This window comes from Ursus maritimus, unplaced genomic scaffold, assembly GCF_017311325.1.
Source record: "Ursus maritimus isolate PB19 unplaced genomic scaffold, ASM1731132v1 scaffold_8, whole genome shotgun sequence".
In the NCBI taxonomy this organism is placed as follows: Eukaryota; Metazoa; Chordata; class Mammalia; order Carnivora; family Ursidae; genus Ursus; species Ursus maritimus.
The window spans coordinates 30336466-30408554 of NW_024426996.1; positions in this window are offsets into that span (position 1 = coordinate 30336466).

Sequence of the window (72089 nt, forward strand, 5' to 3'; positions counted from 1 at the left end):
AATATATACCTTGCTTTACTAATGGAGCTGTAAGATCCTCAAAAGGAGGAATTTTCCTTTTATCGTCACACAGTTTCTAAAACAGTGTTTGAGCATATCGTAGGTGTGCAGCAAATGGATATTGCCTAAGGGATTGACTGATGGAATTACCAAGTGCAAGGCAAAGATGTCCAAACAGAATCTATGAGGAGAGGATAAAAGAAAGGTTATTGTTGCTAATTGTGTTTCTGTATCAGTTCTACTTCCAAGAACATTCATTAGTTCATTCTCTTAGAAGGGAAGGATTTTAACCAAATCTGATATTGCTAACACATCCTTGTTCTGGTAACCAAAGCGTAAGCAGCATATAAGTAGTTAGTACATTTTGGGAAGGGTAGGACAGATTTTTGTCTTTCTTTCTTTCTTTCTTTCTTTCTTTCTTTCTTTCTTTCTTTCATTCATTCATTCATTTATTTTGTTGGGGCTTTTTTCTTTTTTCCCCCCAAAGTCTGTCTCAAGTAAATGCTTGAGAGAGGAGAATAACTATATTGTAACCTGTGATTTACCCTCATTGTGCTAATCATCTAGAAACTATCACATCAAAATAAGCCCCAATAAAAGATAGGAAAAGCCATTTTTATTCCAATTCTGCAACATTCTAGGCAGAGTGTTAAAAACTGATAGTATTTGTATATTACATTTAATTTCATAACATCCTTATTATAATAATTCTGTGAAATATCATTATGAAGACCTTCATTTTAAGGACAAAGAAAGACAAGTTGCAGATGTTATTTGACTCTCCCAGAAGCACACAAGTAAATAGTAAAGATAGAAGTCTAATTTAGATTTTTTGATTTCAAAGGTGGATTATTTTGTTGCTTTGTGGTATTGGAGAAAATTCTGTATTTTCCTCCCAAAAGCTTACTAAGCTTTGAGCCTGTAGCAGTGGTAGTAGTAACAATAGTATCAGTAAGGGTAGCAGGTGCAGCTGCAACAACAGCAGTGTAACAGATATTTAGTAAATACTTGCCCTGTGCCAAGAACTGTTCTGCATGCTTGACATGTATTAGCAGAGGAGGAACATGATAGGAAAGTAGGCAACAATATTCCAGGACCATTGCTTAGTTTATCTACACATGGGCTTTGTTTATCTAAAACACCTTTCTTCCATTGTATATATGGACCAGCTGTCAGAAAGAACGATTACACAACATTTGCAGCAACATGGACGGGACTGGAGGAGATTATGCTAAGTGAAGTAAGTCAAGCAGAGAAAGACAATTATCATATGGTTTCACTCATTTATGGAACATAAGATATAGGAAGATTGGTAGGAGAAGGAAGGGAAGAATGAAGGGGGGGTAAACAGAAGGGGAAATGAACCACGAGAGACTATGGACTCTGGGAAACAAACTGAGGGCTTCAGAGGGGAGGGGGGTGGGGGATTGGGATAGGCCGGTGATGGGTATTAAGGAGGGCACATATTGCATGGAGCACTGCATGTTATACGCAAATAATGAATTATGGAACATTGCATCGAAAACTGGGGATGTACTGTATGGTGACTAATACAACAAAATAAAAATTATAAAAAAATAATAAAAAATAAAACACCTTTCTTAGCTGTCACAAGTAAATTAACAGTAGGCCACGTAGTCCCATGTGTAATTTCCAAGCATTACTTTCCTCCAGCTTCTTAAACATCTTCCCACTCTTCATATATGTGGGAGAAAAGGCAACAGCATGTCTTTGTTCTGTATATATTGCCTGTTGGAAAGCAGTTTGCCAGGGTCTGCTCTTAATAGTCAAGGGCACAGATTTCATTTTCATGCCCATTATGCATCAATAGCTCGAATCGGATATATTATGAGTCACGGCTGCCTTACATTTCCTAAGCTGCTGTGTTAATGTTCCTTTGCTTACGACTGCTACGTGCTTATTAGTGTCCAATGGTAACTGGTTCCTACTGAGTCAATGCATCTCTAAAGAATTATCAAGGATGTTATATACTGAGTTAAAAATGAACACTATTTTGGGCTGCAACAAAAGTCATAAAAAGACAATCATATATAAATTTAAGAGCCTTGTGAAGTGTACAAAATAGAAAACTCAAAATTACATGGCGAGTTACACATATTTACAGAAATCTTTCTCCTTTGCCATTTCTGAAAGTGCTAGATTTCCTTCTGCTTTCTGCCTTGAAATTACTTCAACACAAACACATGCCAAATAAAACCATCTTTTCCCAGTCTCCCTACAATCTCATTTAAACCTATTTTACCTATAAAACGTCTCTCCAAGAAGCCTATTCATTCCTGTGTATAAAGGCAGCTAAGATGGGGAAAGATGGTAGGCTGTCTAGAGATCTTAGAAGCAGGCTTGAAGGAGAAAATTAACTCACCTGAAAGGTTTGAATAAATTTGATTGAAAAACAATTAGGAAAAGTTGAAGTCATTGTAGGATGCACAATAAATGCCATGGACAACATCTCCTTTTTATGTTTTGTTGGAGTAATATGTTATTTTATCTATTGCCTTCTGTTCATTAAAATTTGTCAGTTTCCTGAACCTAAAAAGATATTTGAAAAATTAATTTTTATGTTTGAAGATTGATAATGTTTCACCTATATCCATTCTGAAACCATGTAAGAGGTATAAGAGTAAACAGTAGTGATATGGGAAACATTTTGTATAGTAATTCAAAATTGCTTAATTTCAATTTAGCATAGTATTTGAAGTACAGATCTGACTGCAGATATGACTGCCGTTTGAACTTATTTCTATGTGAACACCCTGTGAAAATTATTAGTACTCAATTTTTTCTATTATTAATATTTACTAAGCAATTATTTAATTTTGTATAATTTCTTGCCTATTCTAACTACCCATAATATTGGAAGTTCCACAGTAGTATATTTCTATGTTCCTTGGTTTGATTATTTCAAGCAAAATGTATAATGGAGGAAAAGGTATTTGGTATAACGTTAAGAAGGGCATGTGTAGGGGTGCCTGGGTGGCTCAGTTGGTTAAGCGTCTGCCTTCGGCTCAGGTCATGATCCCAGGGTCCTGGGATCAAGCCCTGCATCAGGCTCCCTGCTCAGTGGGGAGCCTGCTTCTCCCTCTGCCTCTGCCCCCTATTCATACTTGCTCACTCTCTCTTTCAAGTGCTCTCTCTCTCTCAAATAAATAAATAAAATCTTAAAAAAAAAAAAAAAAAGGCATGTGTATCCTGACGGGAATTAAAGATAAAAAGTCTAAAGGAAGGAGTGCTGATTATAAGCTTGAGTAGTATGGATCCTGAAGTTACCTCTAAAAAAACGGGAATATCTGCACTGATCTCATGTTAGAAATCACAAGTTATATATATTCCATATATATGTATATTCTGTATACTTTTTTCTACATAATAGTATTAATAGCATAATATGCACTATACCAAAGCTTATCAAATACTTTCCTATACATGATCTAATTTAATAGACAATTACTGACAAACAAGACCTACTAAATAGTGGAAACATTCCTTCTAGATTATTCATGTCAAACTTCATCATAAGAAGAAAGGGTAGTTACTGCTTATGATGTCAAATATACACATTCTCCAAAATAATTAATATTCTCTTTTTGTTGATTTTAAGGAATTGATTTTACCCAATTATCATTCTATGCATCAATTTGAAGATGAACTTATAGACTTGTGGTATTCTTTCTTTTCTTATTGGCTTTATAAAGTATACAGTAGATGTAAGAAACATATAACTCATGGTAGCATCTGCCCTGTTAAAACGTTCGTGAACTCTCTTGCAGTCTTTTTCCTCTTTCTCTATATTTATAAAATTGTGATAACAATGTTTGTATATTATTTCATCTGATTATTTTTGCTTTATATTAGATGTTTTCCATAAGGTACTTTTCATAATAACTATAAGGCCTGCATAATATTTTATCTAATAGATGTATAATAATTTATATGACTGTTTCTATATGTGATATCTTTATATAAAAACATATTTCCCTATTTTATATTAGATCATTAGAATTAAATGAAATGAACATGTTTTGACTTGTGTTATATCATTCGCAACATTTTTCTAAAATACGGTACCACCTTACTGTTTCTCAAGCAAAGTAGAAATGGACACACACTCCTACTCACAAGCTTTGGGTATTATTTTAAGTCAACACTTCTTTGTCAAGTAAGTCTAATATATTATTATTTAGATTTACATTTCATTTATTCACATGCGTGGAAGTGTTCCCCTATGTTTATATACTAGTTTCCATATTTGTGAATTATCTGTTCTCATATTTCATCCATAAATGGGATGCACTATAGTGCTGTGGAATGAACACAGACTTAGAAGGTTTGTATGTAATTCAATACCCCATTGACTATGTGGTCTTTAACAAATAACTTCGCTTTTTTGATTCTCCATCCCTTATCTGCAGGATGGAAATAATAATACCCCCTTTATAAGGCTGTGTTGAGGGTTAAGAATATAATATTTAAATGCCCAACACAGCAACTAGCAGATGTTTAGTAAATGTTGCCTCCTTTTCTCTGATAAAATTACTCTTGGACTTTACTTTCATGACTACTAAAGGAGCTATAGTAATAACCAACTGATGTTTTGACTGTAAATACTAAGAATTCATTATTAATTTTTATGCTTATTTACCTGTGTTATGGCCCTTTCACATATTCAAAGTGTTAAAATACTCAACATTTAGCCTTTGGGGAAACAGAAAACATAAACACATTTTATTACTTTTCTAGGATAAGCATCATTTTAATGTGTTAGTAGAGCCTAACGAAGACAGCAGCAATAGCTAAATTTAAAAAGCATACAATGAAAGAGATATATTAAACATGACACAGTTTACTAATTTGCCAATCATTGATGGACATTAGTGGGTTGATGGATTTTTAAGCATTAATATATACCGAGATTATAAAAGATGATATCTTATCTTGTGAAAAATTCAGGCAACAGTTCATTGAATTTACAAACTGGCTTCTTGCAGGCAGCTAGTTAACTGTAATCATTCTCAAGCTTAAAAATACTCAGGGTTAAAATGACAGGCACTAATTAATTTTCCAATTAGTTAAGGATTGATTCAGGATGTCATTCTTAAACTGTTCTGCCATTTAAAGAGCCAATCATTTATGTTGACAGAAGTTGCTTTGTGTTTAACATTTCCATTAGGTATGCAGCCTCACCCTATCGCTATCAATCATCATAGTTTTGACCCAGCCTGTCCTAAGTGAAGTAGTAAATGGTTGGTCAGCCTTCATACATATATCATTCTCTTAAAAGGGAGACAGTTTATATTAACAATTTTGATCAAGTTCTAATTACCAAGAAGGTTTTTAAAAATGTAGGTTTTAGATGTTCATGGAACACCGTGGGACTGACTACTTACTAAGATGACGGAAACTCGTCTTCTAGTGTGTGATTTTCGCAAAAGCTCAAAACTCAAATTTTCTGAACATAATTTTTTTCTCATCTGTTGAAATGGGATATTAAAATATTTTTCTATTTGGAAAGGTTATTTCTTATTTCTCAATGTATAATGTGTTATTATGAGCCTACTCTTAGCATCGGACACAAACTAGGCCTTCAGTAGAAGTTGTGAATGAACGGCTGATTTCTGAATCATTTCTTTAAGCTGAGCTTCCTGTAGAAAAGAACTGAAGTAAGATGTGTGATTCTCATTTGTCATATAGACCTGTGTCATGAGGTACCAACAGTATTAAATTTTCTATTTAAATTGAGGGCCGTACATCAGTTTTGAATGTTTATTTTCAATTATTAACAGTTTGTTACCCAAACACAATACAAATACACTCTAAGAAATATATTACTTTTATAAAACATTCTTTTAATTTTAAGGATCAAAATATTGTACATGATATGGGTAATAAATTAATGTGCCTAGCTAAGACTTTTACTTGCAAGATGACCATTTCCATTGGCACAGAAATAAAAGTTCAAGGAAGGATGACATTTCTTAACACAATTTTCATGTGAGCATTATCCACATAAATGCCTAAATCATAAACCTGAGCCTTGTATTTTATCCTTTTTCTAAAAAAAAAATAGTTTTATTAGTGTATAAGTCTCCTACATAAAATTCACTCATGGTAAATATCATTTCAGTATTGTAAGTGATCCCCACTCTTTTGCCTAAGTTTGGCTATCACCATTTCTTATATGGATCTTTGAATGGTCTTTCAAGGGCTTTCCTATCTCAGGTTTTGCCTTTCCATACTGCAAATTTTCAGAGCCATCTTTGCAAAAGCAAGTCTTATTGTTCTAGTTATCAATTGCCACATCACAAACCACCTCAAAATTCAGGGGCTTAAAGTCAAGAATAATTTACTTAGCTTATAAGTCTGCAATTTGGTCAGGGATGGGAGAGAAAGACCCATCTCTGCTTCAAGCAGTACAAGGGAAATAACTTCCAAGATGGCCAATTTACATGACTGGCAAGTCAGTTCTGGTTGGAAGCTCAGCAGAGGGTCAGGGACTTTAGTTCCTCTCCTCATGGGCCTTTCTGTGCTGCTTGGAGTTCCTTCAAGATCGTGGCTTGTTTCTAAGAGCATCTGTCCCCAGACACAGGAAGTAGCTGTTGGCTACAAAGGCAACTGGCACAGCCTCACTTCTGCTGCATTTTATTGGTCACAGTCACAGAGTTTTGACTCAATGGGACGGGTGTCAAAGAATTTGGGGCCATGTTTTAAAACTGTCACAATCAACGTGTCACTTCTTTGTTTCAAATTCAGCAGTGCCTCCCTATATTATTTCATTTAAGCATTTTGACCAATCACAGAAGCATAATTTGTCATGTTATTTACACAGTTTACCTCTGTAGCCTCATTTCTTTCTACTTCCGTGTTTTCCACTCATGCTCTTATTTCATTCTTGTTAATACTTGGTGCCTGGCTTCCTACATCTGTCATCCCTTTACATTCTGTTGTTTAATCATTGCCTCTCTCACTCTCTCTTCAGAGCTCAGCTCAGATGTTTGTTCTTCTGGAAACATTTATATGATCTCTGCCTCTGCCCTTCCCACTCTATCCGCACCAAGTCTGTATAGATGTCTCTTCTATTGATCCTTATGCATATTCGTCAATAATATATTTTTATTATATTTTATTTATTTGACTTTATCACTGGATTGTGTGCTTCAAAAAGACAGGCATGATGTCTTATGTGTCTGATATCCTCAAAGTTTATTGAATGAATAAATGGAAAAATGATTAAATATATATAGCATAGGGTGTAGAAATGATTTGTTTACACATATACAAGACTGTTATATGTTAGGCATGCACTTCTGGAGACCTTCCATAGTTGAAAAACTTAATTATTCAAGATGAGTTTTCAAATAAAAATTAATATAAGCTTAGGTTGATGTAGTCTCAGAACATACAGCTATGATAGCAAGTTTACTTAAATACTTTTAAGTGATCTCATAATGATCTCTAGCACTTTATAAAGTTCTTTCTAGTAAGTGAGCAGCAGGCTTGTTTTTGCCTTGTGTTTTATCACATTTCACATCTACCCCAAAGTTGAGGTGGGATTTTTAGCACTAGTGCTGGCATTAGTGAAAGCACTTCATATATGCTTGAATTACATCATTATAGGATGTAAAATACTTTTAATTATCATATACATGACTTAAAAAAAGCACAAAAGTCACTAAAATCACTTGCAGAAGTTTCAATGTATAAACAGTCGATTCTCATTATTCATTGATTCTATATTTAGAATTTACCTGCTGGCTAAAAGTTATTTGTATCAATACTTGTAAGGGTAGGGCTTTCCCCATCAGTTGTAGACATGTGCCTATGCAGAGTGGCAAAAACCCAGTCATCTGATGGCATATATTCCAGCTAAGGTTGAACAATGTGACGCTCTGCCTTCTGGTTTCAGCTTTCATACTGTAAACAACTGTCCATTTGCAGTCTATTTAGTGCCATGTTTTTCACATTTTGTGCTTTAGGTTAGTGACTTGGCTGTTTAAACTGGTTCCCAAGCATAGTGCTGCTGTGCTCGTCGTGTTCCTAAGCATAAGAAGGCTGTGATGTGTCCTGTGGAGAATATACATGTGTTAGATGAGTTTTGTTCAGGCATGAGTTATAGTGCTGTTGGCCATGAATTTGAAGCTAATTAATCAACAATATATATTAAGTAAGGTGTCATAACACAAAAATATAAATAAAACAAGGATATGTATTGCTCAGTTGATGAAATATTGGCACTGGAGGCTCACAAGGAGCCTAATCCTGTATTTGCTCTATGCGCAATGATTCTAGTACTTGCTGATTCAATGTTTGTGGTGACTTTATAGAACATAGCTAGAACAAATGACCAAAACATGGGTCACAGGTTACTGACAAAGGATGAGATTACTTCTTCTTAATCTATAAACTGCTTTGCCAAATTGCTAAAGATAAACACAATTTACATATCACTTGGTCTACTGATTTTAAAATAATGGATACTTGAAAATAATTTTCTATCCAGTTCATAATGCTTCACATTTTGTACATACAGCAATGTTTTACAAATACTATATAGATAGATACAGATATTTCAATACCACATAATTCAAAAACACAGAAAATACAACTAACAATTTTTTTAAGTTCAAATATTTTATTAATTCAAACTATTTGTTGTAGTTCCAAAAAATTATTATTTTCCTGTAAGAGCTGCTTAAAGAATGCTTTCTATTTTCTTTGATGTAAAGAGACATTTGCTAACTGGAGATGTCTAGTTGGTGTGAATTTAAAAATTTTAAATGCAGCTTATTTCTTTTTCTTTTTTTAAAGTTTTATTTATTTGAGAGAAAGAGAGAGAGAAGAAAGTGAATGAGCATGGAGGGGGAGAGGCAGAGGGATATGGAGAGAGAAACTCAAGGAGACTCTGAGCTGAGCATGGAGGCTGGCCTGGTGCTGGATCTCATGACCCTGAGATCAGACCTGAGCCAAAACCAAGAGGCGGACACTTAACCGACTGCACCACCCACGCACTCCTAAAGGTTATTTCTTAAAGTAGAATATCTGCAATAATGTAAATTGAAGATGGAATCTGATGAGATATTAAATCTGTTTTCTTATTAGTAAAAAAACTGATATATTACATTTTCACATGCAGATTATGGTTCTAAGATGATTTCAAGGGTAATTTGGGGGTGTACATAGACTTATGTGACCCTTAACTCATTGGAAATGGGTTATATATGGGTCTCCTTGAGTGATATATGCCCTATGAGCAATATGTTACAGAGATAGAGATAAAAAATGTTATATATCACTAGATTATATTGATGTGAATCATGGCAAAATTTCTGATTGGGATTTCCCTCGATACTTTTAGGCCTCCATTACTCAATGGGAGAAATGATTAGTGTATCTCTACTGAGACTTAGGCTGGAAATGGTAGGTTGCCTTGGTTGGGAATTGAGATTTACTACCACTATGTTGTCGCAAAAAGATAACTTTCTGTCCATTTCATAATAATGTTGCAATGAATATGGTGTATCGGTCCAAATACTTGATGTTTCACTAGAATTTTCTAAAATTTATTTGGGATATATTTCACGCACACATGATTATTATAGCAAGGCAGTGATGATTGAGTATGTTTGGACTTTTGGACTGGGAAAACTAAAAATACATTCAGGTGCTGTAAATATAAAAATATAATAATCCAAATTATTATAAACATCTTAAGAAGCCTTTCAAAGTCTCTAAAAAAAGAGTAATTTTGGAGAACTCTGACTATTATTTTTACTTAAAGAAGAGAAAGTTTTCAAAACTTAATGGAAATTGTTTCCTAATGTATACCATTGCATTTGATCTAGTGTTGTAAGTACTAGTTTATCCTAGGATGCTTGTGTAGGGTATGTCACCTAAGTCCCTCTTACAATAAACCATAATGAATAAGCCCCAATATTTCATCTCTGTTAAGCCATAAAATATACCCTATAGGAGTCACATTAAGCCTACCTACAGTCATTCTGAAATGTACTCTTAAACAGAAACATGGAAATTTAACGAGGCCTAAGTCCCCCTTAATATGTTAAAGTAATAAAAAGATTCCCTGACTTATGGGAAAAGAACTAACTTCTCTTCAAAGTGTAGGGGTGGAGGGAAACAATAAAGTAATAGAACACACTAAATTTTTCTGGTTGATGCAGTAGAATTTTATTTTCAGTAATCATAAGTACATTAATTTGGCAAACATGTTATTGGTATGGGGAAAAGACAGATAAGATTTGTTGCTTCTAGACATTTCAAATACTAATACTATGCGACAAAAACCTGTGCCCTTTGTCACTCTTCATCCCTTCGAGACTGCAAACAAAAGAGTAATAAATCTATAATTTTTCCAGAGAAAGGAAAGTATCTCCTAACCAGCTAAGCACAATGGGTATAGTAAAATCAAGGAATTTGTCTGACTTTCATCTGATAAAATACTTCAGAAAGGCCAGTGATGCTTTTAATGAGTGGCCTTGAGCAATTCATTTAACATGTTTCAGCCTCCATTTTACTCTTTTCTAATCTAAAAGATTAAGACGCATCTACTTCCCAGCAGTGTGGAGGCTTAATTTCATTTGATTCAAAAGCCTTTGGGCTTTTTCCATGATCAGCTGTGTTTGGTTTCAGAAAGTTTTGAACTGTCAAAATTAGTCACACAAAAGTGATGTCACAGAGTATCTCCTTTCCTAAAAGCTCTAATCCTGTATTATCGTTTAAATTTCATGCTGTGATAGGTACTCTAAATATCTTTAGTAATATACACATGTCACATATCTCTTTTGATATAGTCTGACCTGGGAAGCTCTTCGTGACTAATGTGGTTTTCTTCACTGGCTTGATTTGCAATTCAACCCACTATGAGGAAAACATCAGTGATTCAATTCCCTTTTGTCAAAGCCCTTGGGCATTACCTGTGAAGAATGAATTTTCAAATATACTGGACCACATGTAAGAGAATACGTAATGTGCTATGTCATTTTTGAACATAGTTCCATTCAACCTCAATATAATGACTAAGCATGCCATGTGTAATCGATATCCTCAGACAACAGGGTGAAAAAAGGCAGTGTGGTACACATATTATGATTACAGAAAACTGTTAGTCTGAGAAAAAGATACCAGCAACGACCTACGCAAAAAGCAATGGATTACATATTAACTTCCCTCACGGAGGTTGCAGATGTACTTTTGACTACCAGACAAGCAGATAATAAATCTGTTTCTCCTGAATTGGTTTGTGTTCCTGACTAACTATTTGAGTCCACCACCCCCTCCCAGTTATATGTTGAAGCCCTTCAATGTAATGGAATTTGAAGATGGAGTGTTTGGGAGAGAATTATGGTTAGATGAAGTCATGAGGGTGGAACACTCATGCTGAGATTAAAGGTCCTAGAGCATACAGTGAGATGGTAGCTGTCTATAAACCAAGGGAAGACCTCAAAATGAAATCCACTTTCTAAGTACCTTTAATAGAGGTAAAATGACTGATTCAAAGTAACTTGTGTCTGTGTTTTCCTCTTTACAGCCACTGTGATATAATTGTTTATTTCAAATTAGCTCATAAATATTAAAAAAATGAGTAGTATCACAAGGATTGGAGAAACAGCCTACACCTGAATTGAGCTCAATTATTTGAAATCATTAGGTAGTTATTTTCTAAATAAATGCTCATAGCGGAGTCCATATGTATTGGAAGCTGGCTGTATAACTGGAAACTTGAAAAATTAATGATGTAGAAGAAATGTTTATTAAAGGATAAATTATTTTAAAATCCTTAATTTGACATCTTTATTATTAAATCTCAATAGTAATCACAGCAATTGTTTAGAAGATAAACTAAGAAAAAGCTTTTGTGGAGGAGCATTCTATCAGTGATATTTAGAATTGACAGTGCAGTGATTAAAACAAGATACATTTTAATAGCTTTTTAAATTGTTTTAAAATTTTCTACAGGCAATGCACTCCTTTCATGCTTATATTTGGTTGCCTACACTTACTTTTCAGGTTTTTTTTGTTTGTTTGTTTGTTTTGGTTTTTTTAGTTATAGTTAGAAAACATAAATAAGTACATAGTAAAGTTCCAGATGTTTCCAATATATTCTAAAAGAACATTCTTGTACAAAACATTTTCTGCATCCCATTTGCTTTTGACAAATTTCTAAAATTGGAATTTTGGTATATGAAGTTTCCCTAAAAATATAACAATGTTCCTGGAGGTATATGTTCACAAATAATGGAACTATCCTTTAAAAATGTTTGCTAACATTGCAAATTAAAACTGTCATTTCCTTTGATTTCTTTTCCTTTTTTTTTCTTTTTTTGATCACTGGTGGGATTGAAGAAATATATATTTATTGTCTGCTCACTTATTTTGATAATTCCTTTTAATGTCTTTTGCCAATTTTTCTATTTGAATATTACTCTTTTATTTATCATTTTATAGTGACTAGTCAGTAATGATCTTTACTAGGAATAGTAACAACCTGATTTTCCTTTGGACCAATTACAGAAGTTTTTAAAAATATTTTATTTATTTATTTGAGAGAGAGAGAGAGAGAGGGAGATAGCGAGAGAGAACAGGAGCGAGTGGCGGGTGAGGGGGGGGAGGGAGAAGCAGGCTCCCTGTTGAGCAGAGAGCTTGATCTGGGGCTCAGTTCCCAGGACCTTGGGATCATGACCTGAGCTAAAGGCAGATGCTTAACTGACTGAGCCACCCAGGCAACCCCCCCCCAATTACAGAATTTTTAAAGAAGATTTTGTTCTTTGAGTCTGAATTGAAGTGGATATAAAATGTGGTCCAATTATAATCTATGGTGACACTTAGTATTTGACACACATACTCACATACATAAGACTTGTTTTAAAAATGGCTCCAGATAATAATTCTGTCAGTTAAAATTTGTCCCCAAAGGGCTACTGTAATAGCATTGATCATACTAATATTATAACAAAATAAAAATGAAAGCTTCAGAAGTGATGGTAAAGACTTTAGTTTTGTGTTAGATAAGATGAATGGACATAGAGACGGACCTCAATCTAGTTGGTATTTAGCAGATTAGCTCTAGAGTAATAATAGCTAAATGAGGAGAAAAACTTCAGTAACAAGTCACATAGAGAAGAGACCCATAAATGCCTCTCACATCTGGGCAATTGTAGTATTTTGCTATATCTCACTTTCTGCATTCAGTTGTTGTTACTTGTTTTTGTGTCTGTCTCTTCCTTCTCTCTGAGTTATTACTATCTGCTACACATTCCTGAATTGGAATTTTCCCAACAGCTATCATACAGTAATTGATTAATAGTGTTGAAAAATTGAATAAGTAATTGAATTCCAGGTCCACTGTTCTTCCAAATGAACTCTGTTGCTTTCTATGATTACAAAGGCATTGGGTGTTCTTTTGCTGATCTAGGGTTCAGAGGTGCTGGGAGCAGCAGACAAAAGTCACAGTGACATCAGTTTGGCCACGAATGCTGCCTAATGGTGTGTTAAAACTCTGCAGTGAAGAATAAGTTGCTGACATGATGCCTCCTGAAGGGACACACAAATGCTGACGCCTTTGTTTTTTTAATTGGTCAGTTGTGTCCTATAAACTTTGGCATGAGAAATACTTTGCCCTTTCAGGTTGCTAGGGACAGAAAATCCCTAACCAAGCAAAATCCAGGTTGCTCATGTGTGATTGAATGCATCTCTTCCCTTTAGGGGAAAGATGTATTTTCCTTTTTTGAAGCCATGTTTAATGTTCTGTTTGGTAAACATGTACCAAGGTGATCCTCTCACCAACTAGACTGTTGACATTACTAATTTGTATATAGGAAGGTGAACAGCATGATAATCCAAGCTACAGGGAATATGAAGAGGGGAGAAGTGAGGAGTCTGTTGACCCATGATGTCTAATAGAAGGATTTGCACTGGAAAAATGGAAATAACCAAGTGCCAATGTTAAAAATAAATACATAAATAAACCCATCTGGAAACAGAGGAAATCCTCAGATTTTATAAAGACTAAGGAAATCATTCTGCCCTAAGTGGCAGAGCCGTTGTGATACTCATTGTAAATTTATTATAGAGCCTGTAATTTCTATATATTTATGCAACAACCATTAAGCATCTACAGTGTCAAAACATGTTGCAGGTTATAAAGTGAACTTCTAATGAAAACAGATGTGTTTTTCTAATACCAGTTTTTAAAAAATCTAATAGGTAAAGAAAATGAAATGGACCATTTATTCATTGGTCAAGTAGTATATGAAGCTTTAAGAGTATACTATTATGTTATTTATTTTTTAATGATAAAAGTGGAGGCTGAGACAAACCTATGTTATGCAATTATGCTGCTAGAAAGTAGAGGAGATGAAAGGTAAACTCAGATCTGAATTTTTAGCTAATGGTTCTAACCATTTTTCATTATCCTACATCTTCTCATACCAGGATTTACATGTGGTTCTCACCTCTGCCTCAGTGTATAAAAGTCAAGATAATTAACTAGAATATGTGAAAATATGCAAATTACTATAACATAAGGCAGACTATAGTCGATTCAACCATAAGAAAGCATGAAAGGAGAGAGGGTCACTTTGGCTGTTCATTACCAATGTGAGATTTGAACAACCTTGGAAGATGTAATAAATAAAGATCATAGTAAATAAAGAGGGGAGAAAGGCATTTTAGGCAGAAGGACAAAAATTAAAAGCAGATGTAAAAAGTATGGCATTTATCAGTGAACATGAACTAGTCCAGTTTTACTAAGAAAGTTGAGTTATAAAGAGAGAAGCAGTGAGGGTAACATTAGATAGTTAAACATAGAGAATGGAGAACCTTGAATTCTTGGCAAGAAAGACAAACCTTTGTTCTGTGGGTATTTGAAGTTTTCTGACAATTGGAATGCCATGTTCAGAAGGCTCCTTTAGGAAGACTAAGTTGGAAATAGAATGCAATATAGATGAGAATTGGGAGATACCAGAGGCAAATTTACTAAGTAGACATTCTTACAAGGACACCACTTAGAGATTTACAATAATATTAAAAGCCCTATGGGAAAGAGAAAGAAATTAGAATTGAAAGCCTACTATGGACCAGCACTCTACTGGCCATTCTGGATGATTAAATACATTATATCCTTTACATTTCATTATTTCTGTGTTATGGTAGTACCCTTAGAAATTGAGATAAAGGCATGAGAGGGATGCTGCAGAGAGAGAATGAACATAATTGACTGTGATAGGATATAGAAACTTTACAGTCAAAGGTAATTCTCAAGGTTCAAGTCCAAAGTTCTAAATAGTGCTATGCAAGATGGTTTCAGTTGAAGATGACGAAACCACTCTTGGAAATTCTGAGTCTGAGAGGTCAGCTTCTTTTTCTTAGGTACAGTGGCAGATTACGATCTGTGTCTGGTCAGGGAGGTTAGGGTCAGGAAGGACATTCAATTGATGGTAAAACAATAGTGATTTAGCACAGGCATTGTGCTAAATGTTTTATCTCCTGTGCTTCCGACTACAACCCAATGAACTATATAATATTATTTTTTAAATTTCCACACCTATTATATATGTATTACTCAAGTTAGAGAATAGAAGCTAGGTATTTTAGAAGAAAGGGATTTGATATGTAATATACTTACAAATCTTTGGTAGGGCTGAGGATTAAAATCCAGAGAAAAACACTACTAGATGTGAGGAAATTAGGAATTACTAAAATGACAGAACAATGCTGGTGATCGCTATTGCTTGCAACACCAATGCAGGCGATTATCAGTAGCTCTCCTGAAGCTACTAAAATTTTCATGATACCTTCTGCCCCTCCACATACCTGCTACCATTATAACAGAACAGTGACTTCTCCTTCTCTTCTTCCTTCCAATTCTTGTACAAGTTCTCTCATTGTTTGGAATGTGAACCTGACCTCTGATGACCAGTAGATCTGGGAAATGTATTTTCTAGGTTTCCAGTCTCTGAGGAAAGAAATTAGTGTTCAGTCCTGATGGAAAATACCAAACACACACACACACACACACACACACACACACACACACACACACCATCCAGAGAGGGAGAAAGAGAGAGAGAGAACCAGAACTTAGTAAATTAAATAATCTGCCTAAGGGTTCTAGTTGGCAAGTGATAGAAACAATATTTAAGACCAAGTTTAACATCAAAAGTCGTGGTCTATTAGACGGTACAGTCATTGAGCCCAGGACAGAGCAACGGAGGAGGCATGGCCAGGTTGGTAAATCAATACTTGGTCTGTGACATGAGAGAGCTAATGAAAGACTTCAGTGAAAAGCTCTAAGTGATCCTCAATGATCCACAAACATCTCCCAGATAGAATCAGCTTTAACTACCTTCCAGGCCTAGAAAGTTCAAATGTACCTATTCAAGTTAGAACAGTCTATCTGTACTTTCACTCCTTCCTGATTTTACTGTGAGGGGATCTAAAATATCACCAAGTGAATGGGGAAAGAAGTTAGTGGGGTAAGAGCTGAAACCTGCCACATCTCTTCCTCCCACTGCCGGCAACTGTCATCTACAGGACAAGTAGATGGTGTGAAGGAAAGTCTTACCTTTGAATGAAAATTGAATCACAGAATAATATCTAAAATTAGAATTAATGGATTAAATTTGCCTGGAAAGTTGCATTACCTAAAACTGGGAATAAAACTCATGACATTGACCTTAGTTTCCTTTTAGGGCAAAGGAAGATTACCCCCACTGAATAAAGTTTAAGAAGGGAATGAAAGGTAAGAATGCTATTGCATTTAATCACATTGTACATGTTATATGTTCAAAACACTAGTTACACCAAACATTTAAGAAACTTAGACCAACATAGAAGATAGGCACTGACTGAAAATTAAGGAAAATAAGCAATGATGGGGAAAATATTTTCCTGAATTCCACAGATTAAATATAGATTAATCCACTTTAGTCATTTTGATGGACTTAACAAGGCTTTGAGAGACAAGGACTAAATATATAATGTGACCCAAGATCTGTGTTACTACTATATAATGTGACACAGACTATTCTATTCATTTGTAATTCTTTAAAAATAATATTATACATTTAAAAATATAAAATAGAATTTTGTTTATCTAGAAAAAAATAACTTCTATCCTCATGAATACTTCACTTGTTTTGGTGTTCAAATTACTAAGTATGTTGTTAAGCAAATATCTTTTTTGCTATGTCTTGCCTTTTCTTGCTTAGACAAAACCTTGTTTTTCCCTCTTATGTTTTCACAGCATTATTCTATCACCGATAAAATTCCATCGACATGTTTTATATTTGAGAAATTTTAAAGTCATGTTCACTGTACGTCTTTGCTATGAAACATGCTAATAAATGCATTCTGATTTATTTTTCCCTTCCAACAGGTTCTGACTAGTTTTAAATGAGAAATTATTGGAAATGAAAATAGGAAAACGTGAATATTTTCTTTCTAAAAGTTATGTAGCCCTGACAGAAAACAGCATGGGGATTACAATTATGATTTAAAACAACCATAAATATATGTATGTATGTAGGTAGGTAGGTACATGTGTTATATAGGGAACAACTATATATGTGTATATATATACACCTACATATATATATATACACCTACATATATATATACACATATATATATACACACACACATATATATATATATCACACACACAGACATATCTGTCTGATAGTCTTACGCACATACACTTCATTTATCTATTATTTTGATTGACCCGCCCTCTAAACGTAAGGATTTGAATGAAGTTAACTCTAACTCTTTTTTTTTTCTTTCAGTTACAAAGTGCTAAAAAAAAATTATGTTTAAAAATCAAGGGGCACCTGGGTGGCTCAGTCAGTTAAGTGTCTGCCTTTGGCTCAGGTCATGATCTCAGGGTCTTTAGATGGAGCCCTGCATCGGGCTCCCTGCTTAGTGGGGAGCCTGCTTCTCCCTTTCCTTCTGCTTCTCCCTTTCCTTTTGCTTCTCCCTTCTGCTTGTTCTTTCTCTCAAATAAATAAATAAAAATCTTTTAAAAAAAACCAATTATATTTAGTGATCATTGTCAATAAACAGATTATTTTTGGCTGTTTTGGAAGAAATGCACATATATTGAAAAGCCTTTTACTACTATAATTATCACCCGGGCTGTTATTTAGCTGGGTATATATTGACACAGTTATACTGTTTAAATAATTCCATACTGGATACAAAAACTCCACTGTGTCTCTCTGAGAATCCTTCACTAACCCAGCTGCCATGGAACTTCTCCACACCCTTCCCCACACCCTGCTACACTTCAGCATAATTCAAGAACTGAAGGATTTACCAGCACAGCAGGGCCTGTAGAACTCTTTCCCAATGTGTCTGCCTGGGTTATACTGATTATTAACTGTAAGATCACCCTTGATTATTACAAGTAAAAATGAAGGCGAATACTTAGAACAAAATTATATGTGTTATACATTAAACCAAACATCTTATAATGCATTGTAAAAGTCTGCAAAGGTTAGCTGTTTTAAGATTTATTCTTTTTTTTTTAATACTGCAATTGTCCCTGATGCTATTTGTTTTCTTATTTTTGAAATGACCACAAATATCTTTTGTAGGCCAAATAGCATATTACACATCTGTCAAAAACCCACTTTATTAGCATATAACTGTATTTACAAAGCCTCTCAGAACCCTTTTGGATTGTTCTGGCTGCTTGTTTTATGTTCATTTCTTTCTTTAATGTGTTTATATTTTTCCAGTCATTTGTATAAATGAGAATGTACTAGAATGAATAGTTTCACCCCTCTGAGACCTAGTTTAAATTTCAAGGTTAATATGCATTTTATTCTTTATTTCAATATGCTAGCAAAGTTAAGTTTGAAGCAAAACACTAGTAATAAATATTTCTGATAAAAATACTGTATTTATGAAATCAATAACAAACAATGGGATATTGGAGAGATAGATGGCCCCACCATTAGAGAAGCCCATGATATTTATGGTGAATTTTACTTGTTTATTGGAATAATTGGGCTAAATTTTAAATTCCTTTCTCATGATATTTAGACAATTTGCTTTGAGATTGCTATTGGGCTCACCAAGTCTTCACTGTGCAATCACAGAATTCATAGAGATATTATTTCAGGTTCTTGTACTGACTTCTAAATTGATGACAAAATTATGGTCCTCAGGATGATAGAGCTCTATGAGTCCTCTTTAGACTCCTGACTACAGAGGTGAATTAGAAGCAAGTGTGAAAAAGGAAAAGGACCATCCACGATGTTTTGGTAGAAAAACAAATTCAAATTGTGTAACCACCCACACTCCATTGCTGTTTTCCCAGTCACCGCCTGGCATTGTTATCCCCTCCTTTTTTCAGTAGAAGTGAAGTATTCACTTAGATTTGCCTGATCTGAAAGGAGAGGAATATCACACACACAAAAGGCAATGTTAGCACAGATATTCAGAGACTAAGGATATATTGATTCATAGATTACCCTCTCATCTCAAACTGCCTACGTGGTTTAAAGGTTTATTTATTTATTTTTTTAATGAAGTTAGAAGTTTGGGAAAGGTTAAGGTAAACACATAAGATGGGATTAATGAAGAATTAGTAAAATAGGCACATCATCAGCCATGACTATTTGAATTCCTAAGAGAGAGGCAGTAAAATAATAATGATGATAAAGCAGAAGGATTCTTTAAATTTAGAAAGCATGGAAATATGTCATATTGCCATAAAACTAGATCTAGGGATATTTCAAAAGGAAAAATGGCAGAAACTTTATTTTTATTATAAATTATGTAGAAATAATTTCTATAATCATAAAAATCAGAGGATAAAAAGTGTTCAAGGGAGAATGGTCAATAACTAAAAATTACAAAGATAGAAAAATTCTCCCAAGATGACTCCCAAGACTTTAGAACATGATCTAATGGCCTGAAATAGACAAGGTAACTTAAAATAATATGTAACTTCGTCCAATACAGAAATTTACAATCCTGAGAATCAGTTTCAAATGAGGAAAAACAAGTTCACCCGGAAGAATAACATTTAAATTCCACACAAATTGCTTTCAATATTAAGTCCCAATAAAGAATTAGATTCAGAAAGAAAAATAGGAAAGTAAGTAATTCATGAATGGCTGATAACATAAATTCATGAAAAAAAACCCCATATTTCAAAACTCTACTATAAAGACCAAATGCAAGGTGTAGGTTAAAGGAACTCAGTATAATCAGAGAATGTTAAGAAATATAATACTTTTCCTGTAGATTAATTATCAAAGCCACTTGGAAGTTAAATATATGCAAAATATAAACCATTGTTTCAATATTAAGCTTTTCATCTGAAAGAATCTGTTGGTTGAACTAAATCAATTTTAGTGAAATGAATGAAATATCTGGTTGCATTTATGCTGATTTGCCCTAATGAATATCACCAGCTGATCATTGTCAAGAACTGCATGTCTATTCCCTAATTTATTCACATAAGGAAAATTTTCTATATTATAATTATGTCTCATTTCCCCAATATTTTGGCAAGAAAATGGAATATTGTGCCATGATAATACCATTAACTCTTTTACTTCTAAAATAACTATGCCTTATGATAAAAAAAATGGAAATAATTATATTCTAGAAATCATACTAATAGCCAACAGATAAAGTACTTACAATCTGCCTGTCACACTCCTCTCCATATATAAATTTACTTATGCTTTACATCAACTCTAAGAGTTAGATACTACTGTTACTGTCTTCATGTTACAGAAGAGAAAACTGAGGCCGAAACTAGTAGCTTGTCTGACCACATAGCTAGTAAATTTCAAACCCAGGTAATTTGGTCCAGCAGCAGATTCTAAGATGGCTCTTGATCCCCACTTCCTGGTATACATGTGTATTAGTTTTCTATTGATTCCTTAACAAATTACTAAATTTTAGCAGCTTAAAAGTATACACATTTATTGTGTTATAATTTCTTTGGATTAAAAGTTTGGACACAATGAGTATTACAAAGTTGAAGTCTTGGTATCAGCAGGGTTGTATTCTTTCTGGAGGCCCTAGGAGAGAACCTTTCTAGAATCTATGAAGTTCATAGCCAAAATTATTTCCTGTGGTTACAGGACAGAGTTTCCCATCTTCTCATTGGCTGTAAATCAGGGAATATTTTGAATTGTCTGCACCCCTTCACATGTGGCTCACTTTCTTAATCATCAAAGCCAGCAAGAGTGGGTAGTCCTAAATCTCTATGACCTCTTCTGCCTCACTTCTCTCCTTTCCTCTTCCACCTCATGTCTTTGATAAGAGCCAGAAAAAATTCTTGTCTTTGAAGGGCTCATGTAATTAGCTTGAGCCCATCTAGATAATCCAGATATATAATATTCCTGCTAATTAAGTCAGTTGATTACTATAATTCCATTTTCAAAAATCCTTCACAGTAGTGCCTAGGTTAGTTTGATTGAATGCCTAGGGGATGAGAATCTTGTGGGGAGATTTTTAAAATTCTGTTGGTTATACAATCCCTTGTGAAATCTCCTCTCTTTAAGGATGGGCTGGCCTAGTAACTCACATGACCAATACAACAAATGTGATAGGATGCCACTTCCATAATAATATTTGTGACTTTCATCAACTAGCAGGCACTAGTGGGCTTTGATGAAGCCACCTGTCATGTTTGAGAGGACAAAGTGTCAAGGAACTAAAGTTGGCTGCTGATCTTTAGGCGTCAAAGAATTGATGCCCTTAGTCTAGCATATTGCATGGAACTAGACCTGCCAAGAAACCACATAAATTTGGAAATGGATCCTTTCCCAGCTAAACCTTCAGGTCCATTTCTGGCCAACACATTAACTGCAGCCTTTTGAGAGTATCTGATGCAAAGGACACAATTAAGTCATGATGAAGTCCTGACCCAAGGATCAGGACTTGGGATAACAATAAGTGGATAATTATAAATGTAAGCGGATAATGCAATATCCACTATAATAATAAATGTATGTAAGTGGTTAATAATAAATGTGTATTGTTTAAAGCCACTAAGTTTGTGGGACTTTGTTATGCAGCAATAGCCAACTAATGCATCTAGTTTTAGAGATTATTCTGTTTACTAAGCTGTACTTCAAGTATGAAATACAATTCAGTTCACATAACAAAGGTTTAGATGCTGTTTTCCCTCCTCCATTTCTACTCCTATACTCATTCATCAGTATATTTGGCAAATACTAAAGGCCATTATATTCCCTGTGTATTTTGCAAATAAAAAAAACAATAAAACTGGCTTGCTAGATATGATATTCTTTGCTGCATTTTTTTTTTTTTTTCATTTCAGCACTTTGAATTTATCATGACACTTTCTCCTGGCCTACAAAGTTTCTGCTGAAAAATCAGCTGATAGCCGTTAGGGTTTTGCCTTTTATGTAATTGTCTTCTTTTTTCTTGCTACTTTTCTAATTCTTCCTTTATCACTACTTTTTACCATTTTAATTACTGTGTGTCTTGGTGTAGACCTCCTTTGGTTGATTTTGTTGTAGGATATCTGTGCCTCCTGGATCTGGGTATCTATTTATTTCCCCAGATCTGAAGGGAAGTTTTCAGCTGTCATTTCTTCAAATATATTTTTCTGTCCCCTTTTCTCTCTCTTCTTCTTCTGGCATTCTTATAATGCAAATATTACTATGCCTGATGGAGTCACTGAGTTCCCTAAGTCTGTTCTCATTTTGTATAATTTTTTTCTTTCACCTGCTCAGCTTTATTACTTTCCATTACTTTATCTTCTAAGTCACTAATTAATTCCTCTGCTTCCTCTAACCTGCTTTCTATTCCACTAGTGTATTTTTAATTTCATTTATTGTGTTCTTCATCTCTGATTGATTCTTTTTAATCTCTTTGTTAAGGGTCTCGCTGAGACCTCTCCACTCTTTTCTCAAGTCCAGTGGGTATCTTATGATCATTACTTTAAATTCTCTATTAGGCATTTTACTTATATCTGTTTTGCTTAGGTCTCTTGCTGTGGTTTTGTCCTGTTCTTTTATCTGGGACCTATTCCTCTGTCTCCTTGTTTTCTCTAACTCTCCATGTGTTTCTCTGTGTTAGGAAAGTCAGCCACATTTCCTGCTCTTGAAAGTAATGGCTTTATGAAAAAGAGTTCCTATAGTGCCCTGTAGTGAAATGTCCCCTGTTTCCCAGAACCTGGCATTTCAGGGGATGTCTCCTATGTGTGTTTTGTGTGCACTGCTGTTGTTTCCTGGCTGCTTTTTCCTTTGGTCCAGTTGTTTACAGAGGCTCTCTCTGCCTCTTGTGGGCATTGCTTGGTCCCCAGATGGGGTGGGGTGCACAGTTTTAACAAGATGTGTGCAGATCTGCTTGGGAAATAAGACCTGCATTTGCTACCAGTAGGACCAGGGCTATGTGGGTGGGGCACACAATTTTAACAAGGTGAGCTTTGGACTTGTTTAGGGCCCCTGCACTCCTGCTCCTGTTATCAGTACCAGAACTGAGGCCCTACAAAATGTGTAGGTCAGGAGATGTGGTGTTGGCAAATTTTGTACCAGTCTTCTGGGGGAAGGAATCTGTAGCACTGGGACTGAAGCCAAGGTGGTTGAAAAGTGTGGATGTGCTGAAGTATACATGGTTGGTGGGGGGGGGAGGGTGCAATTGGTGTAAGCAAGTTAGGTAGTGAATGAAGTGCTGAGGTAGTTCCTGTGGGTAGCCCTGTGTTTGTGCTGAGGAGTGGGGGAGGGCAATGGTGCCTGCCAGCTCTTTCTTTCCTGGAGGGGTCTTTCTTGGATTCCTGCCCCTCTACTTCCCAGGACATGCTCTGAGGTAAGTAAATAACTCTCCTTCCTATATGTTCCAGAAGTTTTTAAAACTGCTGCTTCTATACTGTGTCTCTGTGAGCTGTTTATGGTGCTCTCTCTTTAAGGGTGAGAATTCAGCTGTGCTCTCAGAATAGAGGCTGCTGGGTTTTATTAAAAAAAAAATTTTTTTTTTAAATTTTTAGGAGAGTGCATGCATAAGGGGGGCAGGGAGAGTCAGAGGGGGAGAGAGAGAAAGAGAATCTTAAGCAGGTTCCATACCCAGCATGGAGCCCAACATGGGGCTTAGTCTCACCGCCCTGAGATCATGACCCTAGCCAAAATCAAGAATTGGATGTTTAACCAACTGAATGACCCAGGTGCCCCAAGCCTGCTGATTTTTAAAATTCCAGGCTTTAAGTCCCTCTGGTTGTAAGAACTCATGAAATTTGGCCCCTCTTGCTTTGAAAGTCAAATATTATGGAGATTTGTCTTTGCTGTGTGGGCTCCCTAGTGTGATAGTTTGTTTCTTGCCCTTCTCTGTGCTGAGCGCCCCCAACCCATGGCCATGGTACATTTCACTCCTCATTGTGTCTCTACCCTTCCTACCCTCTTCGATGTGGCCTGTTCTCTACCTTTAGTTGTGGAGTTTGTTCTGTCAGTCTTCAGGTCATTTTCTGGATTATTTATGCTGATGTGAGTGTTATGTAGTTGTGTGCATGGGATGAAGTGTGCTTAGGGTCCTCTTACTCCACCATCTTCCCCAAGAGACCTCCATTAGCTTTTTTAAAATTATTATTCCTGTCATCATATTCTTACAAGGTAATTTGCCATTTAAATATGTTTATTAAAAATATCTAAAAAATATTTCTATCCTTCCCATCCAATCATTACTTTCAATTTGCCTGTTTTCCATCCAGCATTTAAAATCAAATATATCACGTTTGTCTGAAGTGCATTTTGGAATGTTTCTTATGATAGTCTTTGTTCATTATTTCTCCAATAGTATTTTATTGTTCAGAATGTTTAACTTTCTTGAGAGTGTTAAAGACATAAATATTGACATATTCATCCTAGATTTCATTGTGATAATGAAAGCATTCAGTGCGTTTATTTTTAAAAACACATGGCAATTCTATTTTTGAATCATCATGGGCTTAATTTACATATTATGTAAATTCACACTTTAGGTTCTAATTTGCACATTTAACCTTGTTGTATGCTACAAAGCTTTCAACTTTCATGGGACCCAACTAACCTGCAAGGCCACTTGCTATCATTTTTATGACCCCATTTGCTTCTTCAATTAGAGGAGAACCCTAGCTTCCTGCCTACTATCTTGTCTTATGTTTACAGTGATTCTATTTCTTCACTGTGCCTACAGAACCTCAGGATGCTTTGGGCAAGAAACTGTTTATCCAGATCTGAGTGACAACTACTTTTATTTCTCTTTTCTACTCCCTCCCCTCCCTTTTCCCCTCCTCTATTCCTTCCTTTTCCCTTCTTCATCCTTCCTTCTCCTCTCCTTTTTCTTTTATGGCATACTATAATAATGTATGTACAGTATGAAGAATAAATTAGAAGCAATGAATAGTGAAATCACCATCCAAACCAGGAAATAGAACATCGCTAGCACCCTACATGCCCTTGTATATTTTTCCCTGATCATAACCTCCTCCCTTTCCCAGAGATAATGACTATCTATATTTTTGTGATAATTATCTTGCTTTCCTTTTTTGTTTTACTTTCTAAATATGAATCCCTCAATAATAGAGTTACTTTATCTATTCTCAAATTTTATATATGTATGTAGAATTATCCTGAAATACTCATGTCTTCTTTTGCTCAATATTATGTTTTGAGTTTCATTCATGTTGTTGTAGGTGTATTTTATTTTATTGTGGAAGTATACCACTGTTTATTTGCCTGCTCTACTGTTGGTGTACTGTACCTTTAGAAGTTTCTCTGGGGTATATACTTAGCAATGGAACTATCGGGTTACAAGGTTTACACACCTTCTATTTTAATGAGTAATGCCAAACCTTTACAAAATAGTTGCAACCATTTCCATTCCTACTACTGGGGTATGAATTTCCTCATTGTTCCATGTACTTACTGATAGGTTAGTGTTGATAAATTTTGATTTTTGCCCATCTTGTATGTGTGTGCTTGTATATGCTGCTTTTTTTTTTGTTTCTTGCAAATAATAGATTTAAGTCTACATAGAGATTAATTATGCAAATTTATTTTATCTTTAATATCTTTCTGTTTATTTTTTTTTATTAGCTCCTGGTTTTATTGATCTGGTTTTTTAGTCTCTATTTTGTTTATTTCTGCTGTAATCTTTATTATTTACTTCCTTCTACTGGTTTTGAGCTTGTTCTTTTTGTAGTTCTTTTAGGTATAAGGTTCGGTTGTTTGAGGTTTTTCTTATTTCTTGAGGTAGGCCTGTATTGCTATAATTTTCTTTCTTAGAACAGCTTTTGCTGCATCCCAAAGATTTTGAACTGTTGGATTTTCATTTTCATTGGTCTCCATGTATTTTTTAATTTCCTTTTTGATTTCTTAGTTGACCAATTCATGTTTAGCAGCATGTTACTTAGCCTCTATGTACTTCTGTTCCTTCCAGATTTTTTTGTGTGATTGATTTCTAGTTTCATACTGTTACAATCAGAAAAGATGTGTGATATGATTTCAATCTTTTTAAACTTATTGCAACTTTTTTGTGACCTAACATGTGATCTGTTCTGGAGAACGTCCCATGTGCACTTCAAAATAATGTATGTTCTGCTGTTTTTGGATGCAATATTCTAAATATCAGTTGGGTCTATCTGGTTTATGTATTATTGAAAGCCACTGTCTCCTTGTTGATTTTCTGTCTGGATGACCTATCCATTGAGTTAAGTGCAGTATTAAGGTGCCCTATAATTATTGTATTCCTGTCTATTTTGATATCTTTCTCAGGTTTTGAATATAATAGAGTACCATGTTACAGAATAAATGCCACTGTTTTCTGCTCTTTGAATACCCCATCCTACGGCAAATCATTTCCTCATATCCTTCTATTACTTCAACTTCTCTTAAATTAGAAGAAATCTTTCTTCCCCTTCCAAAGGAACCATTCTTTCCACCAATTCTCTCAACTCATGTATCCAGGAAGGGGTCTGGTGAAGTGTTTGAATTCTGCTGCTACATTGTGATTATATATTCATTCATCATCGCTAAACATCTTCTCTTCTGAATACTGTTCTTTCCTCTTCCTTAACATAATTGTTTCTAAGTCTAGAAACATCCTTTGTTACCTGGTCTACAGTCTTTATTCTTAATGTTTAAAGAATGAGAATTGAGAAGTGGAGAAGAGAGAAAAGAGGTAAAATTAATAGAATTTTTGAAACACAGATCTGGGAAAACAACTATTGTAATTTCTTTTTTGCAAGGAAGAAGGAACTGAATGTGTATAAAATATTTCGATGGTGCCAAGTCAGAATATACAGTGATGTTCTGACACGTGCCAGTATGAAGTTTTCATGAGTTGAGAATTGCCCTTCCAGTGTTCACAGTTTCTCCTCTTTGCTAGTGCAAGCAAGTCTATTAAATCATAACAAAGTTTGTTTTAAATTTCCAAGTTATACAACTCAATGAATTCTGAAACCAAGAGTGAACTATTTCTATCTTCTTCCAATTCTCTGTTATCCTTAGTGATTATCCATGTTAAAACCCTACCAATCTGACATCCTCTACCATTCTCAATATCTGAGTACTCATTTCTCTTCCATGTCAGCCACCTACAAACATGGCCACCTCAAGTGGATCTCACTGTCCCTTGGGATCACTGTGTATCTTATACCTTATACCTTTCCTCTTTAATCACAGTCTCATGCTCCTCTATCTCCTCTACTACCTACTACTGCTACTCAGTTATTCTATCATGATCTACTTTGCATTACTGATACACCATTGTCAGTTGATTTTCCTCTTTCTGACCTTTCCTGATTCACTTATCCTCATGTTCCTAGAATACATGGATTTCTTGATGTTCTGATACACTTTATTTACTCCAAACTCAAGAACACCATTGGCTTTATCAAGTCCAATTTTTGATATGTGGTAATAATTATAGAACAGCACAGTATTTAACCCTAGGTGGACCCTCTACTGCTGCTCAGCAACTCATTTGATTATATCTTACTGCCACTATATTCCATGTTTACTTTTGCTAAAACTTTCTATAATAACCTCTCAGCTAAATTTGGTTTCTCAGAGGGATAAGACTTTTGCCCTAGAATGAATTCTCCTTAGTTAGGTAGGGCCTGAGACTTTGCTTGGCTTTAGTGAGCTAGGATTGAATAGTGTGTTCTGCTCCTACTATTTCCTCAGAAATTTCTTTCTGTTCCTTACATCATTATATGATCTCTTTTTTCTTTATAAAAAATGCATCTTCTTCCTCTCCAATTCCTAACGTAAGTGTTATGCAAAGTTCTTTTATCCTCTCAATATGAGGTCTTTGCAGTTTCATCCACTAACAATTTCAAGTTTCTTCTGAAACAGAATAGCTCCAGGTACATGTTCTTAGCCTTGACTGCCTTCCAGAAATCTAAATTTAAATTTTATGTTGGTAATATGGCATCTCTACCAAAATGCACTAAATATGTGAAAAATAAAATTCAACATTTACCAATAAACCATTTAGTCATCTTGAATTTTTCCTGGTGTCTACCTGCTCCTTGTTATTAATGACACCATCATCTATAGAAACCAGAACTGACTGACCTATCAAAATTATGTTAACTTTCCCCTCTGTGTCTAATACTCTCTCCCATAATTCCTAACAAATAATAAGTACCCTTGATTCTTCCTTTGTAGAAAGTTGTCATACCCACACTTTTATGACCACTGACACAAACACACATACCTATCATCCCAAGCTTTCATTTCTTCTGACTATGATGTCTTTTCCCTAACTACCTACCACCTGAATTATTTGCAACAGTAATCTCATTTTTCAATTGACCTAATAAGAACCCAAATGAACAAATATGCATAGTTCTATGAATAAGTCTTCATTCCAATAATTTTACTCTCATAAATAAACCTTTATTTTTAGTTATATATTTTTCCAACTTTATCTTTCACCACTCTGCTTCATTCATACTTTTGTGCGGACTCCTTACTTCTCTTCATTCCACATTTCCCAACATCATGTTGTCCCTCTGTCTCCTCCTATAACAGTCTTCACTGCACACAAACAGTTAAAATCCCATTCTCTAAACCAACCAGAATTAATCCTTACTTCTTTTGAATTTCTTTGTGTTTTAGCACCACTCTTCTAGAAATTATTTTATCCCGTATTACTGTGGATATTTATGCAGATTTTTTCTCCTATATACAATATTAGTATAAGTTTGGAAAAATGATTTCTACTTGATTTTTGTATCATTCAAAAGAGCATCCTTCACACTTGGAATAAATTCACCAATATTTACTAGTGATATTGACAAGTTCCACACAGACACACAAATTCCATAAAACAAAATATTCAGCCAATTTAATTAAAATGGACAATTTAACTAAATAGTCATATATGCTAATATTTTGGAATCATGTTAAAAAAAGCAACTAGTAAGTTGATGGAATGGTGTCACTCTTAACACTGATTTGACACTGTAAAGAGATAGAAAAGACAAAGAAAATAAAGGGTATAACCTGTTAAATTTAGAATTTTTGTTGTTATGGTGCTTCATAATATGTACTTGTGGCTTCAAGAAAGCAGACCACTTTATTGGATTATATCTAATACTGTTTGAAAATAAATGAAAGACCACATTTTTAAGTATCTTGGAAGCATAATTCTAATTTTGTTGCCAACATTCTGCTATTCCATTTGTTATCAGTATCTATTATAGTCTGTCATTTTAATGGATATGAAATATGTCAGAAACAGATCTAATGACAGAAGTGAAATTGTCTAATTAGAAGTGATGTTCATTAAAATACATTTATTTCTGTGAGTCAACAGTGGCACTTTATGTTGTAGGAATTTGAAGGATTCATTTTTTTTTTCATTTTTACAATCAAAGTGTCATTTTATTTAAATCTTGTCTCTACCAATTACCCATTGTGTACCATTGGATCAGGTAGTCATCTTCTGTTGAGCCTTTCTTCACCTGTAAAAGGAAGATCACCATTTTAACTATTTGTGAGAACTAAGTTGTTTTGTACATATAAAGTTTTTCAAATGGCTCTTGGCACATGGTAGGCACTCTTTAGGCAATAATAAATATAGCTATGCCTTTTAATAATTGTACTCCTCATTTGTTTTGACTATTTTTATTTGTATCAGTTATTATTCTCTTTAGTCTTTGCCTATAATAAGAATAGGGCACACTTTTTTTTTTTTTTTATCTTGAGCCATGATAGAATCAAAGATAAATTTGGCAATAATTACATTGTGTGGAGCTTTACCATTTGAAGATCTGAACTATTATAAATTTTTTAATAAATGGAAAAGAGACTGTGTTTAAGAGTTTTTAAAATTAATATTTGACTGTCAGCAGATATGTGACTTCATTCTTTTTACTTTTAGTGAAGTAGTTAATGACATCTGCACATTGTTTTTATTTACTCTGAAATACTAGAATTCTAATAAAGAAGTGTCAATTACACTTTCAGTAACTTGGAAGCCAATTTAATGTGTTTATATTTTTGAATTTTACTCTGGAGGGGAAAGAAAAAAAACCAACCAAATAAATGTAAAAATAACAAAATTATTCATTAAATCTTATGAAACATGGTTATTTGGAACACTAGGTTGGAAGTTAGGAGACCTGTGTTCTAATCTAGCATTTGCTGTAAAGAAACCTTATATTTTTGGGAAGGTCATTTATTCTTTTTAAACCTCATTTTTTTCCTCATGTGAAAAAGTGCAGATTGAACTATATGGTCCCCAAGCAACTTTTCGAAAAAGTTCAACTATTCACATTTTAACCACCTCTCTTTCTACAAAAGTTCTATAGAGCAAGTTTTTAAGCTAGGGCAGCACCCATCTAGTGAGGATCTTGGCTCATGGCACCTGGAACTGCCATGTAGATGCTGTTTGGTGAGGACTATCCAGCACTGCCAGGTTGGCATGCTTTGCTCCTTTTCTATGTTTTTTTGAGTTCACTGGTGCCAAATATTCCCTATAGTGGTCTTGTGAGTGTGAAGAGTTAAGAGAGCCTACAAAGACCCCCAGTATTCACAGTAGAATAGAGGTGGAATAGAATTTAAAACTATCTGAGAAAGGCAGTATGACATTAAAAAGGGTGGAAGGGGAGATATTGGCAGGATGTGATAACTACATGGAAGGCCCAATATACCTATGGCTTGATGGAATGCTTTGTGACCCTGACAAGGGTTAATTCTTCCCATTGTGAGTGAGTGGGTGAGTAAAGATTGGAGAGAAACCACGAGGAAGTACCAAGAGGAAAAACTACTCAATTCTCTTAACCTTCATGAAATGGACCTAAAATCCAATGAATAGTGTCTTTAGTATATATGGGTTTCTTTTTCACATATTATACATTTTTGAGGTTGTTTACATGGGCTTATCCACTCCATGATATTTTTAAGGTCCTAGGACCTTCCCTTTTCCAATATGCCATGCTTAGCATATTGATACTCTGTCCCTAAGTAGGTACTTTAAGGTTGCAACTTAGCTCCTTCAAGTACAGTATCTTATTCATATTCAGGAAGGAAGGAATGAGGGTGATATTACCATTGAGTCTATTATAAGGGAGCATATATTTCCCAAAAGTTCTTAGTAGACTTTGGTTATATCTCATTGCTCAGTGAGGCTGAAAATGTTCACTTTTAGTTGCAGAAATGAGTGGGAAAATGGACATTTAGATATTCTAGTTTTCATAATAGAAGCAGACAGGAAAAACAGTGTTGGGAATGACTGTTGCTGTGGCCAACAAAAAGGTGTTGCCGCAGTGAGGGATGTGCAAGCCATAAACATGAGAAATGGTTGCAAATGCCTAGTATATTTAACTAGAAAGGGAAGATTTAGAAAAGACATAAAAATATTTTCAGGCTTTTATGTTTTATGCAATAAAGATCATCCATACTTTCTACAGAAATTAGTTCTATATCAGACAGAACTTTATCAGAAGAGCTATTCCACATGAAATAGATTCTCTTATAGGGGAAAAAAAAAACTCCAATGATTAAAGTTTAGGTAGAAAATGTTTTAAGAACAACCTATAATACATACTATAGAGGAAGTTCTTATATTATTTCAAGGAGAGACAAATTTACTCCCAAATTTCTTTCCAATGTATTTATGATATGATTCTAGTCTCCATTACATCTCTTCACCCTATTTAAACATTATTTGTGATCTCTGGAAAGAGTTGCTATTCTAACGTAGTAGCAAGTTTATGTTAGACAGATTCTTAAAATTATCATTGATAAGGCTTTTCATTTGACTCTCAGAGGAAAGGCCAATTATTTATCTGATTTTGATCAATTAAGCATTTAATAAGTTTTGCTTTATATAAAGCTGCCACATTTTGCAAATGTGTGAAGTTATAAATAGTCAAGGTGACATATTAGAAATGTCCATTGTTTTAGAAGACTTCTCATTATAATCTGACCATTGGATGTACTCCAGAGTTATACTGTTGCTCTCATAACTCATGGAATATAGTTTGTAATAACAATCATCTTCTCAAATTGGTCATTACCAAAGTTAATGACCTGTTTATTAGAACATCAACCTTGGCTTTGCCTCAGTCTCTTAATTAACACATCTGTCATTTACTACTAGTGGCTAAGAATTTCTGTGTAGAGGACAGCTCTAATAATGATGGCACCATTAAAGCGACATCTCTATATATTTGGATGGATCATCAAATTTGCATTGGCCTATCACAAACAGGATCCTGTGAGGCTTTAAATAGTTTTGGCAGCCCAAAATGGTGAAATCTAAACAGCAACTAGAACAGCATTAGCCTCCTTTGTGGAACATTTGCCTTGAAAATTATTTATTATCACTGTTGAGAAGGATAATCCCACAAAACAATTTGCTGTACCTTCACGTGCAGAGAGCCATTCTTACCCACACTGGTAAACAAACCCGCCTGAAGTACAAGCCCTTCCAGATACACATATTTTCTCCTCCCATCTCCATTCATTTAATCATTCTACAAATATTGTCATATTACATCTATGTAGATGCCTTTAGGAAGCTAATAACATACTGACATTGCCGATTGAACATCTGTAATATGCACGGGCATTGAAATGTTGGCATTTTTTAAAGAAGGGAATATGGTATCATGTTCCTAAAATGAGCTGATACTAGCTTCTTAAATCTTCATTTGAAAATTAGATTGTAAGATGATGACACATTGACAAACAACAAAACAAAAATAAAATGTAGTTGCCTATCTTATTAATTTTTGTTCTTAAAATATACTGAAAATGAAATGCTTATTAAAATTCTGATATCAAGGGAAAATGTTGTATAACTTTGATACAAAATTTATCTTCTCAAATAACCATGCAAGAAACCTAAGTCCCCTGGAAGTTATGTTTTGCTCTCTCTTTTTAGAGATAAATGCATTTTATTATTATTCAAGATCCATGTTTAATTATCATGGAAAGCCTAATGCAATAAAGTGGTTTTACAAATTATAAGCATCCTGGTTTCACATGTACCTCCATGACTCCTTAGGGTTTATGAAGGAGACTGGTCCATCAAATGATACTCTAAGCTTCAAATGAGAGGTAAAAAAAAAATAAAAAAGGAAATAAGGCAACAAAGCCACAATAACCATTTATTTGGCCGACCTTTTACTCTCTCTGACTTGAAATTTATATTAGAAAAAGATTACTAGTTTCCTTCAGCACACATTTTTTTGGGCAAGAATTTGCAATATAGTTAAGGGAATCATGAGATACAAATTTTGTCCATTTATAAATTTGAGGGCAATAGACATGAAAACTGTACTTAAAACTCACTAATTTAGAGGCTCCCAGTTATAATTTACTGAATTATAAACCCATATCCAGCCCCACATGATTTGGTCCCAACTCATCTCTCCAACCTCATTTTCTTTCATCCCTTTTGTCCTAATCAGTGTATTTTCTGTCCCTTAAAAAATACTATATAAATTACCATATCCAAGAAGTCTACTCCCCCAATGTTTGGAATGCTCCTTTCTACTTCTCTTTATTATGTTCTTCACTCAGATGTTACCTCTTCAAAGATTTTCTTCATAGAACTAATTACTAGATGATATTATCACTTATTTCCTTTGTGTTTATTTTCTCTTTATCTCACTAGAATATAAATTCTTTGAAGCAAGGCCTTTGACTCTCAGGTCTCTACTGTATCCCCAGTGTCTAGAATAAATTTTGGTACAGAGATCAAAACATATACAGATCCCAAAATATTTGTTAGCAGTTAACTGATCCAAGTCTTTGCAGAGTAACAAGTTTTTTAATGAGGTATAATTGTGTACAGTCAAAACTACAATCTTAATTTTATAGTATGAAAGTTTGGCAAATTTATATTTATATTTATGTTATTTATATTTATATTAAATCCATGCAACCAATACCCAAATTAAGATTTAGAAAAGGCAAATGACTTTTTAAACTTAAATAAAAACTATTTCTTTTTAAATATATCTATGGGTCAAGTATTTTGTTTCTCATAGAGAGTTCTAAGTGGTTTAAGCTGGTATCTTATCTGGTTGGTTGACTTGACCTTTGATATGCAAATGTTCCTAGTCTTTGGGATCCTTCTGGCAAATCGAAGTAAAGCAACTTTTTAATAAAAATTGGTGGATTGATGGTAAGTTAAAAAAAGAAAAAGAAAGGGGAAATCCCCATAAAATTAAGTTTATCTTTGCAAGGAGGTCCATTATGTTCAAAGTTTTAACTGAAAGCCCAATTTGAAACTTCTCACAGTTGTCAAACTGCAAAGAAGAGAATACTGTCTTTGATGTTGCTTTAGCACAGGGTAACCACATATCTCCATTTGTCCAAGAGAGTCCATGTTTGCACATAGTTATTCCAGTGTAACTATTAGTGGTACTCCCTTTTATTCTAAGAAGTGTCCTTGGATGATAAATTATTTGGTCACCCAACTTTTGTACTCTTTTTTGAGAAAGTTATATACTGAACTTTTGGCATAATGAAACTCTCTTTTTAACCTAGATGATAGATTTTGACTTGAAAAAGCAGTTGTACTTTCAAGAAACAAGAGACAGCACAGCAGACATTGATCGCTGCCTTGACCTCATTATGCTGATAAGGGCATTTGTGAATATTGTCTAAGTTAAGGTAATAAACACCCAGGTAGAAGGTTAATGACACATTTAGCATCAGTGGGGTGCCCGACCGTTTTTTCACAGAAAAACCGGTTCAAGCTGGTAAGCCTTCTGTCCTGTCCATGTAGAACAAAAACGCATCATGTTTCCACAAACTGAATATAACTCAAAAAGAGGCTAACAGCGTGCAGAGGATTCAGCAATTGGCTGACTACATCGTTTTGCCAAAAAATAACAAACTTAAAATGTTGTCAAGTCATTTTTTTAACAGCAATTTTCTGTAATCTTTTGGGCCTCCTGCTATGTCTTTGCTAATCTGGGCCTTACTGCTGGCTGACACTAAAGACAGCATTATGACAAATTTATGAACTGATGAGTCATTTTCCACATTCATTCAGCTAATGAGCAAAACAAGTCATTATTTTTTAAGCCTGATTACCACTCCCTTATTTAATATAAGAAGCACATACAAATGCTGTTAAGCTGCTTTCTCATGAAATAACACTCTGCTAAGACTAACAATATCTATAGGCTAAAATGCCTGGTATAATCAAAACTAGAAAGAACTGATTCAAAATTTCTCAATGATGTCTATTAAAACCTTACATTTTGACATTAGGACATACTGCCATCATTACAAATTAGGATGCCAATGGTTTAAATCATATGAATTATCAGTAGCTTTCACATGCATGGGCTTTTAATTAATTAGTCAAAATCCACTGAACACTCACTACAGAAACGAACAAAGTGGGGATTACTAGTTGGGACATGATAATAGAGGGGAGAAGTGTACAGTGAAGTAGAAGACATCAATGGAAAGAGTAGCTAAAAGTGAGGCAGTGAAGAATAAGAACTGAAAAAATGAAGATGGCAGAATATTCGGAGGAATTTGGGGGAGAGAGGGTTCACAGTGAATTTAGAGGAAGTGTGAGTTGAAAGATGGTAACAGCAAGATTGACTCTAAGGTTCAACCATGCTTAAATTTCCACAGCTAAGGAAAATGTGACAAGTGCAATGTTTTATTTCATTTTTGACTGGTCATGAGCTTTTTTTTTTTTCTCTCTCTCTCTTTTTTTTTTTTTTTTCTGTGCATTTGAGCTCGATATAAGAGTTTATGAGGAGGTCTGGGAGGTTTCAGAGTCAAAAAATTTTTTCTAGCCCTAGCACGCTCTCTATTAGATTACTACTTGATTCTTAAATGCACTATTGAGACAAACTGAAAGGAAAATTTTAATAATTATTATGAATAGTGTAAGAGGCGGACAAGAAGGAAAGAAAGACACCTTGAATGACTAATTCAAAATTCAGGTCTTGGTGATGATAGATCTTAAAACTGCACAGAAGAGAATGACTTGTAACTGTCATATTCTAAGGTTAAATAGAATGAATCTTTGGTGGGACAATATGAGTATACAAGGAATGATTCTTGAAGAAGGGGTACTCTAAGTATTCTTATTAATTCAGAAAGTGATTATGCTTACTGAGATTTAAAATCTTTCTAAACTACGAATATTTCTACGTTGGTAATAAATAAAACAATTTGGTAGTAAACACAATGCAATTTCATTCATGACTCAAGATCTTGGGATACAATTTACCTGTACCAACATCATTTTTGGTGGGTGGAGCAATGCCCACTCTGTTTCCCCCAAAATATCTGCATCCCAGTCCTTAGAATCTGCGAATATGTTAATGACATTACAAAATGGAATTTGCAATGTGATTAAATTAAGGACCTTCAAATGAAGAGAGCATCCTGGATTAATGTGTTGGGCCCAATCTAGGGCCATAAATCCTTAAAATCAGAGAAACTTGCCCAGTTGTGTTCAGAAAGAGAAGGTGATATGACTACAGAAGAATGGCCAGACAAATGCAAAATTGCTGGCTTTGAAGATGGAAGAAGCAGCCCAGAGTCAGGGAATGGAAAGGATGGTCTTGAGAATCTGGAAAAGGCAAGCCTCTAGGAGAGATTGTAACACTGCAAACACTTTGGTGTTAGCCCAGTGAGACTCATGTCAGGCTTCTAATATGCAGAATTGCAAGATAATAAATTTGTACTGTTGTAAGACACTAAACTTGTGGTAATTTGTTATGGCAATGATAGAAAACCAGTGGCACATCATTTCTCATAGCAGAGAATTTGTGGCAGAAAGAATTCTAAGAATGATGTCCCCCATTAAAAACCTTCTCTTTCTAATTCCTGAAACTCTAAATATGATGAATTATCATGCCCTTAAATATGTTCATAGCAAAGGGGACTCTGCAGATGTGATTAAGGTTACTAATCAGTTGAGTAAAAAATAGGGCGATTATCCTGGATTTTCTGGATGGACCTAATCCAATCCATTCTAGCTCTTTAAAAGCAGAGAGATTTTTCTTTTCTGGTAGAAGAGGAAGTTGGAGAGATTGGAAACATGAGAGAAACTTGACTCCCTGTTTTGAAAATAGAGTAGGTCATGTGAAAAGAAATCTGGGTCATCTGTAAAATCTGAGAGTGGCCTCTAGCTGACAGCCAGCAAAGAAATGGGACTTAAATCCTAGTGCTTAAGGAAACCAAATTCTGGTACAACTATGTGGACTGGAAGCAGGTTCTTCCCCGAAGCCTCTAGATAAGAGCTTATCCCAGCTGACACCTTGTGATACTTTTTTTTTTATAAAGATTTTATTTATTTTTTTTAAGAGAGAGAGAGGGAGTGAGAGAGAGATCATGAGCAGGGGGAAGGGTAGAGGGAGAAGCAGACTCCCCGCTAAGAAGGGAGCCTGACATGGGGCTCGATCCCAGGACCCTGGGATTATGACCTGAGCTGAAGGCAGAGACTTAACTGACTGAGCCACCCAGACACCCCACCTTGTGATACTTTGAACCAAGAAGTTGGCTGAGTCTACTCAGACTTCTGAACTACAGAACTGTGAGCTAATAAATGCATGTCATTTTAAATTACTGATTTTGTAGTAATTTGTCATATAGCAATAGCAAATTAATATAGAGCCCTAAAATTTATTGACCACCCTTTAATACCAAGTATCATACAGGGCCATCCATATATTATAAAATAAAGTGTGGCAAGAAAGACACAGTGGAGTTTGAAGTTAAACCTAGGTGAAATCTACTTCTCCCAGTTACTAACTTTATTACCTTAGGCAAGTTGGTTAACTTTGATAAACCTCGTATCTACATTTTTAAAATGAAGCTAAATGTGCCTGCCTGTTAGGGTAAATGGGTGAATGAAATGAGTCTCTGAAACACATCTATAATAATGGCAGGTGAATAGCAGATGATCAACACACAAAAAATGGGTAAACTGATATTCAGGTGGACCTCCAATTAACAGCACTCCTCTTTCATTCTTGAGTTGATAAGTGGAGAAGTAAATCTGATGAAGGCCAATATACCACCTTTTTTATTGGTTGAAGCATGTGCCTTTAGGTCTACTCACTAACTGGATTTGCTAAAACTGAACCCTAGAATGAGGAAGAATTAATCATCTAGTCACAGAGCAGGCCACGGAAATTCCTCACATGCTTCACATGGAGGAAAAACAGTAGTTGTGGTCCCTGCAGGCAGTTTCATCTCAAGAGAAAAAGGGTAGGGCTGAGTTAAGGGTGCAAGTTATTCAGAGAAGGACAATGCAGATGGAGGGCAAAGGTTTGCTTAGAGAAAATTCTCCTTCATTGAAACCAGAGTTATGGTGCAGAAATGGGCACTAGGATTTTTAGTAACTTTTTTATGCTTACCTAGCAAAGATATAGTAGAGTCAGGAATTGAATCCATGTCTGTCAGACTAGGGCTTTTGCAATTTCTATCATACATTGCCTACATTCTGCAGATGTAGAACAAAAGCAATAAGGCAGAGTCTGAATAGAAGATCTATTTAAATTAAACATTTAAATTTAACTTTTTCTACCAATGTTTATCTCTATCTTAAAGGGAAAAAATCCTGGTTAAACAGAGTATTTTCATTTAAGTAAATTTCTACCATAACATTGAAGACAAACTTCCCTAAAAGAAATAGATGTATGTCATAGAAGAAAATAAGTATAATGATAATGATATTTATAGCACATTTTAATCAGTATTCAGATATTAATAATGAGAGTGTTCAACCTGTGGAAAATTTTTATTTCTCAAGCTTGACCTTAAATGGTGCACAGGTTGAATTACAGATATTATAAAGTGGACTTGGAAGCAATTTTACTTTCAGGAGTTCAGAATTAATACATGATATTCAGCAGGAATGTAGTGTGCTGGGCTGGGCCTTCATGTTTCCATTGGGTTTCTCTGCAGTTAATTAAATACCACCACACACCATACCAATCTGTACCAAAGTCACTACAAAAAATCTTAAATCAATTGACTCTAGTTATGATGACTAATTTAAATTTTTATTTGTCACATTTCACAAATTGCCAAGAATCATATTAATTTTTAAAAACAAAACAAATCCCACAATTACAAATTATTTTCTAATTCTATTATTTTTCTTGTGCATTTTTTCTTACTATGTGCAGTGGCAACAGTTGAACATACAAAGTAACTTAAGGTATCGTTTCATTAGATGAATTGGAAGAAATGAATTTTTATAGATAATAAAACCTTACAAGATTGTTTTTATAACAAAAGTGCATGACACTTCGATAAGTTAGTAAATATTATTTTTGGTATTTCTGGATAGCTACTAAATCTTCCTATTCTTTCACTCTGCAATCCTGTAACATATTGAAAATACATTATTAGGTGATGGTATAACTCCTAAGATAATTTTTTCTTAATAAAACTGTCATATTTCATAAAGAGAGCAAAGAAATCTAAACTTTTGCATGAGTGCCTTCTGGCCCATGGATCAAAGCCTTCTGAAAGACATTTTTTTTTGTCTAAGACGTGTTGCTCAGAAGCCTAGCATTTCAGAGGTAATCCCTGGAGCAGGAAGATGTCAACTGATATATAATTCACCCTGGGGAGGCAAAGGCCGACTTCACATGCTTGATTTTACATCCTCCCTTCCCAAGCAAAACGTCATGTAACTAAGATCATCACTGTGAAATACTCTGTGCCTCAGACACCTATTTTAGTGTCATATGACCTGTGGCTGTTCAATAAACATGAATTGATCTTAAAACATGTGGACTGTGAATACCATGAAAAACAGAAAGAATTTCAGAATGATTACAGGATTCGTGTGTTTTGATGTTACTGGGTTACATATTACCAATGTTTTATTTTAAAATTATTCCTTATCGTGGCATCAAATTTATCACATTGTAGGACTCATTTTGGCACAGCATCTGGCTACAATATTGTATTTATTTTCTATGGATTTTAGTTTGGTTATTCCTTTTATGAATAGGAGCCTCTTAGATGGATTCAAATTCTCTCCATTCACAAATCTTTGCACTAGTCTGACCCACAGTACCAATTCCTTTGCAATGATTGTGTTTCCAACAGCCTAAAGAAATTCAAGTTCATTGTTGAGGGAGAAATTTCAAAGGGCTAACTAACATTTTCTTTTATTGACCACATAGAACTATAAGATTACTTCCTTTTTAAATAGTCTATTTGTATGGTTATTTTTTATAATAATTTTTATTATGTTATGTTAGTCACCATACAGTATATCCTTAGTTTTTGATGTAGTGTTCCATGATTCATTGTTTGTGTATAACACCCAGTGCACCATGCAATATGTGCCCTCCTTAATACCCATCACCGGCATTTGTATGGTTATTTTTAACATTTAAAAATTCTCATATAATGTTTCTTTCAAGTTTTAGCCTGAAATAGAGCAGTGTCCTCTTGGAAAGATTTGTTATCATGATAGATATATCTCTTTGGTGAAAAATATGCCAACAAACTTTTATTAGATGTGGTAGATGGAGGATATTTAGAGAGATATGTGTATCCCAAATAAATTGTACAGCTAGTTGTTGCAAGATCTATCTCCTTCTCTTTACATATATTGGTGGGCCATAAGCAAGTTCAGGAAATCATTTAGAATTTAATAATAGTTGATTTTCAGCAAAATAAATAGAATCGATGATTATATTCTATCATTCATTCAAACTTGCATCCATCATATATTTATTGAACATCTATTATTATGTCAGGCATTGTGGTTAGGTGCTGGGGGTAGCCAGGAATAATCCAGAGAAAGTGTTATCCATTTTGCTTGGATAATAGCCAGGAATAATCCAGAGAAAGTGTTATCCATTTTGTTTGGATAATAGCCAGGAATAATCCAGAGAAAGTGTTATCCATTTTGTTTGGCAACACATTTCTACTTCTCTTTTCCTGTTTCTCAATGTGCCAGAGCCTCCTGTACTGTCACATACTTATTATCACAGTTATTGCATTACTATATACATTATTACATAATAAACCTTATTGCAGTGTTCAGTTAATTGATAAAGGAACTAAGATCAAAGAATCCAAAAGTTCAGCATCTCAACAGCAAGCCTATATACTCATTGTACTCCTTTTTCTCCAAAGCTCCCTTTTTAAACCACTTCTACCTCTCCTCACATACACAAACTCCTCTCATTTTTTCCATTTCTTTATTTTGAATACAGTTTGCTATTTTTTACATAACATTTCCTTTCCCTTAGTTGCACATAATTAAGAAAGCTTCCTCCTGGGGAGCCTGGGTGGCACAGCGGTTAAGCGTCTGCCTTTGGCTCAGGACGTGATCCCGGCATTATGGGATTCAGCCCCACATCAGGCTCCTCCGCTGTGAGCCTGCTTCTTCCTCTCCCACTCCCCCTGCTTGTGTTCCCTCTCTCGCTGGCTGTCTCTATCTCTGTCAAATAAATAAATAAAATCTTTAAAAAAAAAAAAAGCTTCCTCCTCCTTTCTCACTGCCTTTTCTTCCTTATCTAAATATGATGAAAAACTGTTGTGAACTAAACATTACATAATTTGATCCCCATCCTTTTGCAGTAGATATTATTATTAACTTCATTTCAGAAATAAAAAACCCAAGACTCAGAAAAATTGAGTTGCTTAAGAATACAGAACTAGCAAAAGATAATATAGAATTTTATTAAAAATCCTAGAAAAACATGCTACTTAAGTTTTTTTGATGCATGGAATCATATGGACTTTTGTGAAGTAGTGAGGCTTCTCAAAAGATTAGTAACATTATAATAAATTTTTATTATCTTAGAAATTTATTGAAATGTCTTTTTATTAAAATAATGCAGTAATTTGCTATTTAATCAATTTATGGAAATAATGCATGCCAATATAATTTTATTTGATCTGCAAACTATTTATTGATAATTTCAAAGATTCTCATTTCGTTTTAACCTGTAATGCTGTCTATTTCTTCTTATATTACTTGACTATGATATTATATAATCTAATAGAAAATAAATCCAAAATAATAATTTCACTCTTAAAAGAAGAAAAAAACAGAATGCAGAATTAAAATATAAGATTTTTTTCCAATGGCAATTAATATTTCTCAAGCCTCCGTTTGTTTTTTATTAGACATTGACTCATTATTTCCAAATCTCATGACTAGATACCTTATTAAATATTTTTATAAATTGCCTAAAAAATGATTTTTAGAGTCCATTTATTTTACATAGAATCAAAGAAGTTAATTTATTATCTTAGTTTTCTTTTTTCTAAGTAAAAACAATTTACTTATTTTTCTAATAATCTGAATTGTAGTCAGCTCCTGAGAGTGCATTTAAATAATTCATAATAATTACTGCAAATTTAATTATGATTAAGTTAATCATAGGTATAAAGCCTAGATTTCCCTGTAAGGTATTATTCCTCCAGTAGTATATAGTATTAAATACGGGTAATAGAGGTCTGAATGAGGTTTTTACAATGTACTCTGAGTAACTGAAATTCTACTTCAAAGGATGAAACGTGTGATTATGTAATAAAGCATGTTATCTTCTGTAGTTGGTGATAAATAAAAAGTGTTTTATATAGAAAAGATTCCCCAACACATTATTGCAAAGATAAAATCACCAAATATCTCAAGTCATAGGCAAAGCAGCGTTCATGTTGGGAGTTGGGAGACCTTCTGAAATTGTATTTGTGGCAAACTTTAAAAGACTGAAAGGATAAGACAGCTATCTGGATTAGTCAGTGTGAAAAGGTGACTTTTGCTCTTTTAGGGGCATTTCCCTTAAGGTGGTAGTATTTAAAGATTCAGGGATTTGGGATAGTGGTGGTGGTACTATCAGACCCATAGTCAGAATTCTTTGTTGTAATAAAGTTTCACAATTGGTCAGCACTTTTTCCATAATTCATCGACCATCAGTTATTTATGGCCAGGGAGATTAAGGAATAAGGAATTTCAAGTAGAACCACAAATACATTTTCAAAAAATAATAAGTGAGATGGATAACCATAGCTTATGTCACTGCTAAACTCTTTTAATATATAGATAATTTTAATATCTATCCTACTACATGAAGGTGCCTTTGAGTGTCTGGCTAATTTGATCAAAAGAGGAATAAAAGATTAGTTGTGGAAAGAATGTATTAAGTGAAAATGATCTCTAAAGTTTCATTTACCTATAAAATTCTTTGGTTTACGTACATTCTACATATAAAATGATTTTCAACCTTGAGACCTTAGGTCATTATTGCCATATTATTTTGAAAAAGAAATGCTAAAAACAAAGTTACTCTATTACAGGGTCAAGTAAGTCCCCGTTGTTTATTCCAGGTACTACTACCTGAGGTTATTGCAACACAACAGGAGATTATTTATTTATTGACCTGATTTAAACAAAAAATTGAAAGTAGAAGCTGTGTTCCCCAGAAGGTGCTCTGATCCATGAATGAACAACTAAGTTTTGATATACCTAGAATTTATACAAGTAACACAGTGTCCAGAATGTAAGAAACATTGAAGTCATGGTGGTTACAGTGTTGTTAAATCCCCAAGGAGGATTCTAAGACACTTTCTCCACTAATGAACTTCTCACGGAAAGTGTGTCACGTAAAAATAAGTGGGGTTGGATGACTGAGTGGAATGAAAAAGACATTTGTATTATCCAATGGAGAGAGAAAATTGCTCTCTTGCCAAATCAAGTGAAGTGAGAGAGAGAAGTTAAGGAGTGGGAGGGTAAATGCTGGGGAAAGTAATTATTTCATTTTCTTTGTGTCAAAGGGGAACATTCTCTTGATTTATGTGCTGCAATAGCTACTTCTATTCTATGACCTCCTGCAGGTAAGAAGTGAAAGTACTACAGGCTGAGGCAGACAGGAATCCAATGCCCGTGAAAAGGATCAAGAGTGTTCACCTGACATAACCCTGAGATGTAATTTGGGGACATTTCCTGTATTCACTTGCTAGTGCTGCTGTAACAAATTACCACAAACTGGATGATTTAAAACAATACAAATTTATTCTCTTGTAGTTGTGGAGGCTGGAGTCCAAAATTAGGGTGTTGACAGAGTTGGTTGCTTCTGGAGGCTGTAAGAAAAAATCTGTTCCATGCCTATCCTGGCTTCTGGTAGTTGCGGGAATCTTTGGCATCCCTTGCCTTGTAGCTCTGTCACTCTAATCTCCACCTCCCTTGTCACATGGCTTTCTGCCCTCTGTGCATCTTCACATGTTCCCCTCTGTGTGGGCCTTCTTATTCTTATTAAGGACACCAATCTGTGCATTTTGAGCTCTCCCTAACCCCACTGAGATCTCACCTTAAATTAACTAATTACATCTTCAAAGACCCTAGTTCCAAATAAAATCATATTCTGAGGTTCCAGGTGGATATAAATTTGGGAGGTGAAAACCTTTCAACTTAATAAATGCAGCACAAAGCATAAGTGTTTTTTTTTATTTATTTAAATTTTTTTTATGTGTTCAGTTAGCCAGCATATAGTACGTCATTAGTTTTTGATGTAGTGTTCAATGATTCATTAGTTGCGTATAACACCCAGTGCTCATCACAACGGGTGCCCTCCTTAATACCCATCACCTGGTTACCCCATGCTCCCACCCCCCTGCCTTCTGTAACCCTCAGTTTGTTTCCTGGAGTCCAGAGTCTCTCATGGTTTGTCTCCCTCTCTGATTTCTTCCCATTCAGTTTTCCCTCCCTTCCTCTATGGTCCTCTGTGCTATTCCTTATGTTCCACATATGAGTGAAACTTTATGATAATTGTCTTTCTCTGCTTGACTTATTTCACTTAGCATAATCTCCTCCAGTTCTGTCCATTGTCGCTGCAAATGGTGGGTATTCATCTTTTCTGATGTCTGAGTAATATTCTGTTGTATACTAAGGTTGTTCTTGAAAGAACACCTGATCCATCACATTCTTTCTAATCTCGTATGGAACTTCTTGGGATAGGAATAAATGTCAGTGGTTGTGAATGTAGGTTTTCCAGATTGAGATTTGCCAGAGATTCAGTTTGCATTGTAGTGATCCCTTAACATTGGCTCTATATGCTCTGTGTGGTATATTTCTAATAATTAAATATCTTCATATATCTATATCTGTGTTGTATATTTTAAAGATTTCTAAGAATGGTGAAAAGAGGGAGGAAAGATGGGTTAAATAATCTGGGAGAAAATGTTTGAAAAATTTCACAGATACAATTTTTATACTTCAAAACTTATTACAGAATACTTTTATATTTTGTGTTATGACAGGACCCTTTCCTGATGAAATAAGGAACAAAAACATTTTTTTTTTGTTTCACTGGGTTGAACATGTAGTATTTAGCAACAGAATAAAAAGTTTTCACCATTGCTTTTTTTTTTTTTTGATGAGCCATTGTGTGTGCACTCACTCTCTTTCTTTCCTTCCCTCTCTGCCTCTCTCCCTTTTGATAATACAGAGCCTATCTGAGATGGCACCATCCAATGAGGGATAACAAGGATTTCTCAGTTACTCTTTCATCTTTGTGGGGACATATGACTAGTTCTTACTAATGGAATTTAATGAACTGACTTAAAAGTATGTATTTTTTTCTCCACGTGCTCTTTCCCCTTCCTCTGGATTCAGGCAGAAAATCATGGTGACCATTCAAGCCAGGAGTTGAGCACAGCAGACATATAATATTAGAATGAGCCCAGGTCCCAGAATTAACATTTTGAAGTGAACTACCCATCAAAGAGGACGATACATGACGGGCTTCGTTTAATTAGAATATAAATTCTTAGCCACTGTATAGTACATCATTAGTTTTTGATGTAGTGTTCAATGATTCATTAGTTACATATAACACCCAGTGCTCATCACAAAACGTGCCCTCCTTCATACCCATCACCCTGCCTAGGACTGCTGGTGATGGTGATGGAGAAGAATGAGAAGTGACTAAAACAGGTATGGAGTTTCTTTTTAGAGTGGCAAAGATGTTGTAAAATTAGATAATGTTGATTCACAGCCTCTATACTAAAAACCATTAAATTATATATTTTAAATAAATGAATTTTATAGTATGAGGAGTATATCTCAATAAAGCTGCTAAAAACAGGAAAAAAAAGACACTCTTATTGTGATTGAGGCATTATATATACATTCTAATTTTGTTGAGCAATATATTGTAAGGATATATTCATACAACTGATCACTTTGTTTTATAATTTATATAGGAGCTTAAATATAAGTAGAAAAAATAATCCTTGTTGGAATACATATGATTTTTAGATTTGCACAAAGCAATAAGAAAAAATCTCAAAAATCTTTGGGAGTAGATTTTTAAAAAATACTATACATCACTTTATTTGCAAAAATTTGAGCCATTCTGGAGCAGCCACATCACACAGTTCCATAATTTCAATTCTAATTAGTTGTTTTATTGTGAGAAGTGAATATCCATGTTGAACTATGATTTTCAAGTTCTCTCACCTTCTATATGACTGATGCAACTAATTGCTTTGCTCTTTAATCCTTATGAAGAATTGTATACTTGTTTGTTAGTGCTCCCTCTTATTTCAAAACAGAGAAACAACAATTTGAGTTAACAGATTCAAGAGCAGCAGATACAGTCTTGTACAGGGATAGTTCTGGCACTCAGTCTCTGAGATGTCAATGTAAAGTGAACATAATTCAGTGGTGTGGTATATGACATTCCTGGTCAGGTAGATAGCACCATAGGCTGCAGTTGGTAAAGCTTTGTTGAACTGGTGAGATACACAAATGTAAATTTCTCTTTTCAGTATGAAATCAAGAATGATTTCCAGTATTATTTTCTGAGTTTTGGTAGCTTGTAGAAAGTAATGGTAGAATATAGGCTATCGGTTATAAATTGATCTCGAATAATAAGATAGAGATTCTAACAGTTCTTTCACTCAATAACATAAAATATTAGTTAATTTTTTAATTTTTCCATCTTGCTGTTTTGAAAAGTTAGAAGAATAACACATACACATAGAAAGATTAAGAGGATGGACTCCGTTCAGTGTATTGCATTCTCTATAGAACATTTTAGTGTAACGTTGCAAAAACATCACTCTGGTGGAAGCCAGATTGAATTTCAGCCAGCTGTTTTTCATCAATTTCAAAACGTCTGTTTCAGATCTAGAAAACTGGAAAATAGTCTCATTAATTAGCATTGCATTGCTAGTTAAGGAAATTCTTGAAATTTGCTCTCCATACTTTTCACAAACACATTTAACCATTGTGCCCATGTATCCTCTACCTGTCACTTAAAATAACTGAACAGGTTTGAACATAGATATGTATCCTCCTTGTCCTGAGGGAAGCATGGAGGGAAGCTTATTCAGCAGCACATTTAAAGTCACAGAAGCTCGCTCTTGGAAGCTAAATAACTTCATTTGTTCTAGAATACCTGAATTTCTCCCTGAGGTTTGCAGAAGAGAAAAGAAGTGGTAGGGGAATAGCAAAAACTATTACTGCTTATATTAAAGCTAGATGTATATGCTACTATTAGTGAGATTTAGGCTATTTCTATGCAAAGGGTAACATGGCATTATATTTCAAAACGACTTTGCTTTTATCATTCTTAATATATTTATGTGATAGATGAGTAAAAAAAATTCAGATAGATAAGCTAAGCCTCAATTTTTACATATGTGCTGCTTTTCAAAATATAAATACATAGAGTTTTAGAATTTAAAAGGTCCTTAGAGCCATCCACCCTCATTTAATGGAGCAAATATAATACTTGAAATTACTTGCTCAGGATCACACAGCTGGTCAGTGAGAAAGTTGGGACCAGATTCCAAATAACTTGCATCTGTTTGGCCTTCATCTTTTTAGTTGTTCATCTAATTAGTTTATTCTATGAGCATTTTTAGTAAAGATTTTTAATTTTTTTTTCAACCAAATGTTTGACATTGTAATGTTCATGCTTTCTCTAACTTGCTACCTTTAGGAACCCTTATCAGATTAAAGAGGAACACAATATTCTGACTTGCTGTTGTGACTTGAATTTCTAACTTTTATAACTACTGTTTAAGACATCTGATGAAAATAGGCTTTCTTCAAAATAAAAGCATTTCTTTCAGAGGTATTGGGGAGATTCTCCCATTGGAGGATGTCTGAGGCTACTAGCGTGGAATTCAATGAAGCCATTTTATATTTCGGTAAAAATTTGGTCTACTCTAGGCCTACTCTATAAATATGTTAAACACCCCCCTAAAAAAACACAATTTGATGAAACTCTCTAATACAATCTACTTTTCTTTCTCATTTTAAAATCTGTATGTAACTCAAAAATGCTGGCTTATTTTCTTTTACTTCCCTAGGTAAATATCTGAGTTAAAGAAAGAATGGTAGCTTTAGCATTGAATTCTTTGGTCTTTGTTAGGTTGTCACAATATTAGTATTACTTAAATGTAATGCTTTTGCTTATAAGTTTGAATTAAACATGAATTCTATTCATTACCAGCACATGCCTGGTGGCTACTTGCTAAATTATATTGCTGTTGGGTTGAATTATTGTAAATAAGACTGTGCCAAATGTCAATTGACTATTCTTGGGTAATCAATATATTCAAAAAGGAGAATCTTTAGTTGACTAACAGCAAATGATTTTTATTCCATGGTTGTGGTAGTAGATGATTTTTTAAATAATTTTTATTTTGTTATGTTAGTCACCATACAGTATAACCTTAGTTTTTGATGTAATGTTCCATGATTGGTAGTAGATGATTTTTTTAAAAATATCAATTTGAAAATGTACTATTTTCAGATTAACACAGAAGTGTGGATTGGATAAAAGTTATCTTGTTCTTATTTGCAAAAGCCATTAGGCTGAATATCTGAAATTATATATAACCAGGGATGCTATAAATTATTTTCCTTGTGATGAAGGTCTGAGCCATCACTGACTGTGTTACTTGTCAAAAATCAATCAATCAATCAAACCAAGCATTGGTTATTATATTTAATCATGTTTTTGTTATTTCAGTAGATAACTTTTCATGAGTGGGAGGAAAGATTCAGACCTTAAAAAAGTTAAAAAATAACTATCATTCTTCTACAGTCTGAGGAAGGGTTGGGAATTGCTATGAATTATAAAGGTAAAAAAATTCTAAATCTCCCTTTATTTGGGTTTAACATTTCATCAAAGATCTCCAGCTTTGCAGTTGTTAGGTTTCTAGTTCTTATGTGAGGAATATGATAAATAAATATGTCATATATCACACAGATCACACATATAATATGCATACATATTATCTATCTATCCATCTCTTGTTTTTCTATCTACATATCTCTGCATCTCTTTATTTTCTTTGCTATATATTGAGGATGTCAGGATTCTTTTTTTTCCCTGCTCAACCACCTTATCTTTTAGAGGGACTTGAAAGAATTTCAAACCCAGCCATAAATTCTTCCTTAAAGATATTGTGCTGCCTTTTGGGAGAAGATATCCTGATGTGGTGAGTTTCTTAGGGTCTGAAAACAAGGATTTTATGAGGTATCTTTTGTTTCTTGGTATGAAACTTGGGGGAAACCAAGACATCATTTAGTTCTTATAAGTATTACAGAAAAGTGTCTATTTCAAGACACTTTGGCTGAGAAAGGCATGCATATACGTGGGGAAATGTAACAGATTCACTTACTTATTACTCAGTGGTTAGTATTCTTTAAGGTTTTTGTTTTGTTTTGTTTTTTTACAAGATTTTCAATGCCTTATTATCTGAACTTGAATCCAGATGGGAGAAATTTGTGAGTTATGCACAGTACAACACTGATTATGGTAATCACACACTTAACAGCAATTGTTGTGCTGCTTTTTCAGAATTTGCAAAATCTTATAAAGCTGTACCCTCTTTCTTCACTGCCCTTTTGTCACTAGGTGCATAGAAAAATTTTAACCTATAAAAGATAGAAAGGAAAATGAGTTAAAAATCACAGGAATGAAGGGTTCCTTTTCATAGGTAAACAAATATGCACAAATTCAAATACAATACAAATAGTCATAAATGCTCTTATTCTCCCTTCTGCTTTCTACCAGCTAAAAACTGAAAAGTAATCTCAGAAAAAAATGTAAGTAGAATATGATAAAATATTTATAAACATGTAAATACACTTTTCTGTCCTTTCTCTGTTTTTCCCATGTCCCTTTTCAAATGTAGAAAAGTTCTCTCAATTTATATTTTTCCTCATTTCAAAAAATTAGTATGGATTAATATGTACACAGTGGAAAGTGATAAGGAAGCAGAGGATATGCAATTGCAATTCTGGAAGGTTTCTCCTGTCCATGTGGAAATAAGCTCACCCATGTACAGTAGGCGACAAGGCCATTCCAATGCTGGACCAGGTAAAATGTCAGTGGAGCCTTCCAGTAGCCAGGGTATGTTACTATATGTTATCGACATACTGTATTCCGTATAGTACAGATCTCATACTACATAACATATAGTGTATGATGAGTAATGTATAGTATAGTGTATAAGCTCAATTTCTGCTTGAATATTATAAAGGAAATTTCAAAGATTTCGGTTTCAGATAAAACTTCAAGTTGAAAATGACATTCTCCTCTGTGATGTAGTTATAATACTTTCCATTTTGATGTGTATTTGTTTAGGCTTCTGATTCAAAGAGCATAAGGTACTGCAAATATTTTCCCCAAGTTGCTGCTTCTAGAGAGGACCAATTCGTGTATCTCTCTCAGTTAGTGCTGATCTAAGAGACTATAACGGTTAAGTCAGCCAATGGCCCAAGGTGCAACTTGACAAGTCTTCAGTGGTTTTTGGATTGTTGGTTTCCATCTGTATTAGTTTTCTAGGACTGCGTAACAAAATAGCATGAACCGGTTAGCTTTAAGCAACAGAAAATTATTGTCTGAGCTCTGGGAGTATGACATCAAGGTGTCGACAGGGTAGTTTTTCTGGAAGCTCATAGGGATATTCTGTTCCAAGGCTTTTCCTAGTTTCTGGTGGTTGCCAGCAAATCCTCTTTGGTTTGTAACTACATCACTCCAATCCTTGCCTCTGTTCTTGTATGGCTTTCTTCCCTCTGTGACTCTCCTTCCAAATTTCCTTCTTCTTATAAATCACTGGGTTAGGGCCCACCCTAGTCCAGTGTGACTTCATCTTATCTTGATTACATCTGCAAAGACCATATTTCCAAATTTTTCATTCATAGGTATTGTGGGTTAGATCTTCAGTATATCTTTCTGGGGGACACATTTCCACCTACAGTAGTCCACCATTGCACACATCTAGCTGTATTTTCTGAGAGACTGTTGTGACATTTATGTGACTGGTCGAGTATAGCATTCAGGATTTATTGCAAAGTGTATTGGGAATAGTACATACCTCTTATGTCTGGTACTTTAAAGTTGATTCTGCTTCACAGGCAGATAGTCTAGACCTGTCTTCTATTTTAGAATAAACAGAGAATATTCCATCCAATACAGTCCCTATCTGAGCGCCTGTTGTCTTTTCCTATAATCCAGAATTTTCCAATCTTTTTCACATCTTGGCACATTTATTAAATAGCAGTAGTTATATGGCACACTGAGGTATAAGGACTCAGTGGAGCACCTGTTCCCTGCAGAGTCCATGGATCCAGCAGTTTTGCCTAAAGTCAAGCCCTATATGTTCATATACCTCTGCACAGTACACAGGTGTTTGGAAATATTCAGATGTTATTTTTATAATCACTTTTCTAAATATGAGGGATCAGGGCTTTGTTTTTGTTGTTGTTTGTTTGTTTGTTTTATCTAGGAAGTTTCTTTATCCTTCTATAACTTTGCAAAAGAAAATTGACATAAAGAGTTTGGAGTATAGCAACAGAAATAGCAACAGAAATATGGCTCCAGAGGAAATGAGTCTGTGTATAGGGCATAGGAGCTGGGGACTGGATGCTTGATGGTTGCTAGTCACTAGTGGAACAATAGGTACCATGTTAAGTCCAACCAAACTGTTCCACTACATAAAGATGAGGAAAGTGAACCTCAGAGTGCTTACGTGATAAATCAGTATTATAAAACAAACCATAGATTTCAGACGAAAAACCGGGTCGTTTTCTTCTTCTTCTTCTTTTTTAAGCTTTTATTAATTTTGCCAGAGAGAGAGAGAGCACAAGCAGGGGGAGTGGCAGGCAGAGGGAGAAGCAGGCTCCTCTCTGAGCAAGGAGCCCTATGTGGGACTCAATCCCAGAACCCAGGGATCATGACTTGAGCTGAAGACAGATGCTTAACTGACTGAACCACCCAGATGTCCCGAGAAACCTGGTCTTCTAACTCTGCTGGAGGAAATGGAGATTCTCTAGACTTTCAGAATAAGGCTCTCTTTGGTGGGGCCTAGGAATCTTCATTTTTATCAAGCAGGTCAGGTGATTTGCAAATATATTGTCTTTCCAAAGCTACCTTTTTGAAGCTACCTGTGCTTTGAACTGTTTCTTCAGAAATATATTTAAAGAAAATCTCTTTTTTTTCCATTGCTGAGAGCATTTCTTTTTTATTGTTCATTTTGCCATTGTAATGGCAAATATCAAAGGCTATTTATAAATTAAGCAATACTTAATTACCTCTTCTTACTGTTAAAACAATTATTGTGTAGACCATTTGGAAAAAAATGAAAAATTTTGTAAGTAAAATATAATTAATCATAAGTCTGCCATTCAGTGATTAGCTCTAAATTAAGAATTTGATGTGTTTCTTTCTACCTTTATTTCCACTTTAACATATGCACATGTGTGTTTAAAGTATTCACATATTGCAACTAAATTTTTCATGTCTATTTCCTGGTATTACTAAATAATTCTGTATTTTTTGGATAGAGTTTTTACTGCTTGCATGTTTTCTATCTTATCGGTATACATTCATATAATTAAGGTATTTTATTACTGTAAATTTAGATTGTTTCTAATTTTTTTACCATCTTTAGGTATATATTTGAACAAATCTTTTATTTTTTAGTAAGGATAATTTTTAGTGCTGAGAAATATAAGGTCTAAAACATTGCCCCAAAGTACAAAAGTCTAAAAATACAATGCCGAAGTAAAAATACTTAAACCTTTTTATACATATCATTAATTTGTCTTTTGGCAAAGCTATATGAATTCACATTCCCTGCAGTAATGTGTGATTTACTTTTTTTTTTTTTTTCATCTTATCAAAGACTGGGATACATACTTCATGTAAGGATAGGGTATAGTGTGAGGCACAGTTTTGCATTGTGGGATTTTGTTAATAATTTTGTGTAAACATTATGTAACCACAATTCCAAAATTATGTTCTATGAGACTATAGACAGAAGGGCTTTGTAGGATCTAAAAAGTTTGGAAAGCACTAAATATTAGATGTTCCTTTTCAAGATTCGAAATGTACATTAACTTAATAAAAACTCAATCATCTGTAGTAAATAAATACATTGGAACCAATCTAAACCCAGTGCTTCCAAGACTCAATGGAACACAAAATTCTTTCCTAATGTGACATATCATAATTCAGATATTTCACAGAATAAAGTTTGGAATATGAAGTCCTTGCCAGGTCTACCTTAGAAATAACCATATGGTGTGGTGGAGGAGTTTAGAATTATTTGTTTTACTTGTGTTCATTGAAGAAGATTAATCTCTGTAGTGATGTCCTAAAACACAAGTTGGCCTATATTCTGAATGAATGTATTAAGTATTTGGCTATTAAATGACATTTGACTGTATATGTTTTGAAAATAAGTACATTTGATCATTCATGAAAGCTATGTAGAGGCATTTTTTCTCATGAGTTGGCTATTTGTTGCTTTTCTAGGTATAAAAGGCTGATATTTTAGTTTGTTTTTTAATTCCTCAAAACTAGTTCAACATCTTAAAAGAAAAAGTATTTTACTTGAAATAGTATCAGAATATCAAATGTTGGTAAGGATGAGAGCAGCTGGAACTTTTACACACTAGTGTTAAGAAAATATTTGTAGGGACAGCTGGGTGGCTCAGTCAGTTGAGTCCCACTCTTGGTTTTGGCTCAGGTCATGATCTCAGGCCTGTGAGATCAAGCCCCATATCCAGTTGGCTCAGTGCTCAGCATGAGTCCTCCTGAGATTCTCTCCCTTTCACTCTCCCTCCCCCTCTGCCCTCTCCCCACTTGCATACTCTCTCTCTCTAAAATAAATAAATAATATCTTAAAAAAAATAAGAATGTGTATTTGTATAATCACTGTGGAAAACATTAAGGCATTAGGAGAAAAAGGTGAAGATATGTACAATGTATAACCAACAATTCAACTCCCAGCCACATACCCTTGAAAAACACTTGCATATATACCCTTGAGAAACTATCACATATGGGTACCAGAAAACAGAAACATATGAAAGAGTATTTCTAACAGAACTGTTTTTAATTTAAGAAAACAAGCGAACAAAAAGCCTTGAATCGATGCCATGAACAGAAGATGTGATATATAAATTGTTTTATGTGCATACAATGGAATACCACAAAGCAGTGAAGATGAATGAAGATGATGAATATAACAATACAATGGAGAATATTTTAAATATATATTCCTTAAAAATATAGACTTTACAAATTCCAATAATATAAAAGTCAAAGCAGGCAAAACAGAGTAATCTTTCCATGAAAGGTATATGTGGTAAAACTACAAATAGAATAACAATGTCCTTCTGGGACATGGAAGGAAAAGAGGATGGAATTTTGGAGGGGCACATATGAAACTTCACATGTTTTTCTAATGATCTCTTTCTTAAGCTGGTGGTGAGTTAATGGATGTTTATTTTTATTCTTTAAACTTCACACATCTTTGTAATTTCTATATATTATAAATATTATTTTATTGTTAATATTCAGTACATTTTTTAAAAAGTACAAAAGTTTATTACATGAATCTTTAAAAAAAATTTATTACTAGTTAGTTTCATGACCTTGAACAAATTTAACTGCTTATCACCTGGCAAGAATTTTTCAGAACAGACTCAGACATAGTATATAATTAATGACTTCAAACATTGCATGATTTGAGGAATAGTACACAGAAGAAATCATTCTCCCATTCCTATCCTATTTTAAGAGAAAAACAATGTTGATATTCACACGTATCTATATATCTATAGATAGAGGCATATAGATGGACATCTGTTATATTTTCAACACATATGTATCAAATACCTATAATTCCAGATGCTGTTCTAGACATTTGAAATACATCAGTGAATCCTTCCCATTGCAGTTTATATTCTAAAGACGATAGACATATAAATATAGTTATAGTAGGTTAAGGAGATATGTTCTGAAGGAAGGAAAATAGAGCAGGGTAAAAAGGTTGGGTGTGCTGAGAGGAGGTGTTGTGATTTTTAAAAGCAGTCAGGGTAGGCTTATATTTGGTTCAAAGTAGTTCCTCACCCCAAGAATTTTACATGAGAGTGGAGTACTCCTAGAAGGGAAGTTATCAATTATCACTGCAGCTGGGATTAGTTAGCTATTAGTTTAAACCAAGGAGGCCTTACTGAGTGCGACAGAGAAAGAAAGGAATATGAGAATGAAAACACACATAGGGGAAGATCAGCAAAAAGCTTCAGCTACTTTTTTTTTTTTTTTTTTTTTTTTTTTTTACTGGCAGGCCATTTACACCAAATATCACCACATATGGTTGAGGACAATCCTTTAAAACACAGTGTGTCTAATTGCTACAAATCTGAATGCTGCAACAACTGAAAAGGCCAATACAAAAAATTATTTTTTAGTGTTCTGTTTACTCCTGATAAAATTCACTATTTATTTTTAAAGGCCGTACTTTTCCCTCAGAAAACTTGATCTCAAGCTTTGGAAGAAGCTTCTCTTTTGTTTCTTCCGTAAAATGACCAATACCACCTGAAGCTACCCTAGAGGTTGCGTACAGACTGGAAGAGAAAATGAGTTCCATGTTAAAAAGGGATGAAAATCAGGGGTGCCTGGGTGGCTCAGTCGTTAAGCGTCTGCCTTCAGTTCAGGGTGTGATCCTGGCGTTCTGAGATTGAGCCCCACATCAGGCTCCCCCAGTGGAAGTCTGCTTCTTCCTCTCCCACTCCCCCTGTCTGTGTTCCCTCTCTCGCTGGCTGTTTTTATCTCTGTCAAATAAATAAATAAAATCTTAAAAAAAAAAAAAAAGGGGGATGAAAATCAGCCATGGCCTTACCGTCCCCCCCAACCCCTTTGAACTAAAGCAAGGAAATGTCTTGATAAAAGGAGTGGAGGAGGGGCCTAAATATGAAAGAAGGGAGTTTAGGAGTCTGGATGATGAGAACAGTTGATGGGGAGTTTGGGACCTATTTTCTACTCAGTCTTGTATTTGTATTTAAGGCTGTAAACATATTGAAGCCTTTTCCTTACTTTTAAAATAAAGGAGCTGGATGATCCTTGAAGATTTTTCCAACTCCAGAGTGCTATAATTTCAATAGAAATGATCTTAATAAATAATGTATAATTGTCAACTGTAAGTCTTCCATCTGTGACCAGATAGATGATCCATCCCAATTAAGAATCCTAATTATTCCAAAAATGAAAAGCAAGAGTTAAACTTTCTTGATTGTTTACTGAGGGATTGAGGGTGCATTCTGGATAACTATATTATTTACCTCTGGCCTCTAATAATTATTTGTGAAAAATTAAAATGTCTACTTATTTTTTAATCAATTCAGCCACTATTTGTGGGTACCCACTATGTGTCAAGTACTATTAAAGTGCAAAGGATATATGAGTGCAAATAAGCCCAAGACCTTGTCTGATCTTTGCTTCATTTTCCTGGACTGACATACAGAAGTCAGTTCTTTTCCAAGCAGCCTGAGCCTATGGATTGTAAAGCTTTCAATGTGATAAATTCATTTACATGTAACATATAGAGGGAGGCAGATGTGAAGAATGTGAAAGTTGTTCTATTTGAATTATTGTGCTATATCACCTACAGAAATGTTTTATGTGTCATCATATTTCAATATTTACTGTAGAAAATCTATGAAAAAGCAAGACCTGTCTATTGCTGGTATTTATGATAAACTTCAAGAAAGGAAAATAAGAGCAATCATACCAATTTAAAGAAGAACACCACATTTCCCAGCCTATGCAACAAATAATGATTTACATCTGTTATTATCTAAAGTCAAATGGCTACTAGAATCTTATGCTGATTGAGTGTCATCACTGAAGACAACACAGAAACAAATGCCCAGATCAAATCGTTAAGTGCTGTCAGAGACACTGAAGGTCTTGGACAGATCGTGGTATATGAGCTAAGCACACAGATATTTAACTCCACTTAAAGGACCATGGTGCCCATCAACAGATCATTTTGAAATATGAAATATTTAGAGAAGATGTGAGCATTTAAAATGTGTTTTACACTTTGAAAAATCCTATTGAAATAACGGAAAATTTCTTATGCAGTCCATAGATTAAAGAAATGAATTAGAGTTGGTTGGCTTGAAATGCGCTAGAATAATTCAGGAGAATTGGGGCTTTTAGAACTGACATAAATCAATGAGCATACTTACTCAGGATTATCTATGGGCAGGAAACAATCAATGAGTTGGGTGGAATGATTTCTGAAAGCACAGCACCTTTCTTAGTTTACAGTCTAATATTAGTTTCTTTGAAAAAGGAGAATTTTTAGACAAAGCATTTTAGCTTCAATTTTTGGTCTAGCTGAGAGGAGAGAAAATAGCTTTTCCCAGGATAACTAGCAAATGCTTATTGCATTTCTAGGCCCCAAATGGGTAAAGTGCAAAGAGGTTTGAATAAAACCCTTGTCAAATCTTTCTCTCCTTTTCTTTAAGTCTTTCCTTATAGGTTGATTTTTAACTGAGAATTGATTTTAACTGACCTAGCTGTCGGGTTGGTCACTGAAGGTGGGTCGTTGGGGCTAAAGGATTCCCAGAGAGGTGAGGAGGATTTTTAAAAATGACCCTTGGAGATAAAGCACTGCAAATATCAGAATGAGTCCTATTTGACAAATCAGTGCTGACTAGTAGCATTTTCCTCTCTCCTCACATTTCATTTTCGACTGCCTTTTTTTTTTTTTAGGTTGCTTGGTGTGTGTGTGTGCGTGTGTGTGTGTGTGTGTGTGTAATGTTACCTTATTAGAATAATTTGGTTTAACATATCATCAATCGTTAGATCATCCATGTAAGGCCCAATGTTCACTAGTATCTTCAACATCATTGGATATGTCATTTAAAAAAATAGTCAATGGCAGTATTGTGACTTTTGCTATTCTTGGGTGTTCTAATTACATATTACTATTCAACATTTTACCCTAAACCCCAGAAACTCAAAACAACTATTGATTTTGATTATAATTTTGGGAGTCAGGAATTGAGGAAGGACTCAGCCAGGCAGTCCATGCCTGATCCTCCTGGCATCAATAGGGGTGGCTGGGGCTGAAAAATCCACTTTCTTCACACACACACACACACACACACACACACACACACACACACACAGAGTCTGGAGCCTTGCTATGTTGTGGACTTGCTCTCTCTTCACATGTATCTCATTCGGCAGGATCTCTCCAACTGACTTGAGGATCTTGAAGCATGGTGATCTCAGAAGAGTCAGGTTTTTTATATGATGGCTACCTTTCCCCCAGAGTGGGTATTCAAAGAGACTTGGCAGAAGCTGCAACGTTTTTGACCCACTCTTGGGGGATATGCAGTGTCATTTCTGTCATATACCATTAGTCAAAAGGAGTCACAGACTGAGTACAGATTCCAGGGGCGATAGAAGTAGGCTTATCATCTCTATGGGAAGTGTGGCCATGAACTCATGACACTCTTTTTTTTTTTTTTTTTTTTTTTTTTTTTTTTTTTTTTTTTTTATTTGAAAGAAGAAGACACAGCCAGTGAGAGAGGGAACACAAGCAGGGGGAGTGGGAGAGGAAGAAGCAGGCTCCCAGCGGAACAGGGAGTCCGATGCAGGGCTCGATCCCAGGACCCTGGGATCAGGCCCTGGGTCTAAGGCAGACGCTTAACGACTGAGCCACCCAGGTGCCCCAACTCATGACACTCTTAATCTACAACACTGATGGTCAAAGCTTGCTCTCCCATAAAGTCTTCTAATTAGCTTCCTTGAAATAGGTGCTTCCCAGAATGTAACTTTTGTTATGATAGAAATAGTATTTTTTTTTTAGAATAAAGTTGGAATTAAATCCTGTGTAAAAAAGAAAACCACAGGCCCCAAATGGTGTCACTTGGGCCAACTCCTTAAACCAGGGTTTAATACCTGATCTAATTGCAGTTTCAGCCTCCCCCAGGAATGTACTCTTAGCTAGTCAGTCAGGAATTTTCTGATCAATGGCAATGAAGTAATATGCCACTGGGGCCCTCTCTATCCTCCAAAGGAAGATGAGGTAACCTGTATGATAAGGGAAAGCAACCTTGCCTGGAACAATCCTTTTGTTTTGCTAATAACTTTCTTGCGGCAGCCTTTTTCCTATGAACACCTTCCATTTTGTTCAACTCCTCAGCACTTCCCTCTACTTGCTAGATGGAATGCTAAATGATTTGTAAATTGTTAAATAAAGCCAATTAGATTGTCAAATTTGCTCAATTGAATTTTGTTTTTTAACATCTACTTCTTCTTGCTCTCTATGTAACTTTCATTATTTAAAATGTCTGAACCTCAGATTTCTCATATAGAAATGTGGATAAAAACATTTTTGAGAAAGAGAAGGAAATCAGAAAATGTTCCTGATGTGTGTAATGTAGTGCCTGGCTTTAAAAAGAAAAGTCAATTTCAGTTTTCTAGTCCTTTCCTTCTGTTTTTTTCTTCAGACGAGTGGATTTCCCTGATAGAAATGACAGCTATAGCTTGAAAACTCTTACTCCAATCTGTCCTGAATGCAGCTATTGAGGACATCTTTCTAAAGTATTTCTTAAAAATGTGGCTCATGTTTCAAAAATGTTTTATGATGCTATATTGAAATCTAATAAAACCTAATCTGTCTGGACAGCCAAGACCCCCTATAGCCTTTCTCTAAGTTGTCTTTTACAGGCTTATGTCCCCTGCTATCCAGTATGAGCCTAGGACAACACACTGTACACTCAGTCCTCAATCAGTAACCATTTCTCACGCTCATGCTAAGTTCCTAAAACTACTATAAACATAAATAAGACATATCTTTAATAAAAAGCTAGATTTTATATTTTAGTTTTTTGTATGCATAATTCTTATCACTTATATTCAAATCTAGTTTTTTCTTATATTTGAATCCCTTGTAGTAAAAGGAATATTAATATGTACAATTAATATATAGAAAAAATATGAATAAACCATTTTCATCAGTATAAAATCAATTAGGTAAGTTAATTATTTAATAAATTATTTTTATATCATTTTAAATTTCTAATATTTTCATTTAGATAGGACTTGTGCAAAATAAAGAATAATTCTAATCAATTTATATGATACAGCAATAGCTAGTAATAAATTCAAAAAGTAATTAAGAGATTTACTTTTTCTTTCCATTTATTTTTGGTTGTAAAAGGATTGAAGTTTTTTTTTTTTTGATATATGAAAACATATTTTATAAAATGTTTTTAATTTTTTTTCATTACTTTCAGGTCTTAATCACGAATCTCCTTTTTAGTAAACAAGTTTTATGTACGGGGTGCCTGGGTGGCTCAGTTAGTTAAGTGTCTGAGTTTGGCTCAGGTCATGATCTCAGGGTCGTGGTATTGAGCTCCCTGTCAGGCTCTCTGCTCAGTTGGAAGCCTGCTTCTCCCTCTCCCTCTGCCACTCCCTCTGCTTGTACTCTCTCTCTCTCAAATAAATAAATAAAATCTTTTAAAAAAAGTTTTATGCATTTGGTGGGTTAGTTTTTATCAACTTATAAATCACTTACCTCTGTCCTCAACATTTTCTATATTGAATCTATATTGCACCCAAGAGTGCTTTCATGTTTAAGATTATCTCCATAGAAGAGAAAATACCTAAGGCTATCTCACACTCAGGAAGTTTTCTAACTTGATGAAATAAAGGATTAAATATCTTTTTTAAGTGGTATGTGTTCTGTGTGTGTGTGTGTGTGTGTGTGTGTGTGTGTGTGGACAATTTTTAAGAAAATCTGAAGTACTTGAATATAAGGTTAGGGTTGAGTGGATACTTCACTCTATGAGGGATGGCATGTTTCTCTCAAGCATACTTCCATTTAAAAATTGTCATGGACAAGGGAGAAGGAGAATTTTTAGCAACTATGGTCAATATATTTCCAGTATAGGTAGAATACTATTTTTCAGTATGAAGGGCTCTGTGCCTCTCCAATCATACCATATATGAGACTTTGTATTCTGCTTCGCAGAGTCTACCTTTACAGGTTTGTAATAACCTGAAAAGTTGAGTAACTTGGAGGAAGTAAGGAATATTATGGTGGAATCACTGCAAGAGGATAAATCCATCTCATCTACTCATGTCAAAACAGAGTATAATGCCTAAGAAACATGCAGTCAGAGTTATCATTTAGTTGTTCCTTTACACAATAATTTATTCATTTGCTCATTATATATTCTTTGAAGCCTATTTTGTATAAGGTACTGTATTAACTCTTATGAGTACACAAAAATGTATCCAACTTTTTAAAAAGCTTATAGGCTTGTAATAAAAAATTCTATACCATATAGTCTATATTTGTTTTGAATTCTAAGATTTTAATTAGCTTATTTCTATAACCATTCATTAACATATATTAATGATAATCCCTGTTTATACTTGATATTCTAGCATAACCATTTATAGTACATTCCTTTAGTTTCTAAAGTGTGCCAGTTTGGAGGCTAAATTATACAAGTGGTTCTCAGAGTGTAACCTGGGATCCCTGGGAGTTTACCTAACATGCTTTCATGGGGTCAGTAGGATCAAAATTATTTTCATAATGTACTATAAAATTCTTTTACTTTTTCACTTTCATTTTCTTACAAGTGGAGTTTTCCAGAGACTATACAATGTATGATATTGCAGCAGATTAAATGCAGAAGCAGATCTGAGAATTCAGCTCTTTTTTAAGCCAAATATTGAAGAGATTACATGAACGTAAAACAATGCCATTTCTTTTACTAGTTGTTTTGTTTGGGAAAGTATATTTTTTTTATTAAAGTATATTATTTTTGGTGACATGACCTAGGTTTATTTTACTTGTATTATTTTTTAATGGGTTTACAAATAAACATATATTTTCATTCTCAGTTTTAATATCTAACATGGTAAATATTCGTAAATATAACCCACATAAACATAAGCCCTTTGGGGCTCTCAGTAACATTTAAGAATATAAAAGCATCCAGAGGCTGAAAAGTTTGAGAATTATGTTACCAAATATTTTTCCCTGTACCATTTCAATTACCAGTTTGGGTTTACTTCAGTTTACTTTAGAATCATGTAATTTTATTTTTCCAGATGTGAACAGACTTTCTCTCACTAATTCATACAGTCAAGAAATACTGTGTGCCTATTAGTGTGCTGAAAACTGGAGATACTACAGTAAATTAAATAAATTCTGTTATATAGAAAATAATTTTTAATCAAGTGTTTAAAAATGTAAAATTCATTTGTGGTAAGCTACAAAGGGAAACTACATAAGGTATATCTTCTTGTAGTCTTCTGATTTGACCTTAGGGGGAAGGACAGGAAACCTTCCCCTGGGAAGTTACATTCGAGCTGAAATATGTAGGACTCATAAGCATTTATAGGCTGCTGAGTGCAAAGGGGAATCACAGATGGAGAAAGTAGAAAAAAGGTCCCATGGAAGAAGGAAGCATGAACAAGCAGAGTGGACAAGAAAGACCCACAGAAGATGCATCTGGCACAAACATACGTATAGTAGGGTGGATGGAACCAGTATAACAGATTCAGGTAAAGAGGATAGCAGGGAACAAAGTGTAAAAGGTTATATATACATGTTAAAGAGTTTTTCCTTGAAAGAGCTTTGAAGCCACCAAAAGTTTAAATCAGGAGAAGGGTCACCAAGGAGTCTTGGTTCCATGATTTGGTCTGTGGGTATGGGAGTGAGTGTAGCTGTGAGATGATGGAATTTGAACTTGGCGGATAGTTTTCTAGAAATGGAGAAATAGTGGTTAAATCAATGTAGCTCATCAATGGAAAAGACGTGGGGAAGGATAATAAGACTATGAACAGACTTTCTTTCATTAATTCATGCACTTAAGAAACATTTAAGAATTTAAGAAATTGATTGCACTTAGAGATTTCTGGACTATGCAACTAGCTGGATGGTGAGACATTTCACTTGAGATGGGGAAGCCCTGACTTCCTAGAACTTCCTGGGGCTGACACACATGGGCCTACAATGTTACAGTGAAGAACAAAGATGATGAATGGTAAACGTCAGGCTAAATGAGACTAACAGGCCAATAACATCACTCTCACTGAAAAGTGTTGTTTTATCCTCCTGAAATAGAAACATAAATCAAGCTCCATGGTTTTGACATCCATTGTTTTTAATAGTCCTGGCTTCACTTTTTTCCCCATTCTCTGTGGCCAAGCACACCAAGGATCAAAAAGAAATTGTAAAATTTCTCCCTCAAATCAGTTTTTACTGCCTTTATTTACCTAGTCAACAAGAATGAGCATTAAAATGTATTATGTTACTTGAGGATCTTTTGTTGTATTTTTTTCATTTCTGTGTTTATGTAGAGTTGACAACAGCATCAATAAGTCCCCATCAGGTGTCCTTGAAGAGTTGTGTGACAATGGGGAAGGCCAGGCCAACTGATTCATATCTCTGGAAAAAAGATTCACTCAGATCTAGGAAGACATTTGAATCAACGCTCAGGCACCTCCCCTATACATAAAAGTTGGAGAAAACTGTAAAGAACCTGTGGAGAAATCTTGGAATCTGGGTTTTGTGGATTATGGAACCCTCATTGAGCTAGCTATTCACACTGGAAACTTGGAGGCAAAGTTGCCTTTGGAAGCTTTCAGAATTCTATTTTTGTTATGGCTTAATGATATTTCATGGGTTGAGTTGTGGTACACAGAATGTGAGAGCCTCAGCCACTTTACAACTGATTGGATTTCATGATTGAGCAGTTGATTATGGTTGACTTTCTTAGGATTCTTGGATTGCAACTTGCCCTCTTCTTGTTTTTAAGAGAATTTTTTACTTGATAGCCCACCTGTTTAACATCATAATTGTAGATTCCTTTTTTTAACTTTGTCACATATGTAACAACCTAGTATTGTACTTTTCTGTTTGAGGAGAAAACTCACCCTGTTATCAATTAGAATGATTGTTCTAGGTTCATCTGTGACCGGTAATACTTGAGACAGTGAATTAATTTGTATTAAAGACTTTTAATTGATTGCATGATGATAGTTTTCAGAGTATATAAATCTTAGACTCTGGGACATATATTGTTAACATTTACCTTATCCCCAGTCTTTTCAACTGAATGTTTAATGTTTGCGTCAAATTACTGTATCTATTTGCCCCATTTTGAGCTTGACTATAAATCAACAAAAATACATTAAATTAAACTACATGGGATTGGAATGTAAAGCAATTCATATATTTATTGATTTGAAAATATGAAATGATGGGCCTTTTAAATTGAAATACATTACAAGTGATGTAAGCCTACTGCAAATTAGATTCTTTAAAATTAACTTACCTGTTTACTTGTTAGAATTGATTTATGTCTTAGTTCTTGATGAAGCCAGTACTGGAGAGATATAATATTACTTGTCTTACAAATATTTCATAATTAGAGCTCTTTAGTCATTCTGTCAGGAGTTTTGCACTATTCCCTCTTATTCTGAGTAGTGTTTATTATTCCTTAGGTGATTTTTTCCCACCTGCATGGTATCAATTTTAATATCACAAAAGCAAAAGAGGCAAATTGATTCAGTGATCTTCTTAAGGAAGTTTTTGAATCCACGTTTTCTTCATTTAATTGGAGTATAGTCTACCTTATAGCCCCACAGATGTTATATCAAAATAACCAATAACAACACATTTAATTTAATAATACTCATTTTATAAACATCAGTTTGAAGCTATGTCAAGCTTTGTGATTGTCTTCAGTCTTCTAGCTATTCGTACAGATGTGTTGGCTTATAAGAAATAATTATTGTATTGAAGATTCTATCTGCCAATTCTTTTTCTAGCTGCAAGTTGATGAAAGTAAGAATGTTTTCAAAAGAAACACACACAGACACACACACCCCAAAAAATTATTAGTTGGCTTTTCCTTTGCAGTAAATGAAGCAAAGCATTATTTTAAAGGGAAGATGGAAGTGACTGAAAAGACCGTTTAGACTTGAATTCCTCTGCATGAAGGCCATCCACCCCAAGCCTATCAATCAGATATGACTACCAGCCAGTCTTCACAGGCTGTAATTTCTCTAGCAAAAGATAAGGTAATGCAGCCATCCCAGCTTTGATGAAACTTTTATGAAGGAAAATTTATACTAGTTGTACCTGATGCTCAGTTGGGAGCTGATTAAATGATTTATATTTTGCCTGATCAGAAAGCCAGGCAGATTAAAAATTGCGGCAATCCCTTTCAAAGTGCACATTGTTGTCTTCAGGTCATTGCTGAGAGAAATTGTGAATGTGGTTCAAGGACAGCTCAGCACTTTGTACTTTCTGAAGGCAAGTCATTACTTAAGTGGTTGGTTGTATATTTCTAAGAGAAATACTTTGAAAGCTGACTTTCTCCTATAATTACAGCTCTGCCAAATAAGATGTTAATTTAGAATTGTTTGGAGTTTTAAGAGACAGGGCATACATTGAATTTACTTAAATATCTTCCAGAAGTCTTAGCTCTCAATTTAAAGACACACATAGCTTCAAATTAGGATTTTAAGGATGCCAGTAATTTGCTTGGAAACTGGAGAAGAACTGAAACACAAGAGCGGAGCAAATCTGGCCAAATGAACGCAGGAGTAGGAGAGTCTAGTTAGGCAGGAAGAATCTGCTACATATTATGGGCCAGGAAGGCAATGATTGAGTCTAGAAAGGCAGAAAGGCCTGAACAGTTTTTTCAGCTACTGCCTATTTCTTATTCTGATACATTTCTTTATTCATCAACAGTGTTTAAATAAGTCATTAAGTGAGTATCAGTAACAACATTTATTGGGCATTCACCTTATACAAACTTCAATAGGTTTGGAGATTTAAGGAAATAAGCTGTAACAGGCCTCAGATTTGCTGTTAAGAGGGTTCTTTTACTAGAGATAAATTTGGGGAACTCTCATTAAGGGAACAGAATGAAAAAGTAGTTCACACATAGTTCATCCCTCTCTTCACTGATGGTGTTGCCATTGTTCTTTGCATGTATTTGTGACTCTACCCTTAGCTCTTTGGATGATGATGATGATGATAACATCTCTACCTCACTAGATGATTGGTTTTATTCATTTCTATTTCCAGTGCCTACAACAGTGTGTGATTTTGTTTATTTCCTGGTTTTCCTCAATTAACTTGGACTACTTGAGATATTTTTAGGTTTCATTTGTCAACCAATAAACACCTTATCTCTCCCTACTCTGTTCTGTGCTCTAGTAAGGGTTAAATTAATAATGGTGGTTTTGTAATCATACTAGATAATATCTGAAGAATTTACATCTGGTGACCATTTACATTGTTCCCTGCTACACCTCAATTACCCCTGAGAAAAGAGTGTGAAAAAGAAAATTAATTATATTTTTAAAGGTAATTATTCTTCAAAATTACTTGTAGAATTGAGCAGAAATGGATTCAGTGGTTTAGAAGAATGCCATCTGTTTTGGCATTGGACAATTGAGAAGAAACTCTGATAGTTTTGCTCACTTATAATATAGATCTTATATATGTCTTACTGGAGGAGTATATATGTGTGTGTGTATGTGTGTGTGTGTGTGTGTGTGTGTGTGTGTGTGTATACATACATATATATGTTTATACATTCAGGGTTAAAAGAAGCCTATTAGTTTCAAAAAAGGGAGAACATGAATGGGCTATCATGCTATAAGTTTCTGGCTCAGTATGGCCTGTCAACTTTAAGAGTGCTGTAAGAGCTAAAAGAGATTAGGAGCATCTGGAAATGGGAAGATAGGAGAGCTGCCCGGATTCCTGACTTGAGGTACCAGTTACATTGTATACTGGTGTTTTTATGGGCACCATCAACATATTTAGACATAAAATTGAAATGGTGTAAATGTTATGCAAGAGTCCTAGAGGATGCCATATTGAACCAACAGATGGATAAGATGTATTTAAGAGGCTCAAAGAAGTGACTCCTAAAATACTACATTTGAGAACTTCTTAGAATTTTTACATTTTTCATACCAACACTTTATTTGTAAATTCATATTTCATTTGGAAATGTGTCATGAGCAATACGATACTAATAAATGTTATTTTTATTTTGTATTTTCCTATATATAAAATCTAGTAGAGCTATAGTGGGGAAAAATTGGGAAAAGAACTCAGATGGAATATACATAAAATTATTTTATGATATCCACCTATTGTTTTTAATTGAGCAGTATGATGTCCAGATACACAGTGGGGATAAGTTAACTCTGAATCCCAATATTTTCTATATTAATGAAAGCTATTCATGGTCAATTAAATAATTTCTTTCCTCTCCTCTGCTTCCCCAGTCCCTTTGGAAGCCTGTGAGCAATGTAAATGGCACATGCTTTTTGTGATTAGAATGATGAACAAGGTCACAGAGGTATGTTTGGATAGTGCAGTAGAGAATGCTTTAAATGATAATATTCATGCATCAGTTTTCAAAGAACTGTTAGAGGTAGCATTTAAACACTTCCATAGGGTACATCTGGCTGGCTCAGCTGGTAAATATGATCTTGTAGTTGTAAGTTTGAGCCACACATTGAGTGTAAAGATTACTTAGAAATAAAACCTTTAAAATAATAATAATAATAATAATAATAAATAATAATAATAAAGTAAATAATAAACACTTCTCATACAACTTTAAAAACTATTATATATATATTTATTTAAATTCATTAACATACAGTGCAATATTGGTTTCAGGAGTAGAATTCAGTGATTTATCACTTAATATAACAACTAGCACTCATCTCAACAAATGCCCTTTTTAGTACCCATCTCCCAACCAGCTCCTCCCCCACCCACCTCCCTCCTTCAACCCTCAGTTTGTTCTCTATCATTAAGAGTCTCTTACAGTTTGTTTCCCCCTCTCCTTCCCCCCAACCACCTTCCCATAATGTTCCTCTGTTTTCTTTCTTAAATTCCACATATAAGTGAGATCATACGGTATTTGTCTTTTCTCTGACTGACTTATTTCACTTAGCATAATACACTCTAAGTCCATCTGCATCATTGCAAATGGCAAGATTTCATTCTTCATGATACTTAAGTAATATTACATTGCATTTATATACCACACCTTCTTTATTCATTTATCAGCCGATGGACATTTAGACTCTCCATTGTTTGGCAATTATTGATAATGTTGCTATACCCATTAGGGTGCATGTACCCTTTTGAATCTGTATTTTTGTATCCTTTGGGTAAATACCTAGTAGTGTAATTGCTGGATCATAGGGTAGTTCTATTTTTGACATTTTGAGGAAAACCCATACTGTTCTCCAGAGTGGCTCCACCAGTTTGCATTCCCACCAACAGTGCAAGAGGGTTCCCCTTTCTCTGGATCTTCACCAACACCTGTTGTTTCCTGTATTGTTAATTTTAGCCATTCTGACAGGTGTGAGGTGGTATCTGATTGTGGTTTTGATTTGTATTTCCCTGATGATAAGTGATGTTGAGCATCTTCTCATGTGTCTGCTAGCCATCTGGATGTCTTCTTTGGAAAAATGTCTATTCATGTCTTCTGCCCATTTCTTAACTGGATTATTTGATTTTTGGGTGTTGAGTTTGATAAATTATAGATTTTGGATACTAACCCTTTATCAGATATATTGTTTGCAAATACCTTCTCCCATTCCTCAGACTGCCATTTAGTTTTGTTGATTGTTTCCTTGCTGTGCAGAAGCTTTTTATATTGATGAAGTCCCAATAGTTCAGTTTTGTTTTTGTTTTCCTTATCTTCAGTGACGTATCTAGTAAGAAGTTGCTAGGACCAAGGTCAAAGAGGTAACTGCCTGTGTTCTCTTCTAGGATTGTGATGGGTTCTGTTCTCACATTTAGGTCTTTCATACATTTTGAATTTATTTTTGTATATGGTGTAAAAAAGTGCTCCAGTTTCATTCTTCTGGATGTTGCTATCCAGTTTTCCCAACACCATTTGTTGAAGAGATTGTCCTTTTTCCGTTGGATATTCTTTCCTGCTTTGTGGAAGATTAGTTGACCGTATAGTTGTGGGTCCATTTCTGGATTTTCTATTCTGCTCCATTGATCAATGTGTCTGCTTTTGTGCCATTACCATACTGTCTTGATTACTACAGCTTTGTAATATAACCTGAAATCTGGAATCCTAATGCCACCAATTCTGTCTTTCTTTTTCAGAATTGCTTTGGTTATTGAAGGTTTTTTCTGGTCCCATGCAAAATTTAGGATTGTTTGTTCTAGTTCCATGAAAAATGGATGGTATTTTGATAGGGATTGCATTACACATGTAGATTGCTCTGAGTAGTACAGACATTTTAACAATATTTGTTCTTCTATGAACATGAAATGTTTTTCCATTTCTTTGTGTACTGTTCAATTTCTTTCCTAAGCGTTCTATAGCTTTCAGAGTACAGATCTTTTATCTCTTTAGTTAGGTGTATTCCTAGATATCTTACTGGTTTTGGTGCAGTTGCAAATGTGATTGATTCCTTGATTTCTTTTTCTGCTTCTTCATTAATGGTGTATAGAAATGCAACAGATTTCTGCACATTGATTTTGTATCCTGCAACTTTGCTCAATTTATGTATTAGTTCTAGCAATTTTTTGATGGAGTCTTTCAGACTTTCTACATAGAGTATCATGTTGTCTGCAAATAGTGAAAATCTGACTTCTTCTTTACAATTTGGATGCCTTTTATTTCCTTTTGTTGTCTGATTGCTGAGGCTAAGATTTCCAGTATTAAGTAGTAATGGTAAGAGGGAACATCCCTGCCTTGTTCCTGACCATAGAAATAAAGCTCTCAGTTTTTCTCCATTGAGGATGATATTATCTTTGGGTCTTTCATATATGGCCTTTATGATGTTGAGGTATGTTTCATCTATCCCTACTTCATTGAGGATATTTATCAAGAATGGATGCTATGTCAAATGCTTTTTCTGTACCTATTGACAAGATCATATGGTTCTTATCCTTTTTTCACTTGTGTGGTGTATTATCATGATTGATTTGTGAATACTGAACCAGACCTGCAGCCCAGGAATAAATCCCACTTGAATGTGGTAAGTTATCTTTTAATGTACTGTTGGATTTGATTTGCTAGTATTTTATTGAGAATTTTTATACCCATATTCATCTGGGATATTGACCTGTAATTCTCCTTTTTAGTGGAGTCTTTGGTTTTGAAATCAAGGTAATGTTGTCCTTATAGGATGAGTTTTTAAGTTTTCCTTCCATTTCTGTTTTTTGGAATAGTTTGAGAAGAACAGAATTTAACTCTTCTTTAAATGTCCAGTAGAATTCCCCTGGGAAGCTATCTGGCCCTGGACTTTTGTTTGTTGGGTGATTTTTTTTTTTTTTTTAAGATTTTACTTGTTCATTTGAGAGAGCGAGAAAGAGAGAGAGCGAGAGAGAGAACACGGGCAGGGGCGGGGGGCGCAGAGGGAGACGAAGAAGCAGATTCCCTGCTGACCAGTGTGAGGTTCAATCTGAGGACCCTGGTATCGTGAGCTGAGCTGAAGGCAGATGCTTAATTGACTGAGCCACCCAGGCACCACTGTTGAGTGATTTTTGATTACTGATTCCATTTCTTTGCTGCTTATGGGTCTGCTCAAATTTTCTATTTCTTCATTTTCAGTTTTGATAGTTTGTATATTTCTAGGAATTTATCCATTTCTTCCAGATTGCCCAGTTTGTTGGCATATAATTCTGCATAGTATTCTCTTATAATTGTTTGTATTTCTGTGGTGGTGTTGTGATCTCTCCTCTTTCATTCATGATTTCATTTATTTGGGCCCTTTCTATTTTCTTTTTGATAAGTCTGGCTAGGGGGTTATCAATTTTATTAATTCTTTCAAAGCACCAACTCTATTCTGTTGATCTAGTTTTTTGTTTGTTTCTATATCATTTATTTCTGCTTTAATCTATATTATTTCTCTTCTGCTGACTTCAGGCTTTATTTGCTGTTCTTTTTCTGGTTCCTTTAGGTGTAAGGTTAGGTTGTATATTTGAGACTCTTCTTGCTTTTTGAGGAAGGTCTGTATTGCAATATACTTCCCTCTGAGGACTGCCTTTGTCCCAAAGGTTTTGGACTGTCATGTTTTGATTTTCATTTGCTTCCATGTGTTTTTTAAATTTCTTTAATTTCCCTGTTAACCCATTCATTCTTTAGTAGAATGTTCTTTAACCTCCATGTATTTGTGGTCTTTCTAAATTTTTTCTTGTGATTGACTTCAAGTTTCATTGGATTGTGGTCTGAAAATATGCATGGTATGATCTCAGTCTTTTTGTATATGTCAAGGGCTGATTTGTGACTCAGTA